At 38.3% G+C, this 72,089-nt stretch overlaps 1 long non-coding RNA gene and 2 pseudogenes across 2 annotated transcripts; 2 read left to right on the top strand and 1 right to left on the bottom strand.

Moving 5' to 3' along the window:
* Window positions 1–43,088: 43,088 nt before the first annotated feature.
* On the bottom strand, window positions 43,089–54,089 carry LOC129051653 (uncharacterized; annotated as a pseudogene).
* Window positions 54,090–59,691: 5,602 nt separating this feature from the next.
* LOC112129942 (small nuclear ribonucleoprotein G-like) lies at window positions 59,692–60,067 on the top strand (annotated as a pseudogene).
* Window positions 60,068–61,594: 1,527 nt separating this feature from the next.
* LOC129051594 (uncharacterized) lies at window positions 61,595–71,405 on the top strand. 2 transcript variants are annotated; one of them, XR_008515951.2, is made up of 4 exons: window positions 61,595–61,739; window positions 65,444–65,532; window positions 69,694–69,806; window positions 71,071–71,405. It is a non-coding gene; the product is annotated as an uncharacterized LOC129051594 (long non-coding RNA). The 2 variants fall into 2 exon arrangements; XR_008515950.2 differs by lacking the exon at window positions 69,694–69,806 and having other exon boundaries at window positions 61,611–61,739.
* Window positions 71,406–72,089: the final 684 nt, after the last annotated feature.

Below are 72,089 nucleotides of genomic sequence, written 5' to 3'. Positions count from 1 at the left end.
AGTGTAGCACAGAGTGTAAAAGGAGCACTGAAGACCTGGGAGGAAATCCAGAAATTTGTTTTTTTATTTTTCACAAAGTGCATGTCATAGTAACTCATCTCCATCATAGCTATCCATACTCTCTAAAACTCAGGGAAGAGTCCCTTTTGACAATTACAGGTTAAGAAGGTTATGTCCTCCTAACCTACATTCTTATTATTGCATGCCTTCTTGATCCCACTTAGCCCATTCCCATGATTAATCGCAAAGATCACTGACTAACTCATCAGCCTCATTAACCATTACTTCAGTCCAAGATCTATCTCTAAGGAGAACTGACAGGCAGCACTGGACTTGTCTTTATCAAAGCATTCATCACACCGTGGAAGAATGACCCATCCATTTGTCTCACTCATGGAAAGCTCCCCTGTGGCTGGGACAATGTCTTGTTCACTTTCTGTTTCCTAAAACTGGCAGCACATCACTAGTGCCTGGGAAATAGGAGGTACTCAGTAAACATTCTGAATGAGAGAATAAATTCTGCTGGAAAACACATACAAGCATGTCATAGTATGCACTCCCCGACCCCCCGCCATGTAGTTATAAGACACTGGAGATGGGGGAGAACAGTGTTTCCAAATTCTTATTCTAGAGATTTTATTTGCTGTGCACTATATTTAAATTTAGCCCTAAATTATGAGTATAAATTAGTACAATTGGTAAAAGAAGTGATCTTAGTATGTTTTTCTGTTTTAAAAAGTCACTAATTTCACATTTCATGCCCATAATTTAGCTCTACAAAGTATATCTAATTTGAACTCTGAATATGCCAATGAGTGATACGTAGAGATTGCTACCATATGTGCCCTTAATTCCATCAGTTTCATCTTACAGCTTAAGGAGAAAGCAAAACAAACAAGCATGTGCACTTTTGTTTACAATGAAAACACATGAACAGGACGGAAGAGAGATTTATTAAACAATACAAACTTATAGCCAGATAGAAGAAACAAGTTCCAGTGCTCTATATCACTGTAGGATGACTACAGATCGCAATAATGTACAAATAGTTTGAAGGAGGCTATTGAACTTTCCTGACATAAAGAAATGATAAATGTTTGAGACACTCATATGCTAATTACCCTGATCTGATCACTACACATTATATGTATCAAAACATCACTATGTATCCTATGAATATGGACAATTATTAATTGTCAAGTAAAAGAGTAAAATTTTAAAAAATTTTAAAAAGAAAAAAGAAAATAGCATTTGTGGTAAACCACAAATGTTTTTAAGTGTTTGGCAACAACCTGGATTTTGCATTCTTACTAGGGTTATGCATAAAACAATTATTTTGGGGGTATTTGATTTTGGTTTTCATGTTTTTAATTTCTATCCTTCTTCCTGACTTTAAGGAAGTATAGCTGAGAGTGACATGCTCAAGAAGAGCAGAGGATGTGGTAAGGTAAGAGATTGTCAATAACAAAACCATTCTGGAGAACAATGGTGAGCATGCACCACCCACTGTGGACATTTAGGGACCATATCATGGAGCAACTGTTAAAGTTTTTGGACTATTATACCTAGATAACCCTGTAAAATGACAAGCAAAATTAAAAGGCTCCTTGAAAGGGTATTGGAACTTTCCTTAAGCCCACCATAAAAACTGCAGATACAGCTGCATTTGTCAAATCTGTCCCATATTAACTTATTGGTGAGCTGAGCAGTTTTCCTTGTACAAATAAATTTTATGGCTTGTTTCATATGAATTTTTTTTAGAAAGGAGTAACTTCCTAAATTTATCTATCTCATAAGGCCCTTTGCTGTGGAGATGGGCATGCCTCTTAAATTCTCTCATCTTCTTTGTCAGTTCTAATGATGTGTCTAGACATGCATAAGGAAGTTAAAAATTGAAGCAATCAACTACATAATTTGGACAAAAATCACATACAGCTGAAATATTGAGTTGATTGGATAAAATGAAATAAACTGCCCACAAGTCTTCACTTTTCACTGCCTGCTCAGACAGAATTCTTGTCTAGGATGCAGTAACAGGGCTCAAAATTGGCAAAAGTCTATGTAATCCATGGAAATTGTTGATAATCAGTTCAGCCTCACCACAGAAATAGAGATCACTAGTTATCACAAATAAACACCTGCTCTCCCTGGTCACAATTCCTCGACCAGATCCTAAGTGTGCATGTACCATACTTTCAAATAACTGGATGGAAACTGGCATTCCAGCCAAATATGCAGATTTGATAAACATGCAGATATGGCACCTGATATTTCGATTTTCAGATTCTCTATATATTTACAAAATGTCTTTTAACTAAACCTTGTTCTACAAATATAAAAGCAAAAATGGAACATTTAGGCATTGAGTGGGGTTGACTGGGAAACAGGAAGGAAAGAAGGTTCTAGGAACCCTACAGATAAGTTATCTCACATAATCTTCAAAAAAAACTTCCAACAATTTACTCTGTTCAACAAAAAGTGATTGAGTGCCCCTATAAGAACACAATCTGCCAGATGCGGTGGCTTATGCCTGTAATCCCAGCACTTTGGGAGGCCGAGGCGGGTGGATCACAAGGTCAGGAGATCAAGACCATCCTGGCTAACACAGTGAAACCCCATCTCTACTAAAAATACAAAAAATTCGCCGTGCTGCATGTTGGGGGGTGCCTGTAGTCCCAGCTACTAGGGAAGCTGAAGCAGGAGAATGAACCCGAGAGGCGGAGCTTGCAGTGAGCCGAAATTGTGCCACTGCACTCCAGCCTGGGCGACAGAGCAAGACTCCGTCTCAAAAAAAAAAAAAAAAAAAAGAACACAATCTAACTTAAAAAAAGATATTATTTCTGCTCTCAAAGGGCTTACAGGGACTTGACAGCAAATAATCATCACTGAGCTCTGTGCTCTGATGGAAAAAACTGTAATTCTGTAAGAGTAGATGACAAAGGAAGCTGGCCTAGACCAGGGATCCCTCATTTCAGAGATGAGGCCACAGAAGCTCAGAGAGGTTATGGGACTTGATCAAAGTCACCCAGTCAAGAAGGAATGGAGGTAGAATTCCTTCGCAATCCTTGCTGGCCCCAGAGAACTTTCTCTCTTTTTCTATTTTTTGTGTGTGGCGGGGGTGGGGGTACTGCTTATTAAGATGACTGCTTGAGAGATGAGAGGCAGTTACAAAACTGGGAAGATTCCTTGCAGTGGATTGCACCTCCTTTTCTTTCAGCCCATTCAGTTTAATATTTCCTGAAGAGATCTATTCACTTCTGAGGAAAAGGTTTCCAAATGCTCACAGGATTGGTTAACTATGCTTTTGTTTCTACATTGTACCTCTCTGGCTCCGTGCTGGGACTTGATGTGGGTAGCTGAGTTGGTCCATGAATTCTTGGTTGGTCATTATTTTTCACTCTTGTATGTTACAAATGCCATTCAAAAGATCGGGATAAAATACTCCTGAGATGCAAAGCAACCACAGGTCTTATAGTAAGAACATGGCTACCTGTCTTTTAGGTCTAGAAATTAATGTTAGGTGGATTCCACACTTACTATGCTAGTATTCGGGGTGGCACATATTAACCAAGTTTTTCATATCTTGGTAAGTCACCATCAGAGTGATCAACTCATCCTACTTTTCCCAGTACTTCCTTGATTTTAAAACTAGAAGTCCAGCATTCTTAGAAATTCCTCAGGCCCAGGAAAACAAGGATGGTTTGTCACCCTAGTCAGTATGCTGCTCAGAGATCAGAGACCTATAGGATGACCATAATTTTGGAAACACAAATAGACATAACAAACAGATTGGTGACATTACATTAAAATACATGGGTGTTCAATGACATTACATGAAAATTCAATGTGTTGTTTCTCATTATCAATGCATATTTCCCTATGCTGGGCAAAATGACAATGAATGTAATGCATTAATGCAGCATTACCATCAATCCCTGTACATGCATCTGCAATGTGTTGCCTCAGATGATTTGTGTCTTTGGTGTTCACTACATAAACCTATGCCTTTAGCCTACCCTGGAAGAAATAACCAAGGGCTTCATATCTTGGAAGTAGGCATCTCACTCCACACAGCCACATCGTTCAATAAGTTTTGTTTAACATCATCCCACCAGGTGTGGGATGGTGTGATAGGGGGTCATGCACCACCCTACAGGCCCTATTCCACGAGACCTCCCCCAGCCTGTCAAGTGCAATCAGCATTTGGTGTCTTGTTTTTTGTTTGTTTGTTTTGAGACAGAATCTCACTCTATTGCCCAGCTCACTCTATCACCCAGGTTGGAGTACAGTGGCATAATCACGGCTCACTGCAACCTCTGCCTCCCAGGCTCAAGTGATCCTCCTGACTCAGCCTCTCGAGTAACTGGGACTACAGGTGCACACCACCATACCTGGCTAATATTTGTAATTTTTGGAGAGATGAGGTCTCACTATGTTGCCCAGGCTGGTCTTGAACTCCTGGGCTCAACCAATCCACCTGTCTTGGCCTCCCAAAGTGCTGGGGTTATAGGCATGAGCCACTGTGCCCAGCCTACATTTCACGTTTTGACTAAGTCCAATAAGGTGTGTTTCTAGACTTTATAGCCACACTGTGCTAAAACATCTCTCTGCCTTCCTGGGTAGTATGTATAGTAGCTTTTGTTTATTTTTGTTTTCATAGAGGATGACCAAATTAACAGGTAAAGATTTCTGTTTACTTGTGTTTATATTTTCTTAGAAATAAAGTTAAGGAGTCAAAACTGATGTACATTTAGCTCAACTTTCTCTACTGAGTTTATTCTTACCAATCCAAGAAGTTGCGAAATGTTAAGTACCAAAATCAAATTGTTATGATAATAGATACACAAAACCTTAAAACATTGAGACGCATATTGTCAGTTTCTTTTACAGCAAAACAATTGCAATTATGGCATGAGAAACTATACATGATGAAAGGGCAGTTCTATATGTAGTCATGCTACAGTCACCATCTGGGTCAGTATCTAGTCTCCAGTGGGCACAATTTCCAGGTTCAATTTATGTGTTATGTTACGTGCAAACTTCAGCTTTTTAGAACCTTAGCATACCTGTAAGGTGATCAACAGAAATTATATGCAATTAACCAAGAACAGGTTAGGGATAAAAGTAAATAATTATTCCAGGGTGTTACAGGAAACAACCCACAGCCTGAAAAACATGTTTAGTCTTGATTGTTATAAGGGATTATTTTTCTCTCTTTCTTACAAAAAAGAGGTGAAATGTAATTTTTTGTCAATAATATGCTGTTATTTTCTCAGTGTTGTTACTTTAGATATTTGAAATAAGCAAAAACCAATAGTTAACAATTCTTGCCATTTTCACTTCCAACTTCATCAAACAGAGAGAAAGCTAGTCAAGCCAGCGTCACCTTAGAAGGAAGAACTAGCCTGCTTTGTTGCAGATGTTACTCTGTTTGCCCCATTCAGTCATTGAAAGTCCTTTGAGGGTTCATGTTCTGCACAATTCTAGGCTAGCACAGGTATATATCATTGATCTTATTATTTTTAACAGCTACTAATTATGGAATACTGGTACCAGGCTCTGTCTTAGGCTGTATGCATAAATTATTATAAATCCTTACAACAATGAATGGCAAAAATTATTTTCTAAGATTTTACAAATAGGGATAGAGCCTCAGAGGGGCTAAGTAACTCTGCAAAGATCACCCAATAGGAGCAGTGGCAGCAGAATCAGGTATGAGTGTGTGGGATTCCCTATAACATGCCCATGTATATAGCACACTGCTTTCAAGTGTTACAACATGGCATAAATTAATATTTTAGTCACAGTAAAACTTTCTCTTCTCTCAGAATTCTCTTTAGAAAATGGCAATGTTCTTCATATTGTTTTGTCCTGTAAATGGGGCATAAACATCCAGACTATTTTTACTGTGATATTTTTAATACTATAAACATTTAACTCTAGAATAAAAAGTTTTTTGCATATTGTTGGCATCTAAATCGATTTTATTTCCAAGACGTAAGTATTCTACATTTTATTTGAAGTATCCTAATGTCTATGAAAAGTGTCAGCAGTTGGAGGCCTTGCAGCATTATTTCTTGTTATAGTTGTTGATAGGGACAGGAGGCAGGAAAATTCTGGACAGAAGAAGGCAGGTCCCCAGGGAGGGCCCCACCCTCAAGTCTGAGACTGCAGCCCATAGTGGGAACTTATATCTCTCTTTTCCCACTCGAATGTTGTGTTTTCCAAAACCACCCATAGCCTGCCCTGCCCTCCATCTTGTGCTGCCCATAAAAACCCCAGGCTCAGCAAGCAGAGAGAGAGAGAAACAGCTGGATGTTGGAGACTACGATTGGGCATCAGAGAGAAGGGGCTTGACATCAGAAGGATGGCTTGAAAGCATAGCTTCAAAGAGGAGTCTGGCCACAGGGCCCACACGGAGTTTTGCTCCTGCTGGCAGTGCCCAAAAGCACTTGTTCCAGCTCCTGTACCCACTAACCTGCATGCTCCCCTTCCAGGGGTGAGGCACAGCAGGTCCAAAGCTGTTGGGTAGTTCCAGTGCCCCTGCACTCCAGTTCCTGCCCATGAAGGGGTCAGGGAACTATCTTGCTTCACTGTGTTTTAGTTATGTTCTCCTCCTTCCAAAAACCAATTTGAACAGAATGGAATGTTAAAACCTATGTGAAATAAGACAGCTAATTTTTTACAATTATAAAATGACTAGAAATAGATGTGTTAAGTATCCAAAATAAGATAATTATTGAAGTTAGGCACAAAATTTAGTTCTGAGTTTCTATCAGTTGTATTAAATAGGTACATATGTGTGAGCATATAATTCTTGTTTTTTGTTGTATTAAAAAACAAACAAATTTCTTAGAATAGTCAAATATTTGTCTGGCAATAAATCTTAAAAGGAATTTAAGATTACAATAGCTACCATTTAGTGAGTATCCACTCAGCTAGGCCCTGGGCTTGGTAGTATATAAATATACGTATAAAACCTCCTAAGAAATACAACCATCAAATACTAAATCTTATTTAAGATCTAGTATTCAGTAGCACAACAGAGTGACTACAGTTAATAGAATAGAAATTTACTGCATATTTTAGAGTAACTAAAAGAGTAGAAATGGAGTGTTTGTAACACAAATGATAAGTGCTTCAGGTGATGGATACCCCAATCACCCTAATTTGATCATTACACACTGTATGCTTGTACAAAATATCACATGTACCCCATAAATATGTACCACTACTATGTATCCATAATAACTAACAATAAAACAGAAATACAAAAATAATATTAATCCTTCCAATATGCCTATGGAATATAATTTTTTAAAATATCTTTGACCACAGTTTTGTAATTATTCTGATTCATTCTTCAAATGAATATTTTTATCTGCCTTCTATAAAAGTAGAAGATATAACATTAACTATTAATGCAGGAAGAACATTTCTGAGAACTGAGATAAAATAAAAGATTATATGGCCTGGCATATTTTGACGTCTGAAGAGCTGGCTTACTGAAGGGGTAGAATGAAAGAAATGAGAGAAAGAAAGAAAATTGTTTCACCAGCTCTGAGAAATATCAAATACCTTAAGCAAGCATTTAGCATGTGCAAGACTACAGTCACTTTATAGATGAATCCCCTAACATGTTCCTGTGTCATGGTGTTCTTTGTTGCCCAAAAATCCCTCATATGTAAAAAGCAGTGGTAGAATTCTGTAGTCTTGCTAAAAATTCTTATATATAGAATCTGTCATCCTGTCTTTGTTTTAAATATGCTAAATGCATATTTTGTAACTTGGAATAGGTAACATTCACTTTAGAAGCTGCATATATATACTGCTTTTTAAAATGGGAAATATGATTATTTAGGACTTTGGGTAGACGGTGGAAATTTGCCTTGCTATTGTATATTCCCCTTCAAAACACTCTGTTTTCATTATTTGAGGTAAGCAATGCCTACTTTCTGCAATTCTTTATTTCTTTGTATTTTTTTAATGAAATGAATCAACCACCAATAAATAGTAGTAAATAAGGCATTTTCACTTTTTTATTTTATGTATTATAACATTTTTAATGTTTGGACCCACCCAATTCAGGCATCTGCCACAATACTTATGTAAAATGGCATAGTATTTGCATATCACCTATGCACATTCTCCAATATACTTTAAATGATCTCTAGATTACTTATAATATCTAATATAATATAAATGCTATATAAATAGTTGTGATACTCTATTTTTATTTGTATTACTTTTTATTGCTGTATTGTTAGTTTTTACTGTTTTTCTCAAATATTTTCAATTTGTGCTTGGTGGAATCTGCGATGCAGAGCTCATGGATATGCATAGCCAACTATGTGTGTGTGTGTGTGTGTATATATATATACACACACACATTCTCTCTCTCTCTCTCTATACATATATATACACACACACACATCACACAAACACACACACGATATACACACACACACTATACACCCATGTATCCTATTGATTCTGTTTTTCTGGAGAACTCTGACTGATACAGAGGCTTTAAATAGCAGACCAAGTAGCAGAACCTTTCTTCTGTAGGTAACAGAGAGACTTCAAAGATTTCCAAGAACAGAAGTGACTTGACCAGGGCTAAGCTGAGCTGTGGGAATCTGAAAGTGGAGTACAGTATAGTTTAGAAAGGATAGGCCAGAAACAGGTTGACCAATTAGGAATCTACTACAGGAGGCTAGTGTGGCAGCATTGAGAAAGGAAAGAGAGGGATAGATGGAAATTTTCAGAAATAGAATCAATAGAACTTGATGACTAGTTAGAGGTGGAATATGAGCAAGGGTGAGGGAGGAGCAGGTAAGAACAGGTTTGAGGTCAGGGATCTAGAAAAATGGTGATGGCCTTATGAAAATAAGAATGCCAATAAAATGAACTGATTTATGGGAAGATGTTTGTGAGTTCAGACTGGAAATATTAAATTTGATTTGCTAGTGGGATATGTAGGTCAATCAGACCATTGAAAAAATGAGACTAGCATTAGAAGAGAAACAAGCATAAACATTTATTGAGAAATTACTATATACTATGTTCAGTGCCTAGAACCTTACAGGCCTTATCCAATGTAATCTTCCCAAGTATGCTATAAAAAGAAACTTTTCATTGTACAAATATCCCCGTTGTACAAAGAAAACTAAAGCATAGGGAGTTAAGGTTTTTAGCAGAGAGCATGCACAGTGAGTCAGGGGAACAAGAAGGCCAGTGTGGCTGGAAGGCTGTGAGCAAGAGATGAGAGGGGTAGAAAGAGAGCTGGGTCGGAGACGGCCTCTGTGAAAGTGTTTGTGTCCATTTGAAGGGTGATGACAAGTCACTCGGGGAATAGGGAACTCATTTTTAAAGTGACTTAATGTTACAGAAGAATCACTGTGGCTGCTGTATGAGAGTAGACTTTAGGGGCAAAAGTGGAAGCAGGATGGCAAGGTAGGAGGCTCTTGTGGTAACCCAGGGCAGAGAAGATGACACTTTGGACCAGGGCAGAGGAGACAGGATTGGACTGGGTGGAAATTAGAGTCTCAAAGCTTTATTTAGGAATTCAGTATGGAATAGTAGAGAGGGAAAAAAACAAGCATGACTCCAAGGTCTCTGGACTCAGCCAGTGAAGGCCTAGCAGTACCATTTATCAATATGGGGAACACAGTGCTGAGGGGGAACCTGTAAGAGCAAGGGTGAGGGAGGAGTAGGTAAGAACAGGTTTGAGTTAAGGATCTAGAAAAATGGTGATGGCCTTACCATCACCACTGGTGACAGTGATGGACATGTAGAGGTTATCCTCATAATTTAGTTGTAATAATGATATCCCACATCTGGACAGGCTGGATGTAGGCTAACAAGGCAGAATCTGAAATACTGAAAAGCGTTCTAGAGAAAAATACTCTCTCCTTATTACCCATGAAAGATGATCCCTTTGGGGATTGAATTATTTTTATATGTGAACCCAACTATGTTATAAACTCTAAACCAAACAGAACTGCACCAACATGTCATATGCCACACCCTAACAAAAACTTTGCAGAGCTCCAGTGATGGATGAGGGGCTTAACATTTCCCTAGTGGAGAGGAAGAAGCCAATGCTGACAACATGGGCCACTATTTAATGAGGATCTACTGTGCTGTCTACCTGTAGGTTTCATTTAAGAGTCACGATAATCACATGAGGTTGATAGTATTATGGCTTTCATTATATAAAGAAATTAGCTAAGCAACATATTAGAAAAATTAAATTGCTGGCAGTATGCTAAACAGAGTAGATGGAGAAAGTTGAAGTCCAGGGAACCAGTCAGAAGTCTATTTACATCCCTATTAATTAGGGATGGCGCAAAAATGAAGGAAATGGAAACAGTATTAGAGATGTGTTATATTAGAATGTAAGCCCCAAGAGGGCAGGAATGTGATCTGCCTTGATCACTACTGAACCTTATTGCCTATAGCAATACCTGGAGTAGACACTCAATGAATATGTGCTAAAGAAAGAAAGAAGGAATCATTCTACTCCAGCTACTCAACATGTCTATCACCTCTATGTAGTTATCACTTTTGCATATGTGTGTGTGGTAAGAAGATTTTACTTAAGATCTATCATCTTAGTAAATTTCAAGCAAACAATACGGTATTTGCAACTATTGTCACCATGCTGGATAGTTGCCAATTTTTATTAAGTTCAGGAGATCTTAACATATCACCATGTTCAAGATCTCCAGAACTTATTCATCTTGAATAATTGAACATTCGTACCCTTTGACCAATATCTCCCCATTTTGTTCTCCCGCCATGCACATGTATATCAAAACACCAAGTCATATACTTTAAGTATATATAAAAAATATATTTATATGTCAATGATATCCCAAAAAAGCTGTTTAAAAATGAAAGAAAGAGATAAAGGGAGGCAGGAAGGGGGAGAGAAGGAGAAAGGAAAGGAAGGAAGGAGAGAAGGAAGGAAGGCAGGAAGGATTGAAGGGAAGGAGGGAAGGAAGGCAGGGAGGGAAGATGTAAACAGCAATTATACACTGGGCTTTTTACTGTGAAACTTCTCAAATTTTTGAAATGTCTCTCTAGTTCTCTTTAAGCAAGCTCCCTTTTCTCCATCTAAACTTGCCACCTAGTATTAGAATTTTTTTCAGTATTACACCCAACTATGTGTTGGCAATTTAATATAATTACCATTAGGTGTTCACTAACTCCTTCCTTGTTCCTCAAAAGGTGTGCTAAATGTTTGAAGGTGTGTAGGTTTTACTGGAGAGATAAAACACCCAACCATTACAACTGTAAATTGTTGTTATTGTTGCTCATGTAATCACTTTACTATAGCTCTCTATATTTTTTCAATTGATTTATACTTACATGTGACTTTTTTAATAAATAAGAATTAAGCATAAATATAAATTTTTGGCCCAAAAAGCTAACATTTTTTATTCAACATATTGGCTGTACAAGTGATTTATTTTAAAGTACATTGGTAGCTATTTTTGCCCTAAAGATGATATCTAAATGTACAAATACCTGACAATATTTTTTGAAAGAATGTACTAATAGAAAGAAAGAAAATTCTCTGAAAATTCAAATATCTTGGTAAACACTGTTCACAATATGCACTGAATTTGAGTGAGTTGTGTTAAAATAAATTTGACATATGTTGTTTTTCTACTCTGTGTTTTCAAGGCCTCATCCTCTTGTCTCCTTTGCTTCCTTTTTCTTTTTCTCTTTTTCTCCTAATTAGTTACTTATGAATGAGTTTAGGACTCAAGATCCCAGTATTATCACTCTTGAGAATTATTAGCAAAAAATAAATTAACTAGCTTTCCTGGAATATTGTTTTTACTAATTGCTTCAAAAACAAACATTGTCGCAGATACACTCATTTTCAATGAAATAAAATAATGTTTCTCCCAACAAAATTGTCCTTGAGAACTCTAAGTTTTCTATACTGGACAGTGTATAAATTTTGTTGTTAGCAAAGCAAAGGTTAAGAAATAAAAGATGACTCTGTGTTTTGGTGGCAGCATAGGACACTGGTTAAGTGCAAGGCCCTGGAGTCAGGCTGCCTAAGTTCAAATTTGGGCTTGGCTCTTGGTATTTAATATCTCTGTGCCTCAGTTTTCTCTCTAAAAAATCAGGATGTTGATGATAATAATAGTACAATTATAAGAACTTTGTGAGGATTCAATGGGTTAATTTACATAAAGAATGATGACGCCTAGCACTTAACAATCATTTCTTTCTAAAACACACACTGATGATAGACTACTTTGAAGAAATCAAAGTGATAAGATTCTTTACTGATCTAGGATTTAACAGGCATGGAGATTCCCATTTAGAGAAGTTCATCCATATTTTCTGATTTCGATAGGAACTACCTATGGTTATCATATATTAAGTTCCGGTGGGGAGGAAACAAAAACAAAAAAAAAGTAAGATCTATCTCGGTTGTTTTGTAGATTTTAGAAGGCTTGGTGAATAATTGGTTTTTATTTAAGTTCACAATTTCTTTAAATATGCAAACATCTGGCCCCAGCTCTTCATGTCCTGCCCCAGGAAACTTTTTCTTAAAATGTTTATTTCGCTAGTATCCTCTAATTGTTTATTGTCCTCTAATTGCCTTATTCCCTTCTGAACTGAAAGTTCACTAAGGCCTGAAGTCATATCTTAAGGACTTCTCTCTTTTTTCCTTCAAATCCAACCACCATACATCAGGCTCTCATAAAGCATTGTTGATCGATTGTTAGTAAGGCCTTAACTTTGTATAGCACTTTATAATTTACAAAGCACTTCCACCTATAGCATTGCATCGATTCACCTGAAAAAGTATCTACATTTTCCAGTTTAGGAAACTGAAGTTGAGGAAAATTAATTTGTCAAAGATCACAAAGGCCAGTGAGTGACAAAAAGCAAACTTTGAGCCCATGTCCTCAGAGCAAGCCCACCGTTCTTTGCACTACATATTCCCCAGAACCAGTTTCCAATCCTTGATCTCCACAACTAGGGGACTCTCAGGTATGCCAAAACCCTCATTTTACACATTCAGGGGTAAAATGGATTGTCCAAGGCCAAAGTTTGGGATTTAGTGTCCTGACTCCCAGCACAGTGTTCTTTCAACAGATAAGAAATAGTAAGTTATAGAAGAGATAATAATAAAGTTGATGACTACCCTCTGCACTCACACCCAAAATTTTGGCCACATGATTTGCAAATCCATATAATTTTAACATATATATTCTTTAAAAGAAACTTTGCCTAGGGTTTTTGAGCTGAGTTTGTATAGAAAAACAAACCCTGTACATTTATTCACATGTTGTACTTCTCATCTCCCTTGATACAGGTTATATGCAGTTTCTGATTTTGTTGGGACTTACTCAGACATTTGCCTTTGGTGTGAAAGATCAATATTTTCCCTTCAAATCGATTAGCCATGAATTAATTCTAGTGTAACAGATATGAGTCTCAGTGCACAAGCGCAGGTGTTCAAGAAATATTACCATTTTATTGCTTTTTAATCAACTTAATATAGCACCAAGCCTGCATTTTCATCCCAGTTCTTATGAGAACTCCCTCCATTCTCAGGCTGCAGCAGAATCAATTAGGGTTATGTGGAGTGCAGAAAAGGTAGGAAGAGCCTCTAGCCAACAAGTTGTAGCGATGACCATTGACATCCTCATTCTCCAAGCCCAGATTGTTCCTGGAAGGCCAGAGACTCTGGCCTCCATGCCATCTCCAGAGATTAGGGATCTTCTGTTGGTCCAGAAATCCCTGTGTCCAAGGTCTCTCCTCCCCTAGGTGCCATTTTTCTGGCACTAGAAAAATGAGAATGACTAGAATCTTCCCACCTCCCCAGTCATTGCCCTGACATAATGCCTTCACTCCCACTTCCCATGGAACACTCAAACCTCCCTTCTTATCAGTCTGGGAAGAATCTTCCTCCTAGCTTTCTCCAGACTCTCAAAGACCTTGTCCATTTCCTTTTTCCTGGTAGGACATTTTCATTAGCTCTTAAGTCCTCAAGTCTTTATGAATAAAAGGAAAGAAAAGAGAAAGAAAGGTAGGGCTGCTTCTCTTTTCCATCCCACAAAAATCCCTGAGCCATGAAAATAGGACCAGCTAATATTTCAGTATTAATTCTGCCACACTACGAAGGTCTTTGACATAAGTAAAGCATTGTCACAACATCATTTCACATGAAACAAGATTTAACAAGACTGACTCCTCAAAACTATAAAGTCAAGCACAGTTGAAAGCATGCATTAAGAAGCATTATTCAAACATAAACTTCCAACAGGCCCTGCAGACATGGTGCAAAGCTGCTGGATAAACCATAATCTTTCTTCTGGGAGGGAAGTAGGTGATGCCATGATGGCTGAGCCTTGCTTAACAAAAGTAGAAATCCCTGACACACCCAGCGTCCTTTCAGATGCTCCCTGAGCCTTCACACTTTCACATTTATCCATCTCTTCCAAGGTTCACCAAAGGGGAAATAGAAACATCCCTTGGAGAATGAGAAACAGATTTTTTAAACTTTTCCAAAAATATTTGTCTTTCACTAAAGATATATTTTTGAGTACCAATAAAATAATATTTGGTGGGATCAGGGGTTAGGGGAACAGGTAAAGATGGAAAGAAAAAGAAAGAATGAAACTTTCAAAGCCTATTATCCTAGACATCAGCAAAACATAACCACTCCAGCCTCATTTTTCTGAGTGAGGAGAAAAAATAAAAGTAAAAGAAATGTAAGGGATCATCAGAACTCTATATTACCAACTAGCAAGCTTAAAAATCACTTAAATAGGAAGAACGACAAGGGCTCCAAAGTTTTCAGACAGAAAGTTATCGACGTCGTGTTAGTAGCTTTTTGAAGACTATCTCCCTCCAATCTCCTTAACTTCTCCAGTGTTTAACTCGTTACCATTAGACTAATGTTAAGACTTCTTTAGGAGGTACTACTGGATTTCTTTGTCATTAATGTTTGCTTTGTTTACCTTTAGGCACTAAGCTTAGACCTAGTATTGAAAAATGAACTAGACCTTGGAATTATTTGCAATTATTTTGCTCAGATTTATCTATTCTCACACCATTTATTTTTTAGTTGATCATTTATTTATATCAGTATTGATATTTATTTTATACTTTGGGTTATAATCCAACATTGTTTTATTTATGTTGTTGCCCAAATTGTTCCAGCATTATGAAATTAAAAAAATAATAATAATAGTGATTTTTAAAACAGCAATCAAAGACAATCTTACAAAGATTAGTCTTTCCCAATCTTTAAAAAGAAAAACTGAGACTCAGAGATCTTAAATAATTTTCAAAAAAGAATGATTTGAACCCTTAATTACACGACTCCAAGGCAAATATAAATTTTATACACCATTGCCTCCAGTGATTAGCAGAAAAAACTAAAGAAAGGCCAAATTCAGTGTTTGCCTTACACATGCACAAAAAATGAATGGCCCATTAAAACAAATTATTATAGGACAGAAATGTAAAATGAGCCAAAACGTAATTGTTTAATGTTATTCTATCTGGCTATACACGAAATCATTGAAGAGCAAGTCAATGCAAAACAGAAAAAAAAAAAAAAAAACACCAGGCTGGGCACGGTGGCTCACACCTGTAATCCTAGCACTTTGGGAGGCTGAGGTGGGTGGATCACAAGGTCAAGAGATCGAGACTATCCTGGCCAACATGGTAAAACCCCCATCTCTACTTAAAAAAAAGAAAAAATTAGCTGAGCATGGTGGTGCGTGCCTGTAGTCCCAGCTACTCTGGAGGCTGAGGCAGGAGAATTGCTTGAACTTGGGAGGCAGAGGTTGCAGTGAGCCTACATCATGCCACTGCACTCCAGCCTGGCAACAGAGTGAGACTCCATCTCAAAAGAAAAAAAAAAGAAAGAAAGAAAAGAAAAGAAAAAAAGAAAACACCAAATAAATGCCTACAAACAGCAAAAATACCTTTGAGGAATAAACTAGGGCAATGCCAATGCTATTCATCGAAGCATCACCAGCTGGCTCCATGTCTCCAAATTTTAATAGGCTAAAAGTGACCAATTTGAATTCCCTCTCCTATTCATCCATTTCTTCTATCTGTCTCATTTTAAAAACTGCCTTCTAAAACCCCTGGATTTCAGAGGTGAACAGAACCAGGTGGTAAGGATGTAAAATTGATTTAGGAGAATTTAAAAGGCCAGGTCAAATCTAAATTCCCCCTAGGATGAGTAAGAATTGTCCATGGTCCCCAGGTAGGAAGGCACATAGAAAAGAGGTCATGAGGAGAGGCAGAGTGGGTCCAGCATGCCTTGCCTTGCCTCAGCCCCAGCCAAGCAACTCTGAAACACGGACACTTTAGAGAAGGGAATCCTAACTCTACTCAGTGCCTGGGATTCCTCCTTTCCTGTGCACTTTCCCAAAGTACACAGTAAATTTAAATCTTTATGGTCAGAATTTTGACTCCAAAGGCTAGAGTAGCAAAGCCTACCCCTCACCCTCTCCTGCCTGCATCTGTATACTCGCTGACTCCTGCCCAGCTCAGTCAACTCTGTCTACTATCCCCACAATGACACGTGTCTTGCTTCACATGGACCTTACTTTATTTTGGATCCAGAGGATTTAGAATCTCCACTTTATATAGATATAAATCTATATCAGGTAGAATTAGATTCTACCTGATCCTCAATGCAGCTCATCAACTTATTCTCTCTACCAGCCAGATATAGTGCTTTAGAACAAAACTTAAATAAATCATTAGCTCAGAATGGCGTCCTATCAGAAATAGCTCCGTGAAAAGGTTGAGAGCAGATTTTCAACAGTGGCTGCACACTAAAATCACCTGTTAAATCATAAGACCCAGGCCATGTTCGAGGCCAATTAACTTAGAATCCCTGGGAGTGAGACTCAGACACTGGCATTTTTATAGTCAAGTTTGAGATCCACCATGTGGAGACTCATGACCTACTACCAGGAACTAGGCTGGGTCGACATTTACTTCTAATTAGCTTCTGAAAAGGAAATAGCTGATGCTGCGAATAAAAAAACCACTTTATCTGCCTTTGTAACACTCTTCTATTATGTCTGTTCAACTTGTAATTTTTGGTAACATAAAGTGATCTTTGAGACCTAAATGATCCTTAAGTTCTGAGAACTTCATTGTAGTCAAATGTCTCATTTGCTTAGAAAGATGCAATGAGACAAGTAGAAGGAAAGAAAAAATAAAAGCTATTCACCCTAATGGTTGTCACTTATAAAATTTAGTGTTTCCATGTAACATTTCTGTCTTGTTTTGATTTTGGAGGGGAACTGTTGAAGAACAGAGCTGTTGGGAAAAGACAATTCTTCAGTTAAAAATAACTACAGTCATGTGACACATAATAATATTTTGGTCAATGACAGAATAGTACACATGACAGTATTTCCATAAGATTATAATGGAGCTGAAGAACTCCTATGGCCTGGTGATGTCATAGCCATCCTAATGTTGTACTGTAACACATTATTCACCTGTTTGTGGTGATGCTGACGTAAACAAACCTACTGCACTGCCAGTCACGTAAAAGTCTAGCACATACAGTTATGTGCAATATAGAATCATTAATAATGATAATAAGTGACTATGTTACTGGTTTATATATTTACTATGCTTTTAATTGTTATTTTAGAACGCATTCCTACTCATAAAAAATAACTATAAAACAACTCCAGGCAGGTCCTTCAGGAGAGATACCAGAAGGCCTTGTTATCATAGGAGATGACAGCTCCATCCATGCTATTGCCCCTGAAGACCTTCCAGTGGAACAAGATGTGGAGGTGGAAGACAGTGATATTAATCATCTTGACCCTGTGTAGGCCTAGACTAAGTGTGTGTTGTGTCTTTGTTTTTAACAAAAAAGTTTAAATGGTAAAAAATAAATAAAGAAATTTTAAAATACAAAAAAGCTTATAAAGATATAAAGAAATAAAATATTTTTGTACAGCTGTACGTGTTTGTGTTTTAAGTGTTATTACCAAGAGAGTAAAAAAGTTTTCTAAAACTAAAAAGCTTATAAAGTAAGAAAGTGACAGTAAACTAAGGTTAATATGTTATTGAAGAAAGAAATTTTTTATAAACTTAGTGTAACCTAAGTGTACAGTGATTGCAAAGTCTACATTAGCATAGAGTGATGTCTGAGGCCTTCACATTCACTCACCACTCACTCCCTGACTGATATGGTTTGGATTTGTGTCCCTGCCCAAATCTCATGTCAAATTGGAGAAGGGGCGTAGTGGGAGGTGATCAGATCATGGGGGCATATTTGTCCCTTGCTGTTCTCATGATAGTGAGTCAGTTCTCATGAGATCTGGTTGTTCAAAAGTGTGTGGCACTCCCCCCTCCTCTCTCTCTCTCCTGCCACCATGTGAAGAAGGTGCTTGCTTCCCCTTCAACTTCTGCCATGATTGTAAGTTTCCTGAGGCCTCCCAGTCATGCTTCCTGTTAAGCCTGTGGAACTGTGAGTCAACTAAACCTCCTTTCTTCAGAAATTACCCAGTCTCAAGTAGTTCTTTATAGCAGCATAAGAACAGACCAATACGCTGACTTACTCACAACAACTTCTAATCTCACAAGCTCCATTCATGATAAATGCTCTATACATATAAGTGCCCAGAGTGTACCATTTCTATCCTTTATATCATATTTTTACTGGACCATTTCCATGTTTAGATATGTTTAGATACACAAGCACTTGCCATTGTGTTACAATTGTGTACAGTATTCAATAAGTGACAATACTTACAGATTTGTAGCCTAGGAGAAATAGGCTGTACCATATAGCCTAGGTGTATAGTAGGCTAGACCACCCAGATTTGCCTAAGTACACAATGATGTTTGCACAGAAATTACCTGATGACACATTTCTCCTCATCATTAAGTGACACGTGCCTGTATTTAGCAACAGAAAGAATGCAATGCATCCTGAATTAAGGTAGAGCTAGGAATCAAAGGAGGCACAGCCAGACAGAAGAGACATGCCAAAGAAAACTCAGCACACCAGAAAAACTTACCATCATCACAGGATGATCAAATTCAGAGAAGTCTCACATTTTTAAGGAAATGTGTAAATTTACTTAAAAAATTGTAAAGGAGTTTTTAACCAAATGTAATTAGAAGTAAAACTCTAACTACCACACCTTCACAAACACTAGGGTTTACCTTGAAAAGAAGCAAATACATGTTCATATTTTGTTATATTGTGAACTTCATAGATTCGTTTGGAGAGACAGAAGTATAGTTTTAGTGAAACTTTTATCTGAGCCAAAGGGAAAAAAAGTGGAATTTCAATGCTTCTTTGAATAGCTGAAGAGCAGTTCTTAGTGGCGGATGGCTCTGATGTTTGTAAAGAAGAATAGATCTCCTGCAATCAAGAAGAAATTCACACTTTTCCATGTAGAGCATCAAGCCCTCTCCATACTGTGGGTTGCATATCTGTGCAGATTATACACTTAAAAAGTGTTTTCTTCATTAATTTGGACTTAGACTGCATCAACTCTAAGATAACTATTGTCCCTGTGAGTGGGATATGAGTGTGTATCTGTGGGTGTGCATACACACACATATTCCATTAACCACCCACACGGCACACAAGAGAATGAAGCAACATAACTTCACGTCAACCAGAGGTGACCCTGGGGTTTTCTGCTTTATGTGTCTTGTGGCCAGCTCTAGATAGGATAACTCAGAATTTTCAAAGGTGCGGCTGCATGTTACTGTGTCTAAGAATAGTTCTCGGGGAGAGATCCAAGGGTGACAAGAGGATATAGTTTCCTTTAAAAGACTAGAGGTGAGACTAGACTTGGTGGCTTATGCCTGTAATCCCAACACTTTGGTGGCCAAGATGGGAGGATTGCTTGAGCCTGAGAGTATGAGAGCAGCCTGGACAACATGAGATCCTGTCTCTACAAAAAATAAAAATGAAACTTAGCCAGGCATGGGTGCACACACCTGTGGTCCCAGCTACTTGGCAAGCTGAAGCAGGAGGATTTCTTGAGCCTGGGAGATCAAGGTGCTATGATTGCACCACTGTACTCCAGCCTGAGTGAGAGAGCAAGATCTTCTCTCTCTCTCAAAAAAAAAAAAAAGACTGAAGATGTACCTTTGGATGTCTCTCTCTCTCTCTCTTTCTCTCTCTTTCTCTTTCCCCCCAACCCCATCCTCTGTCTTTTCATCTCTCTCTAAAAGAAAAGGCACATCTGAAATAGGAAATACTGTAACTGAACAATGTCTTTTATAGGATAGAATATCTTCACAAATGGATTTAAATAATTTTATCTCTTTTACTAGACTCTGGAGATGGCCATATTTGTCATCTAAGTTTCATAGTTTTCTCTGTTTTTAGAATTCCTTCTATAGCAGTGATTGCTAACTATCCCCCAATATTCATTCTCCTCTTTCCATAGTCAGGGAGCCTTTGAGCTCTACCTGGCTTCTTGGCCACCCAGAATATAGACAGCAGCCTCCCTTGCAGCTGGATGGGGCCAGGTGACTAAGTTGTGGCCAATAGGTTGATTGTGAAAGCAATGTGTGCAACTTCCAGGCCATGTCCTTAGAAAGAACTTAATAGGATGTAGACACAATGGTGTACCATCTTGGACCTTGCATGCAGCTGCCTTGCAGTAGTAGAACAACAAGGTGGAAGTTTCTCTGTCCCTGTCATGAAGAAGCACCACCATAACAGCTCAGACTCTTATATGGCAGAGAAACAAACTTCCACTTTATTTAACCCATTACAAATGTTGGTTCTCTGTTTCCATAGCAAAACCTATATCCAAATGAATATAACCTCCAGTTAATTCCCTCAGTAATGTTTTGTATTGGTGGTGTGGTACAGAATTACATAACAGAGTAGTAAAATGTACTGTGTTCTTCTCAACATCACCATTTCACTGATGTCAACATTATAGTAGCAGCATCATATCATGAGGACAATGGCCATAGGGTCCACGCAGCAGTCACCTATGAAACAAGCAGAGACCCAGAGCCAATCTGGGTCTCATGTTCCCAGAGATAGGAACATGTGACACCAAGAAATAGCTCAGGAAAATAAAGGTATAAACCTACCTTTCCCTAAATAGACTAAAGGAAGAGAAATCTTCCTTGGACGTGTATGTCCACTTGGATTATATCTAAATTTGGACAAATCGAGATGGGAGGAGATGGGTCAGCACACAAACCCACATGAGGGACATGGGACAGATTTGAAGTTAAGTATCCACTCTACCACTGGCCAGCATATGACTGTGGGCAAGTGACTTGTCCTTTCTTAGCCAGGATTTCCCCATTTGGAAAGGGAGTTACTAACAGCTAATTTCCAAGGCTATTTTATGAATTAAGTTAAATAATACTTGGTAGAATGCCTGGCATATAGTAGGTGCTGAATATATAGCCTTTTAAAAAAATTTCCCACTCCAGCTAAGAGAAAATCATTACTTTTCCTCAAAATACAGACCGTATTCATTCCTGCTTTGGGTCACAGTTTCCCTCCACTCGTCTAAAGGGCCCTTCTTTTCCCCCTCCCTGAAAAGTCTAAACAGAATTTTACCTCCCTCACAAGGCCTTACCTGCTCTTTCTCTCCATTCTCTGAAGTCTACAGATGTACTGTCTTGTCTGTGTCACTCACTGCCACTTAATCCCACACTATTTTTCATTGTAACTTAAGACATTCATGTTCGTTAGGTCTGTCTTCCATTAGAGTCTAAAGTTTCAGAGTATGTTCTTTTCCTTCTGATCACACATCCTATTTAATCCAACATGGTGTGCTCCCAAAATACTCATTAAAGGGATAAATGATACCCTTCAAACAAATGTGCATGTGTAGCTTACAGAGAGCCAAGTAGAATAAATGTCATTCTATTCATATACTGGGTAACCAAATGGCAGAATACCTTAAACTTTAAAAATCAAATTAATGGAATTTTGACATTTGCAATCATGTGCGAAGCCAATACCATGTACTTTAAATTTTTTCATGACAGGAATAGTTCCCTCCCTAACAGCAGGTAGTTCTAGCTGCATACTCATAGCTGTTTCCCCTGCCATTTTAAAGCCCATCGTGATGCTGTTATTTTGTGGGCTTTACTAAAGTAATATTCATTAATTTCTTTCTCAGTCATTTATGTGCTAAGTAAGACTTGGGTCATCAAAAATAAGTAATTCAAGGAATTGCTAATCCAGTATATTTTGCTAGTCATCAACATTTTGTAAGCTATTGTATTATTTTGCTAGGTCTTCCAGAACAAATTACCACAAACTAAGTAGCTCAAACAAATGAAATTTATTGTCTCGCAGTTCTGGAGACAGGAAGTTCAAGACAAGGTGTCAGAAGAAATGGTTTTCTCTGAGGGCTGTGAGGAAGAATCTGTTCCATGCCTCTGCCCTAGCTTCCCATGGTTAGCTGGCCACTGGCGTTCCTTGCCTTATGGAAACATCACCCTATCTCTGCTTTCATGTTCACATGATGTTCTCCCTGTATGCCTGTCTGTGTTCAAATGTCCCCTTTTTATAAAGACACAGTCATATTGAATTAACTGCCCTCTCCCCACTCAAGTCTGATCTCATCTTGACTAATTCTCTCTGCAACTACTCTATTTCCAAATAAGGTTACATTCTCAGGTACTGGGAGTTAGGACTTCAGTGTAAAAATTTTGAGGGGACACTATTTAACCCATAACAACTATAATACCTGTACTTTATGTCCCAAAAACAACCCAAGGGGAAGACAAGAGACATCTCCATTCATTAGAAGCCTGACTTCATAGGAAGATATAAATTACTACTCTGCACATTGATGGTAATTGATGTTTTCAATGCATGAGTCAATTTATGTAAAGAACTTAGAATAGTGCCTAGCAATATAGTGGGTACTTGACAAGTGTTAGCTATGTGTAGTAGTAGTAATAGTAGTAACATTCATATTATTAAATTTTAGATTTAAAATCACAGTATTCAATGTAATGTCAAAAATAATTCACCCTCAGCTACGAGTTTCAATAACAATTGAAACCTAGAAAAAAGTGGAGGTACCCATTCACAATTGCTACAAAGAGAATAAAATACCTAGGAATACAGCTAACAAGGGAAGTGAAGGACCTCTTCAAGGAGAACTACAAACCACAGCTCAAGGCAATCGGAGAGGACACCAACAAATGGAAAAACATTCCATGCTCATGGATAGGAAGAATCAATATCATGAAATAGCCATACTGCCCAAATTAATTTATAGATTCAATGCTATTCTCATTAAACTACTATTGACATTCTTCACATAATTAGAAGAAACTGTTTTAAAATTTGTATGGAAGCAAAAAAGCTCATATAGCCAAGACAATCCTATTCAAAGAGAACAAAGCTGGAGGCATCATGCTACCAGACTTTAAACTATACTACAAGGCTACAGTAACCAAAACAGCATGGTACTGGTACAAAAACAAACACATAGACAAATGAAACAGAATAGAGAACTCAGAAATATGATCGCACATCTACAACCTTCTGATCTTTGAAACAGCTGACAAAAACAAGCAATGGGGAAAGGATTCCCTATTTAATAAATGGTGCTGGGAGAACTGGCTAGCCATATGCAGAATATTGAAACTGGACACCTTCCTTATTCCTTAAACAAAAATTAACTCATAATGGATTAAAGACTTAAATGTAAAACCCAAAACTATAAAAACTCTAGAAGAAAATCTAGCCAATACCATTCAGGACATAGGCATGGGCAAAAATTTCATGACCTAATCACCAAAAGCAATCGCAACAAAAGCAAAAATTGACAAATGGGATCTAATTAAATTAAAGAGCTTCTACACGGCAAAAGAAACTATCATCAGAGTGAACAGGCAACCTACAAATTGGGAAAAAATTTTGCAATCTATCCATCTGACAAAGGTCTAATATCCAGAATCCACAAGGAACTTAAACAAATTTCCAAGAAACAAACAACCACATTAAAAAGTGGGCAACAGATATGAACAGACACTTCTCAAAAGAAGACATTAACGCAGCCAACAAACATATGAAAGAAAGCTCAACATGATCATTAGAAAAATGCAAACCAAAACCATAATGAGATACCATCTCACACCAGTCAGAATGGCAATTATTAAAAAGTCAAGAAACAACAGATTCTGGTGAGATTGTGGAGAAATAGGACCTCACTTTCTGGTTTATAAAGAGAGATTGTGAGACTATGTGTTAACACATGAAACACACATTGAACAGTCAGTGCCTGCCCATAGTAAGCACTCAAAATATGTTAGCTATTTAGCTCCCCTAAAGCCTAGCCCAGTCTCTGACATAGAGGGCGTTGTTCAAGAAATACTCTGGAATAAATGAATGAATAAATTTCTTGGAAGAAACATATTTTTCTTTGCATCTCTCCCAGAATCTAGCAGAGTGACTGATTAACAAATTTTGTATTTCAAGAAAGGCTGCAAGACAAAGATCCCACCGAAAGGAGGAAACAAAATCATTAGGGTAGCATTCTAAATGCTCAGGAGAGGTTTTTTTTCCTGGCCAGAGATCTTCTCTTCAAATAGTTCTATTCAAGCATCTCGGTAGTTACCTATTTAATCTTCCAACACATCAGATCTCTCTGAACTTTACCTCATACCAAAAAAAAAAATGTTTGCAAAGGAGAGGTGAATATAGACAGGAATGTGAAGGAATCCATCCTTCACTGCTAAAATTGATTGATTTTCTACACTATGTATGATGCTGCCACTACATCTTCCTCAGGAATATTGGAGCCATTCTTCAATAACAACTCATAGAAGCATTACAATTTTGGAGCTAATCATTGGTTTGTGAAACATGGCCAACAATCAGCAATAGGCAGGTATAAGCCTGTCCAGAATGTTATGGGTGGAGTGTAAGTGGTGTGTATCACCCCACTCAGATTAACGCCAGTGTTACTTAAAACAATTCATTCTGTTCAAGATTACACTGACTTTCTGTCAGATATTTATACTGTATCTCACCCAAAAATTCTTATATAGGAAAGAGAACTCCCACAAACATAAGGATGAGACTTTGGTTCCAAAGATGAAAATAAAAGAACACTGGAGTAAACATTTTTCAAAAAAAATCAAAAATCTTGTTCTCACTCCACTCCCTTGTGAACCATATGACTTGTCCCTATAATTCAGAGATTCAGTATTTCTGCAATGGGTCAATAATATCTGCCTTGCTTACATTAGGGTATCTGCCTTGCCTACATTAGGGGATTGTTGTAACCATTTATTCATTTAACAAGCATTTATTGAGCACCTACTCTGGGCCAGGCCAAATAAAAAGTGTCAGGCTAAGAAGACAAATTTGATAGGATCTCCCAAAGAAATATGTTAATATAAACTGAAAAATGGATGGTATCATTACATTGTTATAAATATAGTTGCATTTGCAATTTAAGAATGATGAAGAGAAAACCAAACACCGCATGTTCTCACTCAGAAGTGGGAGTTGAACAACGAGAACACATGGACACAGGGAGGGGAACATCAAACACCAGGACCAGGGCCTGTCGGGTGGTCGGAGACAAGGGGAGGGAGAGGTCAAGTACCTAATGCATGTGGGGCTTAAAACCTAGATGTTGGGTTGATAGGTGCAGCAAACCACCATGGCACATGTACCTATGTAACAAACCTGCACGTTCTGCACGTGTATCCCAGAGCTTAAAATAAAATGAAATAAAATAAAAGAATGATAAAAGAAAGATCTTTCAGCAGATCATGGTCTGCTTCACAACCTACTCAACAGGGAAGGGTTCACTTTAACTCCACTTCCACTGTATTTTGATTTGACCTCCCACAGAGAGGCTTTCTCTGGCCATCGTATCTGAGGTATTCCTCCACTCACTGTTACTTTTTTAAAAAACCATGGCACCTGTTTATTTCCCTCATAGCAAATATTTGTAATTACACATTATATGTCTGTGTACTCTATTGCTTATTTCTGCTACAAAACATGCATTCCATGAGGTCAAGGATTTCGTTCTTGTTGACTTATTCTTATTAGTACCTAGTATAATACCTGGAGCATAGTAGGTGCTCAATGAATATTTGTTCCATACCTGAATGAATGGATAGACAATTATGTCCCAAAGAGTCAGCCCAATTGAAGCAAAACAGATATGATGCCTTGGAAATCATAAGACTGAAAATGAATCCACAAAGGCTGTGGACTCAAATTCTTAGCCTTTGTCTGCATTTGTTGTCTATTCAAAGGTAAAAGAAAGCAAAGGATTCATCGTATACTTATTATTTTGTTCAATACTTACAAAAACAACCTTTCCAAATAGGTATTTTTAACCCTATCTTACCGATAAGTAAATTGAGGCTTAACGAGGACACTAACTCAGGGTCTTATCATTGGTAAATGGCCAAGCCTGTTGTTTCTCTTTAACCATTTGCTTCCTGCAAATTGATAAACTACCCCTAATCTCCCCCTTTAGACCCAAGAAATAAGAGAGGAGAGAAGGCAGGAGGAGAGGGATCAAGGCACAATCATACTTGCACAGCAAAGAGATGAGAGTTGACAGTACAGTGTAAAAATTCACCTCCCTTTAAAGATCAGAAAACATTGACTCAAGTGTCCTCATTCCTGTGTGAAAAACCCAGAGTAAGCAATTTGTCCAAACTCACAGGCTTCTGCCCTGGATTTCTTTGTAGATTATCAGTAACTCTCCAGTCTAAAATACTCTGCTTCTTTAGCTTTCTTTCCCTGCTCTTTCCTTTAGTCTTTCTTTCTTTGTAAGGAAGCTATTTAAAAAGCACAAAGACCAAGCAAGAAAAGAGTGTCTGTGTTCACAGAAAGAGGATTTGCCCTTCAATACAGCTATTATAAAGCTTGGTGCTTTATAATAAGGTTTTCATGCATGTGTATTAAATTCCCCTTTGGTGACTAGAGCTATGGCCCAGTAGTCCACAGGAAATCTATTTTTTTACAGAATTTCCCTGAGAGCCACAGCTATCCCATTTGTAAAACAGAAACTTCAGTCTGAGTTGCAAAAACTTCTCTGGTGGTGTATGAGCGCCACCTGACGCCCAGAGACAGGGTGGCTTCAGTTTCAGACCTCTGGTTACAGGCTTGATATCCTAACCACAAAATGTCATCAAAATGCGAGGCCATTCACTTGGATTCCATAAAATTCTTTGTCAATAACATGGAGCCAATAACATCCATCATAACTGTTTAAAACTTCCGTTGTAAATATTTGTCTTTATATGAATTTGTACTTGGGGCCTGAGTGGCATCTCCTATTTTACGTGTATATTATGTCACCTCTAAGTTTATTAATTCAACCAATATTTGTTGAACACCTACTATGTGTGACACCCCATTCTTGATGCTGCAGAGGGAACAAAAATGAATAAAAAGGAAAAATAAAATCTCCACCTCCAAAGAGTTTCCATTCTGCAGGAGAAATAAAACATCTTGATGACTTAGGGAGAAAAGTCAGCATAAGTCAACATTCTAAGTGTATGATTGGAAAAAGCTCAGGGAACATCCAGAGAAGGACTCGCTGTCTGAGGTGAGAAGACTCACAGAGGCTCTGTGTAATGTGGGCAAGAAATTACCTGGGAGACACCGCACTTGGGGAGGACTACTTTTCTCCTTGAGGCCAGTGGCTTAGCAAGGGTGGGTTGTGGTAGGTGAAGACTGGCCTCTTTACTGAAACCTGGGGGCTGGGGTAGTAAGGGAGACCCACTAGCACAGAAAGAAGGATCAGGCAGAAGAATGCAACCCAGGCACAACGAGAACTTCCTTCTTTTGTAAGAGGATGAACCTCCAGGGTTGATGATGTGTGTCCGACCGATTGACCGGCCAACCAACACTTAAAATGGCACAAATAGATGAGATAAATGAGCTCCGGCTGTAGGCTCCTCACGCGGCAGATCTCTTTCCCTGTGGGCTGCTGAGACGCCAAAACTGGGCTTTGAATTTGGCAGGGCCTCCCGGGGGAAGAACGAAGGCCCTCTGCACTGCCCATGGCTTAATCAGAGCTGTCTCCTTTCCATTACATTCTTGCTAGTTCCCTATCGGTCTTTTAATTGACATAAGGTTCTGGTGCACACAAAGGCTGTGAGGGGAATACATGGGCTGGACACTGTGGAAGGAATCAAGGTCCGGGTCCTCGACATCCGTGTCTTTTCTTAAAAGTGATTGTCCCGGCACAGCCTCTGATGGTGAGGCAGGGTCCCCTCCGTCACCGCCCCTGTTACAATCCTCCTCTCCCTCCTCACAGAATAATGGCATGGCCTTCCCCAGTTTTACTGTGGAGCATCACCTTAGGCCAGAAAGACCTCCAGGTCACTAAAACCATGGGCAATCTGAAAAAGGATGACCCCTGAGGAAGAGCTCTGTGAGGGCAAACAAAGCCAGTGAAATAGGAAATATGGAGGAGGCAAAGTCTTATTGCACCCAAATGACAAACTCAGGTTAGTCTCCCAGCCTGTTTGTATACCCATTCCTTGTACTCTCTCTTCTTCCCTCTATTTTAGGATGAGAGTTGAGAAGTGGGATGGTTATCCCAGGAATGCGTTTGAATGGAATTTTAAAACATCAAGGAAGCCACTTTTTGTCAGAAAGAAAGCTTACTTTGGCTGTTTGGTTTGACGATGAGGAATGGTTTTGTCAATTAATTATGTGGTGGGCACATTCTGTGAAGAGATAACAGGTAACTTTCACTTTGGTTTCCTAATGCATTGTCTTCCTGTCTTCCTTCCTTCCTTCCTGCATGCCTGCCTCCCTTGTAGCTTCCTTCTGTAACTCCAAAAAATTTATTTGAAGCACAGATGTAATATGCAATAATCTGATAACCGTGTCATTTGCAACGATTTAAGTTTACAATTTTTAATATTTCTATGTAAAATATAAATGTAAGAGGAAATATATAGGTTTTCAAATTATTTGGAGGCGATGCAAGCCAGGAAGGAAGAAAGAAAGAAATGTAGGAAAGGAAGGAAGGAGAAAGGGAGGAAAGCAATGCACTAGAAAACCAAAGTGAAAGTTACCTAAGCCCTGTCTTACTGTCATTTTTACAGCCCTAGAACCTGAACCAGCCATGGCGTAACTTTCATGCCTTACAGGTTCTCAATCCCTAGCCAAATGTCCACGACTTGAATGAGTCAGGATACCAGAGACCCTGTATGCCTGTATGACAGGGTCTATGTAAGAAAGAAAACCTGTTCAATATTCTTTAACCCCCTGTGTCCCAGATTACTTCTCTGTGTGTGTATGAGTGTGTGTGTGTATGTGTGTTTGTCCTACTAAAATAACTTTGAAATGAAGAGATAACCCTACAGGCAGTAGCAAATGGTCTTGTTCTTCTAGTGCTCTGATGGCCAATTTGGGAATAATCCCCTCACTTGGTAACCCATGTTGCTTCGGGCACACCTTCACTCATGGGTACAGAGGATTATAGGAATACTCATTCCCCATATTTTGCTGGCTGTTACCCTTGCCTGCCACACAGGTCCCTAAGCCCTTCAAAATCCCCTTGTATACTTTTTAGAATACCCAAGTGCTGCCTCAAATGGACTCACACAGGCAAGCCCAGTTAGGTATCACATGAAGTCCCCCAGCCACCATCTCTGGTGCCATAAAGTGCTGCCATGCCCACTGGGAGCTGCTTCATGACAAGCACCTGTACCATTTCTTCCAGGGAGGTCTGCATCCTCCAGCCCCTGCTGCTGCCACTAGGTATCATGATTATGCCTGCAACCAGTGCTTCTTCTGCCAGGTACTATCCCATTTTCCAGGCCTGGCAGCCCATGCTGCTGAGAAGCACACTATCCACCATGCTGCTGCTCTGGAGCCCTGAAGAAGTCAAAGTTGCTCTGCAATCTCTGGAATCCTCAGCATGCGGATGACATGTTGCATTCCCTCAGCAAGTGGGGAGAGCCTCTTTCCTGTTGGAGGCTACACTCTGTTAGCTCCATGCCAAAGAGGTTTCTCAGCCTCTAAGAGACATAGGGCTTCAGTTGTAGCCAGCCTGCTAGTACAGAAGACTTCCCCAAAGACACATCTGAACCCCAGCAATAGATGTTGCCTGGTTTTGAGCAATGCACCATCCACCAAGCCAACTAATAGTATGGCCCTTTCCTCTGCACTTGCTGCAGAGCTCTCCTCTCCTTTCTCACCTCCCATGTGCACAGCAATCACATTTCCACCCCCACCCTTGTACAGGAGCTAATTAAAAAAAAAAAAAAAACCTGGAACAATTGTCATTGTTGCAATGATATGATTTGTATAGCTAAAAATCTCAACTTTAAATATTTTCTAAAAACAATTAGAGAGCTCAGTAAGGTAGTCAGTTACAATATTAATATACTAAAGTTAATGGTTTTTCAAAATATCAAAAATAACAACAAAATATAAATTTAAAAATCCATTTTTATGTAAACTATGTTATAAGAAATGTGAGAAAGCCACATGAGAAAAACTATAAAATTCTTCTGAATTATATAAAATGTGACTTAAAATATGATTCAAAATATTGTGTTTCTAGATGAAATGGTTCAATATTTTTTAAATGTCAACATTTTTTCAATTATATGTTTAATACCACCCCAATCAAAAACCCAGCATTCCCTTTTTGAAAAAATAATATCAAGTTCATCTGGAACAATAAAAAGTAAGAGTAGCTAAGATTGTAGGAGAAAAGAGTAGTGAAGTGAGACTTGTCCTTCCAGATACTGAAACATATCATTGAGCAAGGCCATACCACAAACGACAGACAAATCAAGACAATATATTTGAAATAAAAGCAACATTTTGAATCAATGGAGAAAAGACGAACTACGTATGTAGTAGTGATGTTAGACCACAGACCAACCCTTGAATAAATAAATGAAATTCCCTACTTCAAATACCAGTCAACTTCTACTTCATAAGGCAAGCCTCAGAGCATAAAAACACCACCATTTGTCTAGTTTACTTTTCTATGGGTCATCAGTTTGGCCTGGACTCAGCAGAGAACCTCCTCTGAACTTGGCCAGCCTCATCACAGGTCTGCCATCAGTTACTGTCCAGCTGACTTCTTGGCTGAGGGCCAGCTGGTCTAAGATGGCCTCACTCATGTCTCCAAAAGTTGGCCTCACTCATGTCTCCAAAAGTTAGCTTGCTATCAGCTAAATGATGAGAGTAGCAGGGTCATATGCCTCTTGCTGCCTAGCAGGCTTATTCCTATGGTACTGTAAGGTTCTGAGAGAGCAAGCAGAGCATGAAGGGCCTTTGAAGGTCTAGTCTTGGGACTAACAGAATATCATTCTCACTACATTTGATTGGTCAAAGCAAGTCACAAGGCCAGCCCAGATTTAAGAGGTGGGAAAACAAACTCCACCTCCTGATGAACAGAACGGCAAAGTCACATTGCAAATGGGGGTTCATACTCAAAAGGGTGCAGAATTGTAGCCATTTTTCTAATCAATCAGGCATACTAAATCTAAATAAACTGCAAATTGTGTATGTCAATGTACTGATAAAATCATAAACATCTTAGAATAAAATATGAATGACTATTCATATGAGGGATTGCAGACACTTTTCTAAGCAACACAAGAGAACTAGATCCCACATAAGAAAAGGTTAAGGCCAGGCGCAGTGGCTCACACCTGTAATCCCAGCATTTTTGGAGGCTGAGGCGGGTGAATCACTTGAGGCCAGGAGTTCGAGACCAGCCTGGCCAACAATGGTGAAACCCCATCTCTACTAAAAATACAAAAATTAGCTGGGCATGGTGGCACACACTTGTAATCCCAGATACTTGGGAGGCTGAGGCATTCAAGGATCACTTGAACTGGGAGGTGGAGGTTGCAGTGAACCGAGACAGCACCACTGCACTTTAGCCTGGACAACAGAGTGAGACTCTGTCTCAGAAAAAGGAAGAAAAGATTGACCTAGTTGACATCTAAATATCTAAAACTTTTGCATAATCAGGAAATCACCATAAAAAAGATAAAAGGTAAACCAAGTACAATGTGCAATACTAACAAATGGTTAATTCTTAAACAGCTTTAATAACTTGACAATTTTAAAAAAGAAAAATAGACAAGTGATAATTTATAGAAGCACAAATCACAAATTATGAATAAAAATGTAAAAAGATGGTCATCCTCAACAGTAATCTAAGGCATCTACAATTAAAACAATAATAATTTATTATTCTTTGACTATGGGATTGGCAACTATGGCTTTAAATGATAATTCAGAGTATGATTAAGGATTTGGAGTAAGGAAATTAATGCGCTCTTGGTGAAAATATAAACTGGTGAAGACTCTCTGGATGGTAGCTTGGCAATAGCCAGCAACATTTTAAATGTGTATAACTTGAACTCAGCTAGTCCATATCTAGAAATATTTCTACGATATCCATATGCAAAAACTGGAGGCATGGGATGATATGTGGAGTGGCAGTCATTTTTCCACTTTCATTGGGATGATTATTGAGAAAGTGACATTTGAGCAAATTCCTGAAGGTGTGGGAGGTTCAAAATCTGGCTAGAGGGAACCACCAGAGCAAATGCTGTAAGACACAAGTGTGCCAAGGGAATTAGAAGCTCAGCCCAGAGGCTAATGTGGCTGGAGGGCAGTGAGTGACCAGGAACAAGAGTAGTAAAGATGAAGTCAGAGAGGGAGTTGTGGTGGGCCATGGACAGGTGGGACATGGAGAGGGGCAGAGAATAGAAGATAGATCACATAGGACCCTGTAGGATTCTAGTTTCTCTCTGGATGACATGGGGAGCTGCTGGATGGTTTTGACAAGAAGATGACATGATCTGACTTAACTTAAAGATCCCTCTACTTTTCTAAAAATAGACTGAAAGTGCGATGCAAAGGCAGAAGTAGAAAGCCAACTTAGGAAGCCCCTGAAGCAAGTCGGGAGATAAATGATATGACTGCCCAAGGTGGCAACAGTGGTGGTAGCAAGAACTGGTCAAATTCAGGATTAGCTCAGAGTAGACAGAAAATGTGAGAGAAAGAGTAAAGGCAAGAATGACCCCAAGGATTTTTACCTGAGGATAGAATAGATAGGATATTTGGAAGGATAGAATTGCCGGGAACCAAAATGAAAAATGCTCAGGGAGAACAGGCTTAGAACAAAAGATTAGAAATTGACTTTCGTTCCTGTTGAGTTGGAGATGTTTATCAGACAAGCAAGTGGAAATGTCAAGTGGGGAATGCCGACAATAGTCTAGAGTTTTAGAGAGAGGGTCTAAGAGAGAGATGGGCTTAGCCAGGTGGAGGAGTGAAAGCAAAGACCTCCAGCGTCATCATAAGTCATCGAGGAACTGTGCGGTGTGGATTAGGCATGTATATCATTTCATCATGGTTTTCTTTACGTTATGTAAATGGAGAGCTGTGCACTAAAGATAAGCTTAAAGTAACTAACAGTCTTCACCATAGTATCCAGCATTCAGCCTAACACTGCCATGAGAAGCACTAGATGAAATTTGCCATTAAATTCTTTCCTGACCAAGTACAGTGGCTCACATCTGTAATCCCAACATTTTAGGAGGCTGAGGCAAGATGATTGTTTGAGGCCAGAAGTTTGAGACCAGTTTGGGCAACATAGAGAGAACCCATCTCTAAAAAAAAAAAGAAATTCTAATTAGCTAGACATGATGGTGCATGCCTGTAGAGCCAGCTGCATGGGAGGCTGAGGCTGTGAAGCTGGTGGATGGCTTCAGCTCAGAAGTTGGAGGATGCAATGAGCTATGATGGCACCTTAGCACTTCATCCTGAGTGACAAAGCAAAACTGTCTCTTAAAAAAAAAAAGTCTTGCAACAGCATGTACAACTCTCCAAAGCTGTGTTCCAATAATGAAGAGAATCAAAAGAGGTGGCAAGCACATTCTAGGTAGGTTAAAATCTCTAAATGAAACCAAAGCTTTACAAAGTTGTGTTACCTTTTACCTCTCTCTTCCACAGTGAGACTAGAGGTTCAGTTAACCAGGTAATATCAATTTCTAGAGCAGTTATATCGTTATCACTCTCGTGCGCTTTGTATCTAGAAAAGCAGCTTTTCAGGCCCCAGTTTTCTCACCTGAAAAAGGAAGGGACTGGACTAGGTCACTGAGTTTCAAACCCTTTTCTGTTTTGTTTGGAGCAGGCCAGGGTGAAAGCTGGTAGAGGCATTGAGCTGCCCAGTTTGACTCACCCCTTCTCCAAGCCCAACTCTATGGATTCCACTTTGGGCACTGTTAGGAACACACCCTGAGCTTCCTGGACTAGCTGGTCCAGATGGTCCCTTCCCAGCTCTGAGGGTCCCTTTTTGTTAAATTGAATATAGATGTAGGGTAACAAAGTGACAGTGAGGGTCTGGAAGGCTGCAAGTACAGTAGCAGACATGTACAGTAGGAGACATACTCGCAAAGGAAGTGGTTTACTATAAGCAGGAAGTCTCTAAAATACAGCAAGAAGCCATGTGGCATTCCAGACACTGAGATGCTGTAGCAAGTGACAGAGTAATCTGGCTGGGACACTTAGTGGACAGCAGTTTTTCTCTCCTTTAAACAAAGACACTTTAGGGAAGAGTTTCAGCTAGTAATTCAAGTCCATACGAATTTTCTATATGCCTATTGTGGATACATGACTGATGGAGCCCCAGCCCTACCTGAAATTCATCATGCAGATCAAGTGGCCCTTAATCAGTGTCTGTCCCAAAATACCTAAAGTCAAATTTTCTACTCATCTTCTTAAGTCCTTTAGAAAGAAGTCTCTGATTCCCTATAACCTTTATATGTTGGGTATGGGGAATTTTTAGTGCCTGTATATACAGGTTTTTCAACATTTTATGTTGTGAGTCAGAATAGTTCTCATACCCCATGAAGAGGAGTACAGAAGGGGCCTCTCTGAATAAGTCATCACGTCTAGAGTGGCTTTCCCAGAGAAGCAGCCAGCGTCAAGCAGCCTAAGAGGAAAGCTGCCAGAGGATTCACCAGCCCCTACTCCGTATTTCACCACCCTGACTCCCCTTCCTGCTGTCACTGCAGTTACAGGAAGCTCTGTATCTTCCATAGCATCTAAAATCACAATAGCCATAACTGTTTCCTCCCACTTCCTCCAATATCCAGCTTCAGCCTAAAATTTTTCCCAGTGCTGCAAATGTCAATTGTAACATACAAAGAAGTATTCAGAAAAGAATGCATATTTTTCTTATAAATACTTTGTTTCATAACCACTTCGACTATAACTTAAAAATCTAAGTTGACTGCATTCCGATAAATATTCTTCACCTTTAAGGCCAGAAGAGTATGTTGAAAGAGTGGTTAGACATCCTATTAATTTTCTTGATACCGCATTAGGAATTGAAGTTGACAAATTCAGAGAGCTACTAGCTTTTGAATAGTGCATGAAAATGAATGAATTTGACTAGTATTTAGTAAAAACATGACAAAAATTACAGAGCTACTAATATCAACTTTGTACCACAAATTGTCTTGGAAAAAAGAAATCTTTATAAAATTGCCCAAACTTGAATTGATCAGAGCCCTCGGATTGTTTCATCTATGCTATGTGCCTATGTGGTTTAAATCTCTTTCTCTCTCTTTCTTTCTCTCTCTCAAACCATATAACATATTGTTAAAGTTAAAGTTAGTGATATATTTCATAAAGTATTAATATGGTCAAACTCACCAGAAGAGGGGGGAAAATCGTGAACAAATTATCACCTAAACAAATTATCCCTTTATGAAAGCTAGTAATCTGTTCTAGAATTCCCTCCTCTACTCCTCCCTCTCTCCTGCTTGGGAAAAGGTTGCCATGGAGTTTGACATAGCCGGTGCAGCTGGTATCTACAAACTCCTCCCACTTGAGAGATTGGGTTATAGTAAAAAGGAGAGTGTTAGGCACTGGTTTGAAGGTTTTGTTGTTGTTTGGTTGGGTTTTTATTTGAGACAGGGTCTCACTATGTTGCCCAGGCTGTTCTCAAACTCCTGAGCTCAAGCGATTCTCCTGCCTTAGCCTCCCGAGTAGCTGGGATTACAGGCGTGAGCCACTACACCTGACCTGAAAAGGGGAGTGTTGAAGGAAAAGATGCCACAAGGCAGAGGAGAGCTGACCTTGTCTTTTCCTCCTTTCTCTTCTTAGCTCTCAGTTCTCCCCAGATAACTGCAGAGGAGATAGATCAGGGACAACCTCAGCCATCAAAGCCACCATGAGGACATGGCTTCGAGTCACTCTATACTATGTATATGCCATGGGTGTCATGACTGAATCAAGTAGGTGACAGATAAAATCCAAGTGTTTGTTTATCAGAGAAGAGAGAAGAAAAAAATGAGAAGCATGAAAATGAAGGAGGAAGCATAAAAGTGAATTAATGAATTTTCCAAACATAATGTTGAGTAAAAGAAATCAGATATGAAAAAACACATTTAGTATGACTTTATGTACATAAAGTTCAAAAATGGCCACAAGTCTTTTTATCCTATTGGGAAGTGTTGGCTGGAGTGGGCACAAGAGGACTTGGAGTTAATATCATGGTTCTTGATGGAGGTTCAAGGCACTGTTTAGATGGGCATGGGCATGTTCAGTGAGTTGAGATCCATCGGGCTGTACACTTAGGACGTGTGCACTTTTCTCCATGGATGTTTGTATTTAAATAAGTTAAACATTAAAAACCTAAGGGGTGGTCACTGAAAATATGGCTGAAATAGATCTTGCCTGGGTAGAAAAGTATCTCATCCAAAAGCAAATATTTTATAGAGAAATGCACAAGTCAAAAAATTTCATTTGGAAGAAAGTTGAAGATTTCTACTGCAGCCCTTGGTCAAGTCATGACATTTTAAAACAGAAACCAGACCTGCAGTTTTCCCTTTTATTTTGTGTGTTCCTGCTTCTCTCTGTCCTGTAACTATGTATTTAAAAACTCATTCCCATACCCAGGCTAGTTGGGAGCTCAGTACTACACACTTGTAAAACCATCTACAACGGCTTATTTTACAAGATAAGAAAAAGTATACTTGAAAGGGTAATCCATCCTGGTTGACAGAATTTTTTTCTTGTTGGCTTTTACTATCTAAAACTCTTTATGAACAGAGACAAAACTGTCTCCAAGGACAATAATCGTTTGAGCAGTGCTGATACTGGGGAAAAGGTTATCTAGGTACAGGAGACATTTAAAGGTTTTACATGAATCACTTGAGACCAATTTTACTAGCCATTGTTCCATTTTTCATTTAATTTATACCTGACACTTTAACACCTACAGCACATTGCATCCTTAATACCAGAATAAAAACAATAAAAATCCCTTCTTCATACCTGCCCAATTTCCTGAAAAAAGATACAAAAATTAATACATGCTTATTAATTGCTTTTTTTCTGGATGATGATTTAAAATTTTAAGTCTTTTCATTAACTGACACCAAAAGTGGGCTTTTTGAATATGTGCTAATGCATTGGCTTACAAAGAATCTAGTGGCTTCCTCGCTGCAGCCCACATGGTACAGTATTCTATGTATGTAGGCTGAACATTGCGGTTTGCTTCTTTTCAGCATGAGCTACTCCTGCACTCTGAACTGAGAAAGAATCTGAATACATCAGGCTCAATTAATAATGTGACAGCTTTATTGGCAGCAGGATGAAGTTGAACATACTGAACCAAGATGAGAGATGAGAAAGACACCAGTTCAGGCCATTTGGATTTCTTGCTAATGTTGGGGAAAAAAAACTAATACAAGATTTTAAACACTCTTATCTGGATGTTTAAACTTTAGGGATTAGAATAAAGCCCCCCTCCAAAAAAGCGGGAGCAAAGAAATGTTAGGTGATTTATAAAAAATTGGAGGACTAAGGACTGTTAAGACATTGGAATAGGAATCACTGAAGGAGTGTGCGTTGCCTTCTCTAGAGATATTAAAGCTTAATATAGACCCGCCTGTTTAATTTTTTTCATATCTGTTAGTGCAAACTCCCTAAGAAAGTCTAAATGAGCAAGCATTCTTTTTGATGCTCGTGATGGGCAAAGGTCTGGGTTTATCCAGGGCAGGGGTAGGGAGGGAAGTGAAATACAGAACTGAATACAAAACATTTAAATTGTAAATTCTCCGAGGCCACATCCTATGTCTCTCATAGAATCCTAGCACGATATTAAGCACATAGTAAAGGCACAATTTTTTAAACGAGCAAGAACTTAATAAAAACAAACATTGAGTAATATTGTATGATTCCACTTATATGAGGTACCTAGAATAGGCAAATTCATAATAACAGAAAGCAGAATACAGGTTACCAGGGCTGGGGAAGGAGAGAATGAGGAGTTGTTTATTGGGTATAGAATTTCTATTTGGAATAGCAAAAAAGTTCTAGAAATGGATGGTGGTGATGGTTACATAATATCGTGAATGTATATAATGCCACTGAATTGAACATCTAAAAATGCTTAAAATGATAAATTTTATGTTATATATATTTTGCTACCTTGAAATTTTTAAATAAAAATAAAAATAGCAAGCATTGAGTGTTTGGCTAGACAGGAATAGTCAACTGTTTTCTCAGGAGGCTCTGGCCACCTCTTCACAGAAGCCTCTGGAACCCAAGCACCCCCGTGTGTGGGAAGCCCCGCAAAGGAGCAGCAGTGCTGGTACTGGGGCTGGCTGATATGTAGGTAATAGAAGCCATCTCTCCCACTTGAAGATGGTGTATTTGCTAATAGAGACTTCCGCTTCCTGTGAAGCAATTTTTCACACACTTGAAGACACTAGCCCCAAAATACTATGGGGTGGAGGTGTGAAGACCTGAACTTTGGTCTCAAATATCTTACTTGCTGTCTGGGTAATTTAGACTTCTCAGGTCTCAGTTACCATTTCTGCAAATTAAAGTAATGGGACCAGATGGTACACGGCTTCTACCAGCTCTACAATTCTCTGATCCAAAGGTATCCCTTAACTGCTTTTTTCTATATAGTTTCTACTTAATTACATGATGAAAATAGTTTCCCGTTTCTTTAGCCATCACTATTATTTTCTGGACTCTCCAGTTTCTTCCCGTTTTTTTTTTCCAGAGGAATAGTGATCCAAAGTAAACATATCAGTTTCATAAAGTTATGATTAGTGGATAATATGGAGGAGACATCACTTGTAAATTCTAATTATAACACAAAATCACTGTAACTTTTTCTTTCTTTCTTTTTTAGTTTTTTAAGCAATAATATTATACTGCTGGCTCGTTTCTGACCATTGATAAATTACAGTAGTTGAGAATCAAGTTATATAGTAACAGTAACTATTTTCCTTTCCTCAGATCATTTGGGTGTTAAAAAGCAGCCCAGTGACTCCTCCATCCATAGGTAAGGATGAGAGTACGAACAAAGAAACTTTTATAACCACTTTCCATTATTCAGAAGCAACAAGGAGCGTGCAGTGGTTCTTTACCTAACCTGTAGTTCCTCTATTCAGATTAAATTCATTCCACTCAGTCAAAGCTGCTGTTAAAAAGAAAATTCTTTTTAAAAATCTTTTTCAACATCTAAGTATATTTTATGTACTATAATTTATACCATTTCAAATTCATCAAGTGTGGCTATATCATAGAATGTGTGTATAAAGTTGTTAGGGTGAATTCAGTTTTAAAGGAGATTTTCTGTTAAAAGTCTGTTTACCTACATGATAACAAATATCAATCTGATTGAGCAATTCACATTTCAATACAGTGATTTTTTTAATAAATGAAGTAGATACACCAAAACCCCTAAAAGCACTTGCGGGGTAATAGACAAACTTACCCTGAATAATAAAGTAGTATGAAGAAATAGATACCATCCCAAGAAAGGGAAAAATAAAACAAAATTCATGAAATGAAAGAACGCATTCCCACTGTAAAATAATATACCAAAAATATTTCAATGGGATGTTTTATTAGGTTATTCTTATTTTTAAGTTTTTCTTTTTTAATTTCATGGTGGATTAAGTTTCTAAATCAGACTTCAAGTATATTACTATCAGAAAATACAGAAAGTTCCTGAACTATAATACATATATTTTTTTCTTTTCTTTTCTTTTTTTTTTTTTTTTTTTGAGACAGAGTCTCACTCTGTCACCCAGGCTGAAGTGCAGTGGCACAATCTCGGCTCACTGCAACCTCCACCTCCCAGGTTCAAGCAATTCTCATGCCTCAGCCTCCTGAGTAGCTGGGATTACAGGCATGCACCATCACACCCAGCTAATGTTTGTATTTTTAGTAGAGACAGGGTTTCACCATGTTGGTCAGGCTGGTCTCAAACTCCTGACCTCAGGTGATCTGCCCACCTCGGCCTCCTAAAGTGCTAGGATTACAGGCATGAGCCACAGCGCCCAGCCCATATTTTCTTTAGGTAATGATAAATCATATTTGAAGAATGCCTAAAAGGAATCCAATAATGCCTCAAATGCACAAACCTATTAGAACAGATTTTATTCAAAATTACAATGACAAAATAATATACAGAGGCAAAAATCTTTATTAAGTGACCACATTGTGATCTGATACAATATTTCCTCATATAAGAGAATGAATTATGAACTGGTTTATAACATATTTTTTAAAACCCAAGGTAAAACAAAACTAGTAGATAAACTGCATACATTATCATTTAAATTTTGTGATTATTTTCTACGTGGACATCTTCTTCTGTATACCCATTGCCCTGTGCTTTTCACTGTGTTTCTCAACTACACTCCTCCTGGATTGTGAACATTCACTACAAAATCTCTTTAAAACACCAAAACCACCACAAACTTCCCATTGCTGCCAGGCTCTCAGATTGTCTAGCTCTCCCAGAAAAGGAGAATAAGTTAAATTCACAATAAGGTGGATCTAAGGGATAACAGGTCTTTTCCAACCTGATTCCTCCCTTCTCCTCCACCCTCACCTCTCACCACTGGACCTCTCCTTTCCAGCCACAGTGAACTGCTTTCTCACACTTCCATGCCTGGAATGATTGGCTCCTTCAACCTTCACCGTGGAGCAGCCTTCACACACACACATTCCCTCTTCCTCTTCATGCTTTGGCTAACTCTTAATCTTTATTCAGAGAGATTCCAGGAAAACTTCTTGACACCCTCTACCTCACACCCCATAGCTGGGTGTGGTGTCTCATTTAGGTATGTATGTACAGATATATCGTTTGTATGTGTGTATATACATATATATCACTTATTACAATGTATACTTATCATAGCACTATTACAATGTATCACTGTTTTTACTGTGTCTTTCAATAGGCTGAAAGCTATTTCAGGGCAAAGATCATTTAACAGTCAATTTTATATCCCTAACATCTAACATAACGCTTCACTTATAGTCATTGCTTGTAAATGTTTAGTAAATGAATAGCTAGATAAACAAATAGTCAAGGTCAGGGAGAGGTTGTCCTGTTCCTAAAGTACATTATGGAGATGGCCACCTCCTGCTGGAAAAAGTGAGCCATTCTTGATTTTCGCTACATTCGGTACTTGTAGTTAAGAGAAGTAACCATTCAGAGATAGAGATAGATGGGTCAATGGATGGATGGATGGATGGATAGATAGATAGATAGGTAGATAGATAGATAGATAGATAGATAGATAGATAGATAGATAGATAGATAGATAGATAGACACAGATTCTTTGTAGCCTAGGAACAAACAGCCTAAATAGATAGATAGATAGATAGATAGATAGATAGATAGATAGATAGATAGATAGACAGACAAACACAGATTCTTTCTAGCCTAGAATATCTTTTTAAATATGCCAGCCTAAAATATCTTTTTAAATATCCTACTAGATCTCAAGGCAATGACTGAAAGGGGTTGGATCAAAGGCATTAAAACCCAGCTATATCTACTTTAAAATTTTATAAAGAGTAGCCCAAAACTGTGGTGGTACCCAGTGTACTGCAAGGGTACCAAATATCTGTTGAAATAAATTGCAAACAAGTCTGGGTGCAGTGGTTCACACCTGTAATCCCAGCACTTTGGGAAGCCACGGTGGGTACATCACTTGTGGTCAGGAGTTCGTGACCAGCCTGGCCAACATAGTGAAATCCCAACTCTACTAAAAATATAAAAATTAGCCGGGCATGGTGGCGTATGCCTGTAATCCCAGCTACCTGGGAGGCTGAGGTGTGAAAATCACTTGAACCTGGGAGGCGGAGGTTGCAGTGAGCTGAGTTCACGCTGCAGCACTCCAGCCTGGGCAAGAGGGTGAGGCTCTGTCTCAAAAAAATAAATAAATAAAATAAATTGCAAACAAAAATCAAGTGCAGATTAGGTCTAAACAAATTATTTTTTACTTAAGACAGTATCCCCCAACTTGAAAACTACCAGCTTCAGAATCGTAATAAGATATCCTTGAATTCACATTTACAGGCAGCATTGCCAATAGACAAACCATATGCTTCTCAAACACAGGGATGACTATTTATCAAGTATAAATCGATGATGGTGTGATTAATAAAATCCAGATACACTTAAAGATGGTATTGAATTTATAATCAGTTTATCATTAAATATTTTCTCAGCTAATATAAAATAAGTATTAATGAGTCCTTGAAAATGCTGGCATTATTAAAAGTATCTCATGCCAACAAAAGGATTCAGAATTGCTAGTCTAGGGTTCTTCATAAACTCTTCAGAGGAGGTTTGAGTTTCTGGGTTCCAGGGCCTTAATACGTATATATGTAGGCTAACCTCTTTACTTCCTTTCACAAAGATTATTAACAAAAATACTTGCAATGTATTAAGTTTTACTGATGAACATAAAAAGAATGGACTTAGATTTGGAGTAATACATTTGAAGTAATAAAAGGAAAGTAAACAACTATATGCACACATGCTAAAATCCATATAAAAATCTATTAATTTAATTTATTGGGTATCCTCCATATATGTGCTCATCTACAGAGTGTACTGAAACTTTCCCTTAGCACGAAGTTAACTGAGCCCTTCAGGCTGCTTCGAACCTGCTTTCCCACTTCCACTTTATAAAGAGCTCCAAGTTCATTAACCAAGTGTTCCTTCTTTAACAGCAATAACAACAAATGGGAAGAATAGATAGGAACTCATCAGCAACTCTAAGGCAGGTTGATTACCTGGTGCTCCTTAAACTGGGGGCTCTTGTTAAATTCACTTTGCTCCCTGAAGAAAGCTGGGCCAAGATGCAGTCTGCCTGTAGCCTAGATATAATCGTCCATGTCAAGGGTTTGCAGCTGATAGTGTAAACCAAAAGAAGATATGTCAGCATCTTACTACTCAGATCCCTGCAGAGGTCTTACAACTGTCAAGGCATTTGCAATACTACACGGTACTTGGCTACCTACACAGCTATGACCTCCTGCAAATGATCACCTTGTGTACCAGTTTTGCCTTGCCATGGGGAGCTCACCTTTTCAACTCTGAGCGGCAGGGAGAGTCTGATAACTAGAGGGACTGAAGCGTCTGAAACTTTCTTTAGAAGGTACCTCTGTCCTACGGGGGAGGTGATTCTCCTTAAGGATGGAGCAGGACCATCTGTCTTCCCATGAGCAGGACCTAGAGACAAAAGGGCTTCTCAGAACTCCATGCCCAGAGGCTGCCAAATAATTGGTCCTGGTGCTCTGCAGCCAGAGACTGATGGCCTGTCTCTGCTGGGGTCAGTAATCACCGTCTGCCGGGCCTGGATGTCCAGTGGGCTGGGTCTGATGCTCTGTCTGCCTTTGTCCCCTATATGGCTGTTGCTGTCCTTCTCTTTCTTCCCCCCACTCCTCTCTAACATTATCTCTCTTTCTCACTCTGCCTCTCAATTTCTGTGTGTGTGTGTGTGTGCACATGCGCGTCTACCTTTCTGTTTCTTTCCTGTGTCTATGTGTGCACATGTCTGTGCACATCTGCCTCTGAATCTCTGTCTTGTCTGCATGTGTATGTTTGTGTGTGTTTGTCTTTATGTATGTCTGTCCTTGTGTGTATCTGTCTTTCTTTCTCCTGTGTATAGGTCTGTCTGTATGTGGGCATGTGTGTGTCTGTGTGTCTTTCCTTCTATCTCTCTGTCTCTCTACGGGTCTCTGTCCCTCTTTGTGTGCATGTCTGTGTGTCTCCTATTTGTGTATGGCTGTGTTGTTTCTTTCTCTTTGTGTCACTCCCTTTTCATGTCTGTTTCTCTGTGTCTTTCTCTTTATTGGGGGCTGTATATCTGTGTGTGTATGTGTGTCTCTTCCTCTCTGTGCATCTCTCCATGTATCTCTCTCTGTGTGTCTCTGTCCCCCTGTATGTGTGTGACTCTCTCTGTGTTTCTCTCTGGGTATATGTTCCCTCTCTCTCTCTGCCTGTCTATCCTCTCTCCCTCCTTTTTCCCTTCACACTCCTGATGCAAAACACATCCCCATCAGAAGCTTTCCCATCACTTACTCTGATGGGGGTTGGGGGCTGGGGGACTAACCTCCATCAAGGTGCAAATCAGGCATTCCTGAGGGTAGGTGAGGAGTGAAAAACTTCCTTCTACCCCCCAAACTCTGATTCATTTATTTCTTTCCTGTTGTAAGTCGATTCCTGTTTCCTTTCATTTAAAAACTCCATATTTCTATTCTCTTTTTAAAAGATTTGTACTCTCTAATTTGGGATTTGTATTTAATGGTTTTCAGTTGTCACTTTTATGTTTTATAATTTTAAGCTTTAATTTGTTGGTATTAGCCTTTCATGTCACATTAAATCTTGTTTATTTTGCCTCCATATTAATTCTGATTTTTAACATTTTACCTTTGTCATATTTTGCGCATACATAACATTTTTATTCTAATCATTTTTCTATTCTCTTTTCTTATTCTTCGCTTTTTAAATTTTAACTTGCTATCTTTAACTTGAGTTTTCCCTTATTTTCCTACTGATATTTTATTTGATCTGATTTTGCTTTATGATTTGTTCTTATAATGGCTATTGAGAATGATGGCCAAGAGGGTGGCAGTAGCAGTGAGACCCACACCGAAATTCGGGGTCACCAGAATCCTTCTTCCCTGCCACCCCCTGCCAATAACATCTACAGCCAACTTTCCACTCTTTCTCACATAGCTCTCCATAAACCTCTCGCCAGGTAGGCCCAGGAAGGTTTTGAGACCCAGGTGCTAGAATTTGCCAGTCTCCCTCAAAGAATGGAGGGGGTCATCCTGGGAAATGAGTGTCACTAGGATCAGATCCACCTTTGGGCTTAGGCCCTGTTGAGGAGACTGCAGAATTCATCTGTGCTTCTCCCTGGAGGCCTTGTTGGGTCTCCTTGTAGGAAGAACCACAGCCAAGAGAAATGCCTGTCTGTTCTCGGACTCACCCCAGGGGTGCCCAATCAGAGTGTTTTACTTCCCACCCAGTCTCAAAAGGCAACCTAGTCCTAAGAATTTTTAAAATCTAAATTCCACAATGTATCTCTGTCTCTCAAACCCATCATTTCATCTCATCAAGGAGCCCAGGGGTGAATTTTTTTTAAGCAAATAATTATTTAATGAAGTGAACAATTTATCTTAGTCTATGTTTTGTATATACAGGTCATCATAGATTTCTCAAAGAATGAAAGGGAAGAAATGCTACTTCACTACTCTTGAAGTTTCTCTTCATATAGAATAAACTCCATTTCTCTCTCTCTCTCTTTTTTTTTTTTCTCTCCCAACTCTTTCCCCCTCAAGTATACTTGAAAAGAATAAGTTGGGCATGCTCACTTCATCTCCTCCCTCTTTTTGCTTGGGAGCTGGCAAACCTTCCAAGAGCATGAACTTTTACTTTATGCCATAAGGTATACAAAGACCTGCCTCAACACGGGGAGGCCTATCCAATTCTGGGGACCACTGTTAGGAAACCCACCTGCCCACAATATTAGTACATTCTCTAATACCTGATTTGTTACTAATAAAAGTGATTTGGATCTCTATATATTGACTTTTTGATCTTTCTTTCAGCGTTCAAAATTTGGAGCATTAAGAGAGAATGTGATATATTGGATCCCTTTATAAACAGATGAGAAGACTATTTGATTCTCCTGTTCACATGTTGATTCATCCAGTTTATTTATTCATTCATTTAATACACATTTACTGAGGGCTCCCTTTGGTCCACACACATTGCTTAGCAGAATATTGTGCAGAACACTAACACTTGGCAATCTCTCTCAAGCTGACTTATTCTCACCTGGTCTTCAGGGTTGAAGGCAAGAATGAAAAGCAAATCCTAATTACATGTGCTCTTAATGTAATGCTGGGTTCCAATAGTGAAAAATATCTCATCTCCAGTGTGAATGTTGAATTCTATGGTACCCTGAGTGCCAATAATCTCCACCTAAGGAGGCAAAAACTGTCTATTTAACTTTAAGCAAATAAAATGTACACTTGTTGTCTTGGTGAAATTATTGATCACACCCCTTTTACTCTCCAGAGAGCCTAACTTGGATGATCAATCATATAGATGCCATCAGAAAATCCAATTCATTATTCAATCAAATATTCATTAAGGATAAGTATTAACAGTGAAGAACAGATGAATAAAAGCACATGGTTATACAGGAACTCCTTAGTAAGGGTAAGAGTGGAAGGTAGAGGCCATCCTTCACTCCTTCACATAAAATCTCCTAGCCCCACAAAAACCAAAAGATATTAAAGTAAATGCTCCTTAAAATGTATTAGTGAGTTCAATACACAGAGTACCATGAAAAAGGGCATCAATCGCCATGTTCTAATTAAGGGTTACAAATGATGTTCCCTAACACAACAGGCAGAAGATTTACATTTCAGTGTTTTACTACCCCCATGCCTTCCTCTGCACTTGCTTGGCAAAAATCACCCTTCTGGGATAGCAACATCCTAACAATCTTCCTTAAAAGGGTTAAAGACTAAATTTGTACACAAATGCTCACACACGAACATGACAAAATGAAGTCTAATCCTTGAAAAATCACAATGCCCTTTTCTGATTTATTATAGTTTTCACTTGTAAAAACATAAGACAAGACTTTTGCTATGATGACATAATGAGTAAATTCCAGTCTGGTTTTAGTTCTTTCTTTCAAGATGGAGAAAGGTACACGCTACTTAGAGCTAAGCCCATTCCATCTGTATATACTATTGTTGTAAATCCATGAAACTCTGGAAGAATCACAGTCAAATCATTATAGAAACATGCTACACAGCTAGTCTTTTCTTATGGTACCCATATAATTGATCATCCAAACCAGGTTTTCTGGAGAGTTAAAGACGGTGATCAATAATTTCACCAAGACAACAAGTATACATCAGGGGTACCCTGGACAAACTGGAATATGGCCACCCTACTGATGCTCCATGTCTCCCCAGCTACCCACATTCACATTGCACTGAGAGGCAATCTGTTATTTCACACTCTTCCAAGGGCGGCACCTTCCACTATGCATTACCTGAGGATGCAAAACTGAAAACCTAAGCAAGGATTCCAGACCTTCCATCACGGTGATAACATCTTTACCACTTCTGAAATATTCTTAGCCTCTTTTCATGCACATCTTGAATCTTTCTGTCTCATTAAACTCAGAAACTACCCTGCAGGATCTTCATGGTTTCCTCTGTAGCAACTGTACCCAGAAAGCCATTAGGACTGAGTCATTTTATGTTATTAACAACTGAAGCAAAATGAAAAATTCCTCCCATTTGCTTCTTTTTGCATTAAAAAGCAAATCCCCCCCCAAAAAAATGTTTAGAGATAAATTACCTTTCCACATCCACTTAACACATAGTGCATTTCATTTGCATTAAAATGAAAATGTGGCTGTCGTAATCCATTATAATTCTGTTACAAATTCTGAGTGCACTAAAGGTGAGGGCATTTTGATACTTACAAAACAAAAAGGAAAAAGAAACCCCATTAGCCAACATCCTACTTAGCAACTTAGCAATTCATACAATCATAATAATAATTAACATTTATGCAGCCCTCACCAAGAACATGCAATTTTCTATGTCTTTTACATGTATTATGTCACTTCTTCCTCACAACAACCTTATAACGTCAGTGGCATTATTCTCCCCACCTTACAGATGATGGAATTCAAATCTAAGTTGGTTGAGAAATTTACCTAGGTCCTCACAGCTAAGAAATGGCAATGATACAATATAACCAGTTGAGCATTTAAAAACAAATGAAAAGAGAACTCTCACAGGCATCCAGTCTTTTCATTAATTATCTATATCAGAGAAGTTTAGTTCCTAAATCCACATTGAAGCCTCAATCAACCATTGAAAACATGATTGTATTATCTGCAGCAAATCTCTTCCCATAGAAAGAATGGGTGAGTTTATGACTCTTGAGAGATACAAATTATAGCAAGTTTTCTGTTAATTATATCATAATCTTTCTGCCAATACATTATAGTTTCCTATGGAAGACTAAAATTAAAGGAAATAAATTAAAGAAAATAAAAAACAACTCAATTTCAACAAGATTTTGCCATTAGGCAGAATATAAGATGTACTTTTGAATCCATTATCCAACTTTTATTATATATACCTATTAGTCAATTTTCCCTGGACTTAGCTGACTGCTGCCCTAGAAACACAAATATTCATTCTCTCTTTGTGTCATAACTTCAGGGTGATATGTGTTTTCAGATATGGTACATAATACATACCTTCAGGGTGATACATGTTTTCAGATATGGTACCTACCTTAAGTTACCTGGAAGCAATGTCTCAGTTACAGAAAAAAATACATCATCAACATTCAAAGTCTGAAGTCCATCATGTGTGGAAAAGAAGAGCAAGAAAAAATCTTCATTCCCCACATTCTTTATCCAGTATAGTATATTTTTAGGGAAGAAGATTACTTGGCCAGCTATAACACTGTACGTGTAACTACTTCACTATCATCATCAACCACCCCAATCTATGCTGTTCCCTAAAATATAAGCAGAAAAACATAACCAACATCACTTTGGAGCAATGCTTCTCAACATCTTTTCATTACTTTCCCTTTAAGGTATGCTTTTAGACTTTTTTTCTATTACCACCGTATGCAATTTTAATACTGTACATATACTGTAGATCAGTATACTGTATAAATCCATTGTTTATATACTCTATGCATATCTATTCTTTATACATAAAAAGGATAAGACTTTTGTCTCCCTCAAAAGTTGTTGCCCCCTTGGGGGCAATATCACCTCCTATTAACACTGCATGTTTTACACTTTGGGAGGCCGAGGCAGGTGGATCACCCAAGGTCAGGAGGTCGAGAACAGCCTGGCCAACATGGTGAAACCTCGTCTCTACTACAAATACAAAATTAGCCAGGCATGGTGGCTCATGCCTATAATCCCAGCTACTTGGGAGGCTGAGGCAGAAGAATCACTTGAACCCGGGCGACAGTTGCAGTGAGTGGAGACTGTGCCATTTCACTCCAATCTGGGCAACAAGAACGAAACTCCATCTCAGAAAACAAAACAAAAACAAAGACTGCATATTTTAAAGTTTAAAAAGACTGAAGCCACTTGGGGAGGATGTGTGCATGTTCTTAGTTGGTTGTACAGGTACAAATGTATGTGTTTGTGTGTATGTATGCATACAGATATGTGTGTGCTTTCCAGATAAGAAAAAGTCTGCATACAATTTTAACAGTAACAGCTAACATGTAGTGCCTTTAATATATGTCAGGTATTCATGTGATCACTTTACTTGATTCGGGTTGATTATTCCTTACATCAATCCTATGAAGCATGGTAATATTATTATCCCTATTTTACAAAAGAGAAAACTATGGAAAGAACATATTTTCCCAAGATTGCTCAGCTAATCAATGGAAAAGCCGAGATTTCGACCTAAGCAGTCTGGCTCCAAAGTCTATACTTTTTATTCATACTAAACCATATTTTGATTCTGCGTCTATAAAATTCTATACTTTCTCATTCTCTAATCTGTTCCTCAGTATTACCCTGTGAGGTAGGCAGAGAAGATACCATTATTTCTGTTTTACCAGAGACTCATGGTCACATACTGGAGCAGCCACAAGGGCAGATGAAAAAGAAGTTTTCATTCTGTCTACATAGACATGTATAACTTGAATCCAGATGGGTATTAAATATACAGGGAAAAGGTGGCCCTCTAAAGAGCTCTCTCTTCATCCACAAGCAGGGAGCAGCAGCAATGTGTACCTATTCATATCAGGGCACCAATTACTCCAGATACAGAGCAGAGATAGCATGGGAGTCAATGCGATCTTCGTGGTGAAGCCAGGTACACCAGTCAGCTTGCCCACCCTACTCTCAGGGTCCCTTTCCAAAGCTTCCATGAAGACACTCAGAAGCAGAAGCAATCTCCCTGGATGACTGGAATAAAGGGACTTCTTCACATCCTGTTGCTTGGTTTCTTACCCTGATTGTGAGAAACAGTAATCCCACAATTTTCTGGATATCTAGAGAATATTCAACTCCATATAGCTCACATTATGAACTCTCAGGACTGCCTGAACAACCTCCTCAGGCTGAGCTGGGTCCCAGAGCCTATTTTCAACTAGAGAAGGCTCCAGATCAATTTCCCTAGCTTGGAGTTTCTTTTTAGGGGTCTCCCCCCAGGAAAGTCCACTGAGTTGCCTTTTCTTTTTCCTACTGCTCTGCCACTGCTCAGTCAAGGCCATGAAAATGAATGTTTTAGAGATTATCCTCTTTCACATATTTTGTCTATGTGGAAAAAGACAAGAAGTCAGAAAACATGAGCTTTGTCCCAGTGAATCCAATGACTACAGTTTACCTTTAGAAAACCCAACTAATCTCTCTGACTTCCTGTTCTCTTATAAGAAAAAAAAGAATAATTTGGTCTCATATAAAGGAAACTCTAATCTCTCTGTTGTAAATTCTAAAATTGAATGCATTGTCCAAGAATAAAAAAGATGGATTTATTAACTACAACAAAAACATCACATAAAATTGGCTATGCATCTTTAACTAGATCACCAGGGAAAGACCAAACTCTGAAAGTTCTGTGAGGGCTTAGTCACTACTGCTTCCCCAGTGTCTGGAATGCAGAATGAAACCAATAAATACTTTTGGGAATTAATGAATTATTTGAAATTCAAGTAAGGACACTCATTTTACCTCCAGCTATCTCTATTTCACTAGACTTCAAGAACATTCTGAAAAATCTGAACCACAAAAGGGCATCCAATTGGCCTGATCTTAGAGACTCCAGACTGACTGAACACAGCAAACTACTTTGTTATTCTGGTTGCTGTTATTTTCCTTAGAGAAAAGCTGCTGTTTCTTTGATCATTAGATCAGAGCTGCTGGTTTTAGCTTTGGCTCATAGGACCAAACAGTGGTCTTATTTTAACAATAGTGTGTGAAAAATGATTTCATACTGAAGAAAAGAGTTCAAAGTGATGCCAAAAATAATTTAAACAAACACACTAATGCTTAAAGGCACTGCTAACTAATCTAGTTAAATATATAGCCAAAGCCTGAATGTTTGTCTATCTCTTAGTTAGTTAAGCAGATTTTGTAACAACTAAAATAATACTCTCAGGACAAAAAACATAGATGCTTAAGAGGAGAGTGTGGGCAAACTAGTTATACCTGAGCAAGACAGTCATGTTCATTGGCGTTGAAGTGCCAGTGAAGGGCCTGGAGGCCATTGCTTTTTATCCTAAGGGTCCCCGGAGTCATTTGTGATCTCTGACTGTTCAAGCTGGTGCCAAAGGCCTCTTCATTGCTGAGATAGTCTTTGACATTGTTCCTGTACCGGGCCCACTGGATTGTACCACCAAGGAAGTCAAACACCTGGAAAATCATAAACAAGCCACCATAAGCATGGAGGCCACCTCCTAAGAGCATGGGGCCTATAGAGTAAGAAAGAGGCAAAAGGGAAAAGGCAATGGTGGTGAGGTGAGTTTTGGAGTCCCAGAAAGGAAGAGGAGGAATATGTCTGTAAGAGTCCAGGAATGGCAGTAGTAACACATGCAGTGCTATCAGTCTAGACCCTGTTAGACATTTAAAGAGACACCTAGGGTGGCAAGAGAATAGGGGAATTTCCATTTGTCCACATGCAATTCTCTACTCTAGTCAGACACGGAACTATCTACTGAAGAACATTTCTGTCTGAGGTCAACATCAATGCAACTCTCCCCTCTTCTCTATCTCTCACCTTCCTTCATCCTGGCTCACAGTTCATCCCTTCCAATAGAGAAGAAAGCTTAGTAAACATGCAATGAGAAGGTGGTTTTAAAGTTGCCATTAAGAATAATTATTTTTCCTAATGTGTGTAATTCATACTTTAGATTTAGGTAAGTGATTAAGAAACTGAAATTCTGGATCAATAGCTTTTGATACTATGGGAATCATTGTTTGCAGAGGCCAGGCTTCAGGTTTGAAATGAATGTCTGCATGAGTTGCTAATATAGACCAAGGAGAGCATCAGCACTCCTACTGCTGTGATAATGATGCAGGCCAAAAGACACACCAGGAAAATGCTCACCCGTGACCACAGCCTCTTCTTTTCCTAGGGAAAATTAGAAAGCCATTATTCTCTACTTAAGACACATTGGAAATATTGCCTCCTTTCTCGGTTCTTAAATTTTTCTTTATACTAACTTCAACTAAAATTCACTGACAAACGTGATGAAAGGAGCTATTTTTTAAAGTATACTTAAAATGTATGTTTTAATTATTTCATGTTAAATCAGGACATGATCAGAGCAGGGGGTACTACATTTCTTAAGATGATAGCTGGCTTAAAGAGTTTTTCCTGAGCTCTGTGTTAAGGGTCTTAAGGGGAACTAGTCTCAAGATATAAACACCAAAATGCTGCATTGTAAAGAATACTAAAGATTCCAGCTTAGCTTCTATGTCTTATTTTCCTGATGAGGAAATTGAAGCCCAGGGTGGAGCAATGACTTGTGGAAAGCCACACTATTATCTGTAATTGTAGGTGTAGAAAGAATTTCTCCTGATTCCTCTGTTATTCCACTAAATCAAAGTATTATGACTGCATATCATTTCAGGATCATTAAATTATCTTTTTTGTTTTAGAACTCGAGTCTCGCTGTGTTGCTTAGGCTGGCCTCAAACTCCTGGCTCAAGAGATCCTCCTGCCTCAGCCTCCCAAGTAGCTGGGACTATATAAGTGCACAACACCAAACCAGATCATTAAAATGTAATACTCATGATCCAGCATTATCAAAGGAAAGCTTACATTTACACACAACTGTAAGGTCACATTTACATTTTTAAAAGAAAATGATAGCATATAACTTTATATATTTAAGAGTAATGCTTTGCTAGACATTAGTATTTCTTCCTTAATCACTGGCCTTCATCAGTGTTTCTCAAACTTTTTTTTTTTTTACTACATTCACATCAAGAAATACATTTCCCCCTGTGATCCAGTATACGTACAGATATACATGCACAAACACACACACACATATATACATACACACTACTGAAACAAAAGTTTCACAAAACAATATTCGTTATTGTATGAATTTTAAAATGGCAATTCAAATCCACCATATTGATTTCATGACTAATGGATTACAACTTGGAGTTTGAAAACCTCCTGGATCCCTTTAAATAGAAGACAGGAAAAATTATTATTCTGCCTCCCCAAATTGATAAAGCAAACACTAAAAGAAGGACAATGAAAAACCAGCTGAACAAATAAATAAATAAATAAGTTTCCCCTTTTAACTTGTCTGAAGCTCACTGATTGCCATGATTAAAGACAGTGTCCCTAGAAAATCCCAGTTAAGAGGCATATATTTTACCTGGAGATAAAAACCATTAAGCTGAAAGCACTCATTAATACTATAAGCAACAATTCAAAGGGAGTTGGGCCATTAAAGAGCTAAATGGGTGTGAGTTTAGAGTTTATGAGAGGGGGCAAATCAAGAAATGTTCATAAGAGGAGATGCTATCTTTCTGAAGAAGGTCACTTAAGAAGAACTGATTTAAAGAGGGGTTCTTGCTTGAGCTCTGCATAAGGTCTTGGAGGGAACTAATCACAAGATATAAATCCCCACCTTACCATTCTAGAGATAGTGTTTATCGTCCCCATAGACAAACTATTCTGTGTTGCGTCTTCACACATTTCAAATGCTGAGCTGTCCATTGGCAAAAAGGAACAATCAATTCACTGAAAAAGGAAGGAGGGGAGAGGAAAAGATAGCTCTAGCAAACTGGGAGATCCCAGAGGAGAAGAATGAGGATTCTTAAGTAAGGGCATACTTGTATAGAGCTGAAAGTGAAGGACATGAAATAAGTAAACTATCTATTCAATCATAATTTTGAATTAAAAAAAATCCTTGAAAGAATTGCCAAATTAAAGACCAATAAAACACTTCCTTTAGTCCCCAACTCTTTGCCCACTGATGACACCTATAGAGATAGTAACAATAATAACTCACACTTATCTCCTTCTCTTACTATGTGCTAAGTACTGTCCTGAGTGTTTTACAAACATTATGTGATATCATTCTTACAATGATTATCAGGTGCTATTATTATTCCCATTTTACAGAAGAGGAAGCTGAGGTATAGGGAGGTGTGGTAACTGCCCCAAATCACAGACAGAGCCAGTTTAGTGTTGGAGCAAAGCACCTTTTGTCATAATATTCTTCCATGACATTGGTTCTTTTTGGCATCAGATGGTGGTGGCTTAGCCTAGTAAACTCTTTTTTTTTTTATTCAAATCAGTCTTATTTCTTAATAATGTAGTTTTCCTAATAGTTTATGAAATAATCCTGTTACCTAAAAGTTAATCTTTACATAAAATTCATTTTGCATCTTTTTTCCTGGTGATGAATGGTGGCTGAGTAATCTAAAAACCCCTACTATAATCCACAAAACAGTCAGCCACCCTTCTTTCCTTCATACCTTTGGACCTTTACTCCTTCAGTAAACATGATGTGTGCCTACTATATTCCAGGCTGTACACCACTCCTGTACAACATTAAGAGAATTTTGAGTAGCTCATAATTTAGGAGAAGAAGCAGAAAAGAAAGCAAATAACTACAATAAAATGTGCTAAGCGTTATGTAGAAATATATACAAAATCCTGTGAGTATACAGAAGACTGATTGTATCTGAGAAAGTAAGAAGGCAAGTCTTCACTGAAATTGCAAATGTGAGCTGAGTCTTCACATCCCAACATGGCCACACTAGGTGGGCACACTTAGTCAATTACATTCTAGTCCAAATTTCTGACTTGTCTCTAAGCGGCTCTATGACAACAGACCGTATGGTAAGAATGTAGACCCTATCTATATCAGGCAGCCTAAGCTCCAAGAAAGGCTGCAGGTTAATCTATGATCAAGTGATAGAGAGATGACCTTGAGGCTTTCCTGCCATATTTGATCAAATCTAAAATACATATTTTTCCACATTTTAATATCTCTGAAAATGAGATATGTTTTAAAATGAGTGGTCTTTTTGACTCCATGAAATATAGTGTGACCACTTTTCTTTGGTCTTATCTGACAATAGTACTATGTGAATCTTCAAAACAAGTTTTACACTACTTCACCATTTACTGTTCTTTCTTGGAAATGTGAAAATGCAGCCTTCTGTCATAAGCATTATCTGGGGGCTGTGCTTAGCATTCATTTAAATGGCAAGACAAACAAATCATCAACTAAACTACACTAAAACTCACTGACGCACTGAATCAGAGAAAGCTGCAGCTGGATAAGGTCATTTTGATCTTTTTTTTTTTTTTTTTGAGACAGAGCTTCACTGTTGTTGCCCAGGCTGGAGTGTAGTGGCACAATCTCGGCTCACTGCAACCTCCACCTCCTAGGTTCAAGCGATTCTCCTGCCTCAGCCTCCTGAGTAGTTGGGACTATAAGCACGTGCCACCATGCCAAGATAATTTTTGTATTTTTAGTAGAGATGAGGTTTCACCATGTTGGCCAGAATGGTCTCGATCTCTTGAGATTGTGATCCGCCTGCCTCAGCTCCCAAAGTGCTGGAATTACAGGTGTGAGCCACTGCGCCTGGCTGATCTTTGCAAATAAGGAGCCCAAAGAGGCTAAGGATTTTCCCCAAGGTAACAGAGTAAGTCACTGGCAGAGCAAAAATGAAAGCCCAGCTCTCCCACTGTCAGCCAGAGCTTTCCCTACAATTTCTGTTTGCTGCAGGAGAACTTCATGCCTTTGATATACATGTAAATGGTTCATGGTGAATTGAAGCCATACAGCTGAAAGCAGGAATATTTTTAAAATCATTTTAACTCACATGAAGGTAATTCTATGGTGTAGTGCAGAGGACTCTCGCATCACCACCAATAAAGGGGACCCCAGTTTTTCACATAAACCTCAGAAATGCAGTGAGTTTTTTAGACCACTCAGAAATGCTTGGCAGGCTGGGAAGAAAATAGGCAGAACTGTAAACTGAACCAGATTCCACAATAGGAGCCAAATCACCAAACAAGTGCCAGATGTATAGAAAGAATAGAAAACTGGTGACCCTACTTAGATTTCCTTGTAACATATCCAATCACCCACCTAATAATTACCTTTAAACAAGAGCCATACTACTTATATGTTGTGGCCATGGACAAACGTGGACTAATGCCTCAAAATTGGGAAGAACAATTAACAAATACATGTCCAATACTCCTGTTTTCACTTCAATGTTTAAATTATTGTACTTCCAATCATAAACACCAAAAATATTTCCTGAGGTTCACTTATACTTTCAAATGGAATACATGCTCATTTCAAACATAACTAGGACATACAAATATTTTTATTTACCAGTACCCAGGCTTATGCCCAAAATATTTAACAACCTATTTAACAACCTTGTTAAATATAAATTTTTAACAAAATATTTACTTAAATATTTAAGAACTTAAATACTTCAGAACAGAAGCAGTTAGCTGATATGGCCATGCTAGCATGTACTAGATGAACATCCATTCTGCAACCAGGGCACAAGTGCATAGTGAAGTGGTGAAGAGTCCAAATTCTGGAGTTGGACCACCATGGTTCAATTCCTAACCTCACCATTTATTGACTGTGTGGCCTGGGGCACGTTATTTAGCCTCTCTAGGCCTCAAGTTATTCATCTATATGATGGGTCTAATAACATTGCTCTCATAAAAGTCTGAGAGGATTAAATTAGTTAATGGATTCAAAGCTTGGGCCTGCATATAGTAAATGTACAACAAATGACAGTCTCTTTCCTTTTAAATAAGCACAAGTAGGCTTGCTCCACTTCAATAATACCTATATTTTAATTGGTGTAATAAGGACGCTCCAAATCCATTAAACAGATATTACCCTTCCTAGTAATTCAAAGTACTGCATCCTTACACATTACTTTGGACAATGCATAGAATTACTCTTATTTTACAAATTAGAAAATTAGAGTAAAAACAGCTCCTTACATTCAGCTCATAGTAGAATTGTAACTGAAACCCTGGCTTTCTTACTGCCATTCCAGGAAGCTTCCCATTTGGACCACATCTAAGCACTACAGAGCTGTGGCAGTGTCCCTTATCCTTTAACCCTTTTGTCATCTTTAAATGATGGCTTAACATCATTTAAACCATAGTCACTTTAATCTCCAAAATGGGGGGCGTGGAGAGGAGGGCAAGGATCCTTAATATCTATGTAACCATCAGATAGCCACCAAAACTTTATTTTTTAATGAAGGTAACAGAAAATTATCATTAGAATATCACAGTAAAAATTGCTGCAGCAAGATCCCTTGATGGGTGCTAAAATTACTAATTGAAAGGTAAACTGTAAACAATATTTGCATATTCTTAAAGTATCTCTCCAAAATATTTGATAATTGCCAAGGGAAAATAGTAATTTTATTTTATTTTAAAATTTTTTTTGTAGAAATAGGGTCTTGCCATATTGCCTGGGCTGGTCTTGAACTCCTGGGCTTAAGTGATCTTCTCACCTCGGCCTCCCAAAGTGCTGGGATTCCAGGCACTTTAGTGTCACCATGCCTGGCACTTCTGGTGAGCCACTGCAGCTGTCTGGAAAATAGTGATTTTATAGTGGAGGATTCTGGTAGACACCACCTTAGCCAAGTGATCGAGTTTAACATCACCTCTAATACACATCGACATCACATACCCACCATTTGCTGCAGAGAAGGGCAGATCCCCTCCAGTCTATGGTAGCCTTCCCTAGAATGCTTAATTTCAATCTAATCATGAGAAAACATTAAAAAAAATGAGTGACATTTTACCAAACTACTGAACAGTAATTACTGACTCTTCAAAAGTGACAGGATTATAAAAAACAGAAAGACAAGAACTATTACAGATTGGAGGAGACCAAGGAAATGTGACAATTAAATGAATTGGATCCTGGAACATAAAAATGACATTACAGGAAAAACTAGTGAAATCTGAGTAAGGTTTATAGTTTATAGTATTGTGCCAGGTTTTGAAAATTCTTTTATCATTATGTGGATGTTAACATAAGGATAAGCTGAAAGAAAGTTATTCAGGGAATATCTCTGCAACTCTAAAGTCTAAAGTCTAAAATTACCTCAAAATAAAAATTAAAAAGAAAGAAAAGGGAAAGGAGGAAGGAAAATCATGAAAAATATCCATGACATCTTTTCCCTGGGCACATGGCTACTCTATATTTTCCACCATCCCTTACAGTCAGGTTTTGCCATGTGGCTGAGTTTTAATCAACAGACTGTGAGCAGTAATGCTGTGTGCCATTTCCAGGCTCAGACTTTTAAGAAAAGAAGGTAATCCCCCACTATTCCCCCTCACACTTTCAGCAGGTGAATGCAGTGATGCCCTGGTGGGAAGGGCAGATCCATTAGATGGAAGGAGCCTGGGTCCCCAGGTCACTGTAAAGGAAACCCACCAGACCAGGGAAAAACACCCTTTTCAAACTCTTGCATATACAAGGAATAAAGTTCTGTTGTATTGTACCATTATACATTTGGTAGGTCTATCTTTTACTACGAACTAAAACAAAAAACATATTGATAACTTTTCTAGCTCTTATTTCTCACTAGGGTATGCTACAACTTTTATTATTTGAAATGTTTATCTCTATCACAAGGGCTAGACATAACTAATAATAAATTTGGCAAGTACAAAGAGCTGCTGATTGCAATATCTGTCAAAGGGAGAAACTGAATATATAAGATATAACTCTTCATTATATGATTTGAGTTTATTTTCCTGGAATATATCCAATCACAAAAGAATATTGTTTTCCTCAGAAAAACTGAGCCAAGTAGATTCTTCTTTATACCATACTGGTAAAGGAGAAAAAGCAATGCTACTAAGTTCCAATAAGAAATTTCCCCCATCTGTATGTTAGTCTACCTTTAGAACCATCAGGTGGAAAAGGCTGATAAGACAATGTTGGGCAATTCTTTCTAATTACTTCCTTTGAAATGTCTACTGCTAACAGGACTGATCAATATTCTCATTATGCAAATGTTTCTTATCTATTGTTCAACTTTCATATGACCACTGGATATCAGAGATGTATGAGAATGTACTATATAACAGACACTGGGAAGAATTAGTAAATTTAGAAGACACAGACCCTTGCCTCAAAGATTTTACAATGTATGATACATTCCAGCTAACAAATATACAAGGAAAATTAAACAGGAAAAAAATGTGTTTTATGGTATCCTGAAAACAAGATGGGAAAGTCACCTTACTGGTCCCATAGATAAAACTTAAATAGAGACGCCGGGCCGACCAAGGGAGCATAAAGGAAGCCGTGCATTCCGTTCCAAGGCATCTGTGAGCCCGCGGAGTATACACCATGAGCAAAGCTCACCCTCCTGAGTTGAAAAAATTTATGGACAAGAAGTTATCATTGAAATTAAATGGTGGCAGACATGTCCAAGGAATATTGAGGGGATTTGATCCTTTTATGAACCTTGTGATACATGAATGTGTGGAAATGGCGACCAGTGGAAAATAGAACAATATTGGAATGGTGGTAATACGAGGAAATAGTATCATCATGTTAGAAGCCTTGGAACGAGTATAAATAATGGCTGTTCAGCAGAGAAACCCATGTCCCCTCTCCATAGGGCCTGTTTTACTATGATGTAAAAATTAGGTCATGTACATTTTCATATTAGACTTTTTGTGATATAAACTTTTGTAATAGTCAAAAAAAACTTAAATAAGTACTTTAAATATTTTATCACCTCAAAATCAATGCCATACATTTAAATTCCTTTGCAGGAGAGGCTCAATACAAATTCCCGCTGCTCCCACCCCCACCATTACCCATTCCGGAAACCCCTTGCTCTCAGGAGAACCCTAACCCTGCAGGCATTGGGTGGGTGTGGGCTTCTAATATAGGCATCAGAGAATGCTGGGAAGGACCCCTAACCTTGTGAAGTTAAAAAAAAATGAAAATGTTCTATTCGTTCAGCTCTACTCTACATAGCAATATGACTTTAGGCTAGTTCCTTAACCGTGCTAGGTCAGTTTCATCATCTGTATACAATTATGACAGGATTAAATGACTGTCTAGCTTTGCCACTTGAGTCGGTGATATAATTATTTTGAGAAATAACATCAAACTGCTAGCTTCCCAACATTCCCATTTTTCAAGATTCCATTGAACATAATAATAAAGATATTCAGGCCTGGCACGGTGGCTCATGCCTGTAATCCCAGCACTTTGGGAGGCCGAGGTGGTCAGATCGCTTGAGCACAGGAGTTCAAGACCAGCCTGAGCAACACAGCAAAACCCTGTCTCCACCTAAAATACAAAAATTAGCCAGGCATAGTGGCGCATGCCTATAACTCCAGCTACTCAGAAGGCTGAGGCATGAAAATCACTTGAACCTGGGAGGAGGAGACTGCAGTGAGCCAAGATTGTGCCACTGCCCTCCAACCTAGGTGACAGAGTGAGACTGTCTCAAATAAAAAAGATATTCAACATTCCAGCAATTCGTTTCCCCAAATAAGTACTCCATATATAATGTATAATGCCAATCTAATGGCACAATAGAAGGTAAGTCAAACTTCAGGATGGCTACTGAGTGATCATATGGACAAGACCAGCTGAGTCTAGCTACAGAAAACTTCTGTTATAGTTCATGTGCATTCACTCAACAAATATTAACTGAGGATTCACTATGTCCAGGACACTGTTCTAGATGCTTCAGTTTTACTGGTAGACAAAACAGACAAAAATTCCCTGCCCTCGTGTTGCTTACATTCTAGTAGGAGTCAGAATTAATTCAGAATTAATTAATAATACTACGTTAAAAAGTGATAAGTACATAAGAAAAAATTAAGCAGGGGGAGGCAGGAGTGTGTGATGTCAGAGGGAGCCATTTTAATTAATAAGGTGATCATATAAGCCTTGTCTGGAGTTTAGCATAGGGTTCCATGCTAGTATCAGTTTTATTGATAATACAATATGTGCCCTTAGGCAAAGAATATAGATTCCTGTGCCTTATTCACTCTTCAGATAAATGGGTAAAGTCATAAACCCCACTCCTTGCCAACAACTCACTTCAGGAGTAAGAACTCTTGTTTCCTTGGAAGAAGATTGTATCTACATCTAGAGTAGGAAAAAAAAAATCAATAGAATCCAGAATATTCTGTTGTTGCCAGACAGCAATGATGCTTTCAAGAATGTCAACACAATAGAGGCTTTCAAGGGCTCACACAAAGCCAGACTGTGACAAACTGAGCTTCAAATATGTAATAGTTACATTGCAGTTAATTGGAATATATTAAACCTATGAAAGGTCCCATGTTCACGTGATACTCTAAGGTTAAAAGGTAATATAGAGTGTTGATAAATGTAGTTGTAATATAAAAGGATAAAGTAATAGAATATATGCTATATTTTATTTATGTATTTATTTATCTTATATTTATTTATTTTTTTTTTTTTGAGATGGAGTCTTGCTCTGTCGCCCAGGTTGGAGTGCAGTGGCACAATCTCAGCTCACTGCAATCTCCACCTCCCAGGTTCAAGCAATTCTCCTGCCTCAGCCTCCTGAGTAGCTGGAATTACAGGTGCGGGCTACCATGCCTGGCTAATTTTTGTATTTTTAGTAGAGGCAGGGGTTCACCATGTTGGCCATGCTGGTCTCAAACTCCTGACCTCAGGTGATCCGCCTGCCTCAGCCTCTCCAAGTGCTGGGATTACAGGCATGAGCCACTGCGCCCAGCCTATATGCTATATTTGAATAAGTAGAAGAGTATTACTATAAGAACTTTGTTTCTTCTATTAATGATATATCTCTTTATAAATTATGAATACATACTTTTTCTGTTTAGGCACAATAGGAAACATAGAGGAGGGAACCACTTCAGAAGGTTGTGTTAAAAATCCAAAGAGAGATTTGAGACAGTATTTTAGAAAAATTTTAACTCACCATAAAATGGAAAGGATTAGCAGTTGTCTCTTCTTCTCCCATTCAGGGGGAAATAAATATACATTTAGATTTCTCACACTCCTGGCAATGCCTCTACATCACTCTTCCTTCAAATCTTCACCTGCCATATTTGCTACAGACCTACTGCAGAGAGATGGGATAAGATCTATCCATTAATGAACTCCTCCTTCTAGTTAAAACTTAGAGATTTTAGGTAATTCTTCTAACAGATGATCAATCCACTGGAAGCCAGATTACTGTTCAGACTTTATTGACACTTCACTGGGCTTCACAGACCTGTAACAGTCTCTTCCTTTGACATCATCTCCTGAACTTGCATACCACAGATGAATTTTTTAAGATACAATGGCAAAACCTGAGTTTTAAGAATGGAAAAACCAAAGAAACAGCAAGTATGGTCCTAAGAATGAAGCAATCAATTAAAGGGCACCCTTTATCAAAGCCATTACAGCACACTAATGGATCAGTTGACATGCATCAAGTGCTTGTTCTATAGAGATAGCATGCTGAGGAGCTGAGAATGCCAGAAAACATAAACCACGATCTCTACCCTCAAAAAGTAAGCTGAAATTTTCCTTTTCATAGAAGCTACCCTGGGGAAAAAATAAACACACTGCAGAGAAACCTCTGTATCATTCCAGTGCCCAATGGTCATACCAATGACCCAAGTACATAATGTGAGATTGTGGGTAATGACTGCAGGATCTCTGAGGCAATCATACAAGTTTAGAGGAACTTGTTTTGAATAATGGTCCGTGTATATTTGCTGACAAACACTGACGTTATGGCTACCATTCGTGATGGCACAGATGCTCACTTCTTTTGCGTTCTTAGTATGAATGAACACTGTCTATAAACATGGACTTCTTTTGTAAATTCACAAAGCTTTAGAAGCAAAAGAAATTATTTCTTAAAAAATAACAAAACTTCAATGGTTGCAATTTCATTTCTGGGTGGGCCACTTAATGCCTCCAAATACAGCAAGTTCCTTCTGAGCATGGTTCACTGTTTTTACCACCAACGTGCTAAATGCCATTTCCTTTCCTTGCACACATCTATCAAAACTCTCTAATATCCTCAGAACTAGGTTAAGTGCTCCTATAATACATTCTCAACACACCTTGAATGTTTCGTTCAAAGTGCTCCTTTCAGTTAATAATTGTAGAATTATTGGTTACATTAATGCCTCCACTGCCAGATTATAGATGGCATAGAGCAGAAACACCATCATTAAAGTTTAGCATAAAACTTGGCACTTAGTAGGCTTAAATGAATAAATGATTGACTCTTACATGATACTTATAATTCAGTATAACCATGTTTCTTACCCTAAACCACTAACAAGAAGTGACCAATACATCCAGCCTTCATCATTCTCTCCTTCTCTTACCTTTCTAAAAGTGTTGTTAACATAGGAGAAAATTTAAGTGGTCAGTTAAACCATATACAGTATGGTTTTATAACACATAGAAATGGTATAGCAGTACCAGATGCTAAATAAGAAATATCAATGTGAATTCATGTCATTTTCCACCTCCATTACTACCAAAAACAGTCCAACAACAGCTGCAGTAGCTATACTTTTGCCCTATGTTCACTCTCATATGTTTTTCTAGTATTCAGACTACAGTACTTTATACTATTCTTTACCATGAGGAGCAAGAACTCTTGTTCCTTGGAAGGAGGTTGTGTCTACATCTAGGTTAGGAAAAATCAGCAGAGTCTGGAACATCCTGTTGTTGCCAGAGAGCAATGATGCTTTCAAGAATGTCAACATAATAGGAGGCTTTCAAGGGCTCACACAAAGCCAGACTGTGACAATCTGAGCTTCAAATATGTAATAGTTATATTGTGGTTAATTGGAATATATTAAACCCGTAAAGGGTCCTATGTTCATAGTGATACTCTAAGGATAAAGGGTAATAGAGGGTCTTGATAAAGGTAGTTGTAATACAAAAGGATAAAGTAATAGAATATATGCTATATTTTCATGAGTAAAAGGGTATTAATATATAATACCCTTTGTTTCTTCTATTAATGATATATTTCTTTATAAATTATGAACATATTTTTTCTGTGTAGGCACAACAGTAAACATGGGGAAGGGGACAGTGAGTGAACTGAGTCATACTGGGAAAAGCAGATACAGTACCCAAGATAGGGAGGACTGTGGATCACCAATGATCACATACAGTAACTGGGAAGAAAGGGTGCTCAACATTTTATCAGCACCTGTGGTCATGCATAATTACCAAGTAAAAGAAAGATTTGACTGTGTATCAAAAATGATGGATCAGCTAAATTTCTAAATAGGATAATTACAGAGCCAATCCTCATCTCCTAGGACAAAAAAATCTTCTGGGTGATCTTACTAATTATAGTAAAATTCTTTAAAGAATGGAATGAAAATGTTTTCATAAGGCCAACATACCCAGGCATTAAAATATAACAACAGGACAATGGCTCAGGTATTGCTGGCTATGGGAAATCTAAAGACTAAATTATTTTTGTGATAAACACCATTCAAAAGTTAAGAACAATAAGTACTTAAGAGTCTCAAGATACAATACATAAAACTTCACTGTCAAAAGAAAAGCAATTCCATCTAATGTTCCTATAAGCAGGTCCAATATCTCAACCAATAATTAACTTGATATTCAGTTCCTATAACATCACATGAAATTACAAAATCCTTGGAGAAAAAATCAAAATAATAAAACCCTAGGAAGCTATCAAAGTAAGTATAACACTTGGAAAATATAAGATCTAGTATATGAGTATGAATTAAAATCATGGTGCTGATGTTTTAGGTTTAAGCATAACTTTAGAAAGTTTTGAAATGATTGTATTTGTGTATAGTTTATCTCCTGTTAAAAGAATCAGATATACTAGTTCGAGTATAATCTAAATTGCTTCAGGGAATTAATCAACTTGCAATTGTTGTTTAAATGCTTGGAAAAGTTGGCTTTTTAAAATTTTATGTATTTAATATATCATCAAAATGCACAATTCATCATCAAAATGCACAGATGTATTTAATTCATCATCAAAATGCACAGTGGTGTTGCTTTCCATTTTCAGAGATCTCTGGGACAAAAGACCTATCAATAAGAATTTAAAATATATAGAAAACTTCAGGCCTTAGGCTGCAATTGAGTCCCCATAAGAATGTAAGTATTCATATGCATTTCTGCCATGACTTAAAAGGTTACTTCAACCCTATATTCTAAGAACACTCTGCCAGAGCAGGGGTTTAGGCTTTGTAGTCCAAGAACTAACATCAAAGATATTATGTAGGTACTTACATGCCAAGAGAGAAAACTAATTTCAAAACAAATTTATAGATAAAATTTAAAATATAATAATAATTAAGTATAATTTTTTGTAATACCAGTCTACTAATGAGAAAAATTGAACTCTTCTTTCTCTTCTTTAGGAGATAACATTTCACTTAATTGGGGTTCAAAGTTAGTGCTCCTTGTCATAAATGTTCATCTGTTAATGATGAACAGTTGCAAATTTCATCTTTGAAAATGTTTTTGTACACAGATGGGTACTGCCCAATAGTAATGTCAATCTATAAACATATTATTTTAGTTGAACATATTCATGATTAGAAAGCATTTATGAAATTCTATTAGATTCTACCTTTGATATTTGCTTTTCAGTATGTCATTACATTAATAACCTCCAATTGAAGGTAAGGTGAAAGTTCCTCAATTGCACAATTAAATGAATGTTTAAATATAGAAAGTCCCTTTGCATTTGAAATGAAGTCCAGAAGTGCTCCTGAAACTATAATTTGATCTTGGAAATTACATCCACTGCAAGTCTGTGTAGGAGTGGAGATTTCACTTCTTGTTTTACCATTCGGAAACATGAGAACTGATGACATTACTTGTGATTCAAATGTTAACTGTCATCAAAATAACTTTACCACAGTATAATATTTGCATGTATGTGATGTTTTACCTTGTAATTTTAAGTTGAATTCATTAAGAAACATTATGAAGTCTACCTCAAATGTTAATTTCAAAGCCATATAGTGTTCCTTAATAGTTGAAGCTAATTTTTCTCATTCTGAAAAATTTTAGTTTTCCCCTAAACTCAAAAGTATCACGTAAAACTTAACAACTACTAAGTTATCAAACTGCTGTGTGGTAGGGCAAGACAGAAGATTAAACTTCTATTTCTGACCCCCAAAAAATGCAGAACTGATGATGGTTAAATCCACAAGAGCAAATGAAGTTCACTGTTGATCCTATTGGTTCAGTAACATATGGTAGACCCAAATATTTTCCGCAAAGAACTTGCTAATGAACAATGCCATGAATAGGCCTTCAACATCCTACATTTTGATAAGATTTGTAAATTTGTCCAACTAAGCTTTTTTTCTGCTTCACACATATTTTTACCACAATGAGTTGTAATAAATCTTAGCAAATTCCATTTCAAGTTTACTGGTTAGTTTTTCTCAACTTCTTTGAAAATACTCCTCCTGTGCTTGTAACTTGCAGACTATTCATAGAGATTAATTCTTTAGACACTTCAAACTTGGGATTGACACCTTAAAAAACAACTGAGCAGTATCAGTAACATCACTGACTCATCAAGAGACAAGCAAAACCATTGAAATGAATTTTTCTCTGCTTTTTATTTGACTATTGATGTCGCTTTCAATGTCTTCAACTCCTTGAACAACTATTCTCCCCAAAGGGCTAACAGTCTTAAACACGTGTATTTTCTATGCACACATTCTTTCAGTTGCTGCAGTTGAACTCAGTTTAAATAATCTAACATTGATAAACAGATTTCCTTACTTGACCCACAAATGAGCCACTCAAAACTTAGTGGCCTCATTTCAATTTTTTATTTTTGTAAAGAAATTCTACAGTGATGCTATTAAATGTTCTAGTTTATCTCACTGTTGCTTTCCTGTGAGTTGGAAATACTGTGATAGATCTTCAGCCTAGTCATGTTAATGTATATTTGTGTTCTTTTAGCACAACTATAGTGTCAGTGCATAACAAACACAATGATTTGCCATCTAATTTAATAACAAAATAATCTATACTCCACCATGCCTAAAAGTATGACATTTGAAGTTCATTTTCCCCATCTTGTTTGACATGATGGGTATGCACTGGCAATAACAAATAAATAAAATGCTATTGTGGCAGGCCAATTCCCCCAACAATCACACAGACAGGTCTGCACTGTACTTCAGTTACACAGACAAATTTCCACAGCACTGCCTTAACATTGAGCAAACAGTTAAATCTAGGGAAACCGGTGCCCAGACATCAAAGCTAGAAATGAAACATATGGTCAGTAGGAGCCTTGCATGGGCTTCTCCCTAACCTGGAGAAAGTCAAAATAATAGAGACAATCTTAAATTCTTAGTGCCAGGATCTGTCTGAGAGTCAAGGTAACAGAGGCAGCTGTTTGAATAGATTCATTGGAGAGCGCAAGGCAGCTCTCCAGACCAAGCTATAAAGGAGATAAGATAGAAATAATCACTCCGGTTCCACAGCAGACAGGCCTGAAGGTACTAGGGGTACTGGGGCCCTTTTAATCAGACTTAGCAAGCATTTTTTGCCTCTGACCTTCTAGTTGAAACAAAATTAGTTACCAATAGACTTAGGCGAATGCTATACTGCACACAGGCACATAACCCCAACCTATATAAGCATTGAGAAAATTATAACACTTTGAGTGACTTGGTCTGATGGAATTATCTCTGACCTTCTCCCTGTATCCAGTTACAACAATAAATTCCCTTCTTTCCTAGTTTGTCTGCTTCTCATTATTGGGCTCGAGAAAATGCAGCCAGAGCCGGCTTGGTTCTAGGAACACTATGGTACAGTTATATGTGCAGAACTCAAAACGCTGACAAGTAATAACTACATCACTTTAATTCATAGTGCATGGAGCAGCAGTGCAGTGATGAAAATACCATATATGGTCTCTGTTGCAACTAGTCAGTACTGCCAATGTAGTGCAAAAGGTGGCCTGTAATCCCAGCACTTTGGGAGGCTGAGGCGGGTGAATCACTTGAGGTCAGGAGTTCAACACCAGCCTGGCCAACATGGCAAAACCCCATCTATACTAAAAATACACAAATTAGCCAGGTGTGGTGGTGTGGACCTGTAATCTGAACTATTCAGGAGGCTGAGGCAAGAAAACCGCTTGAACTTGGGAGGCAGAGGTTGCAGTGAGCAGAGATCGCGCCACTGCGCTCCAGCCTGGGTGACATTGCGAAACTGTGTCAGAAAGAAAGAAAGGAAGGGAGGGAGGGAGAGAGGGAAGAAGGGAGGAAGGGAGGAAGGGAGGAAGGGAGGAAGGAAGGGAGGAAGGGAGGAAGGGAGGGAGGAAGGAAGGAAGGAAGGGAGGAAGGGAAAGGAAGAAAGGGAGAGAGGGAGGAAGGAAGGAAGAAGAAAAGAAGGAAAGAAAGGAAGAAAAGTAGGAAGAAAGGAAGGAAGGAAGCAAGGAAAGAAGGAAGGAAAGGAAGGAAGGAAGGAAGGAAGGAAGGGAAGGAAAGAAAGGAAAGAGAGAAATTGGCCAGGCATTCACACCTGTAATCCCAACACTGTGAGCCAAGGAGGGATGAAAGCTTGAGCCCAGGAATTCAAGATCATCCTGGCAACATGGAAAAAAACCCATCTCTACAAAAAATAAAAAATTAGCCAGGCATGGTGGCATGCGCCTGTAGTCCCCTCTACTCAGGAGGTTAATATGGGAGGATCCTGTGAGCCTGGAGTTCAAGGCTGCAGTGAGCTGTGATTGCACCATCACACTCCAGCCTAGGCACAGAGCAAGACCTTGTCTAAAAGAAAAGAAAATACATAAATGATTAACTGTGATTATGTTCCAATAAAACTCTATGAACACTAAAGTTTAAATTTCTTTTGTCATAAAATATGACACATCTTTTAATTTTTATCCAACTATTTCAAAACGTAGAAAACATTCTTAGCTGGCAGGCCATACAAAAACTGGTAGTAGGCTAGAGTCAGACTGTAGTTTACCTACCCCTGATTTGATCTTACTTCTCCCCACTTCCTGGTTCAGGACCTATGATGATCTAGAAAGGTACATGATCAGAACGAGTTAACCAGCACTGACAGGCTCCTCTTCCAGGCAGGGTAGATCCCGCTTTATTAAAAGGATGATTATTTCTACTAGATTGCTAATAATCTAGTTCCAGAAGAACCACTGATTGACCATTTTAATTACCTTTTGGAAAACCTCTAGTCATGTCTCAATTTTGACCTTTATTACAAATCTGTCAACATCAAAATCATTCCTAACTTGCCCTCTTTTTATTCAAGGTGAGATGTATGGTCCTGAGAAGATGCTGTTCAAATTATTGAACCAGATCCTTGATTTACTTGCGTCTCCCAGATAAGGAGGCCTGTGGAAGGATTTGACTCATTCTTAACAAGTGAGAACTTCCAATAGCCAGGGAACTCCAGTACACAGTTGGTGCCATGTTTGCACTTTTTCACTTGAACCTAAGATCACGGGTCATAGAGAATGTGGCTTTCCAGAAACTAGAGCAGGGACTCCATCTCCCAGGTACAATTCAAGATCTGTCATTTATAAATAGCGATGTTCTCAAAGTTTGCATCTCATCCTTTCCCCTCCCCCCCCCGCCCCCGCCTGCCTCTTTCCCCATCCCACATTTTTTGTTTTTTTCCCTGACTTAAAATAGGAGAGATGTTGGGGAGGCTACACCACTGGTGTAGTCCACTAGGTAGACTTGATTTAATCATGCATATGAGAAGGACGCCTCAGGGTAAGAGGTAATAAGGATACTTCCTTTGAATCCCTGTTCCTAGCTCACTATATCAAGTCTATGTCTTGCTGAACACCCAAAGCCAATTATTATTACATTTTTTACATTCTCAAGGACCGCCCTTTAGACTAGCAAAAGCATATGCCAAGGCTAAAACATCCTTCCATTATGTGAGTGTTGGGAGGCTGACCAGGGAGAGACCTGGCATAATGTGAAGTTATTAGCGGTCTAACAGGAATCGTGGGGCTGAGGATGCTAAAGGGAAGTGAAGTGAGTTGGGGCCAGAGTCAAAATGCTTTATGCCTACATCAGGTTTACAGAAGGAGAAAGGTGCCCTCTAGTGGAATAAAAAACTATAACAGCTCTTACTATTAACGCTTCTGTTTCTACAGGCAGTCATTACTGGCTGAAATTCTGACACCGTGAACTGGCATAATTCTTTTTACCAGCAACAACTAACAAAAATCACTTATTATATTCCGGGAACTGTGCTAAGTAAGCACTTTACAAGAATTACCTCACTTAATCTTCACAACCGTATGAGATAGATATCATAGCTCCACTTAAGAAATTGAAGATCAGAGGTTTAATTTGCCTAAGGTACTCCAGCTAATAAGAGAAGAAAAAGATTACAATTAAATTTTAAACACTCCTAAGAAATCTGCCTCATAAAACTATGTACATGCACACACACACAGAGAGACAGAGACAGAGAGAGAGAAAGAGAACAAGAACTAAATTTTTGAAATATCTGCTACTCTTTGCTCATTTTTTCTTCCCGCATCTTTTTAAAAACCATTTTTTAAGGTATGATTGATGTTGCTTTGCTCATTTTTAATAGAATATCTATTCTGCTTTGGCTTGGCATGAGCAAATCTGTTTCTGAATAAAATTTTATATGTTTCCCCAGGTTTCTCTTTAAAAAATTATTGAATACTTGTGATTTAAAGAGGCACTGACTTTTTAACTGTTAGAGGCACCATCATGAGCCAGGTCATGCACGATATTATTCCTCACCGTCACCACTGCTTCTGGACCACCTGCCAAAAGAAACTTCTTTGTGTTCATCTCTGTTTTCTTTTACTTGTGTCTCCCACTCCCAAAAAAGTAAATTGTTCAATAAATCAAATATTATCTACTACTGCAACCTAAAATAAATCAATAGCCCTCTTAACATTATTAAAATACTATATTCTGGGAACTTGTTTTACACTAAAACATCACAAAAACCTCATGAAGAGTAGTTCTATCTCTGAACAAAAACAATAAGCATTCTACCTTTCCTTACTATCTAAAGACATTAACATAGTGTATTATTGCCATGGCATCAGGTTTTAAGGACTGGCTACTAAAAAGGAAAAAAAAATGGCTTTAGTATCTGAAAAAAAAGTTCCACTTACTGCAAGCACAAATCAATATAGGGACTAACAAAAAATTAATATTCATTTTAGGCTGCATCAAAAATGCTAATCCCCTTCCTTTTGCCCACAGAATAAATCTAAAATTCTTGGCTGAGTATATCAAGTACCTCAGATGGGCCCCCAAGTCACCTTCTCAGCCTCATTCATTCAGAGAACAAGTATTTTTGGAGCATTTTACATAACTGCTAAGTGCTCTTCTAATTGTTAGGGATACAGCAGTGAATGAAACAAAGGCCCTAACCTCAATATTAATCAAAGAAAAATAAAGGAGGAAAGGGGCAAAGAGTAAGGGCGTGAGCAATGGTGGTGGCCAGGGTTGGCCTCTGGTAAATGACATTTGAGCATACACCTGAAGTGAGGAAGTGAATCACGGAATATTTGAGGAAAGACTATCCAGGTGGAGGAAACAGTGCAAAGCTCTGAAAGCAGACACTCATGTTATAGTAATTGAGAACAGCAAGACCAATATGGCTGAATTATACAGCAAACGAAGTGGCAGAAAATGCAC

This window comes from Pongo abelii, chromosome 17, assembly GCF_028885655.2.
Source record: "Pongo abelii isolate AG06213 chromosome 17, NHGRI_mPonAbe1-v2.0_pri, whole genome shotgun sequence".
NCBI lineage: Eukaryota > Metazoa > Chordata > Mammalia > Primates > Hominidae > Pongo > Pongo abelii.
Note: the sequence above shows the minus strand (reverse complement) of the source record. Positions and strands in the feature narration are given on the sequence as shown.